The sequence below is a fragment of the Bombina bombina genome, chromosome 1 (genome assembly GCF_027579735.1).
Source record: "Bombina bombina isolate aBomBom1 chromosome 1, aBomBom1.pri, whole genome shotgun sequence".
NCBI lineage: Eukaryota > Metazoa > Chordata > Amphibia > Anura > Bombinatoridae > Bombina > Bombina bombina.
The window spans coordinates 1239125880-1239197968 of NC_069499.1; the positions used below are offsets into that span (position 1 = coordinate 1239125880).

The following is a 72089-nucleotide window of genomic DNA, read 5'->3' on the forward strand; positions in this document are numbered from 1 at the left end:
CAGAGAAGTAATAACACGCTCCGGTGCTATTGTAAAATAACAAACTTTTGATTGAAGTCATAAAAACTAAGTATAATCACCATAGTCCTCTCACACATCCTATCTAGTCGTTGGGTGCAAGAGAATGACTGGGACTGACGTAGAGGGGAGGAGCTATATCAGCTCTGCTGGGTGAATCCTCTTGCATTTCCTGTTGGGGAGGAGTTATATCCCAGAAGTAATGATGACCCGTGGACTGATCACACATAACAGAAGAAAACCCATCCCTTGTTCTCTTATTGGAACTGGATGAATTACTCCCATCTTTAACAGGTCTTCTACACAATGTAAGAATGCCTGTCTTTTTATTTGGTTTGAAGATAATTGAGACCTGTGGAACCTTCCCCTTGGGGGTAGTTCCTTGAATTCCAGGAGATAACCTTGAGAAACTATTTCTAGTGCCCAAGGATCCTGAACATCTCTTGCCCAAGCCTGAGCAAAGAGAGAAAGTCTGCCCCCCACCAGATCCGGTCCCGGATCGAGGGCCATCCCTTCATGCTGTTTTGGTAGCAGTGGCAGGCTTCTTGGCCTGCTTACCTTTGTTCCAGCCTTGCATCGGTCTCCAGGCTGGTTTGGGTTGTGAAGTATTACCCTCTTGCTTAGAGGATGTAGAGTTAGAGGCTGGTCCGTTTCTGCGAAAGGGACGAAAATTAGGCTTATTTTTAGCCTTAAAAGACCTATCCTGAGGGAGGGTGTGGCCCTTTCCCCCGGTGATGTCTGAAATAATCTCTTTCAAATCAGGCCCAAACAGTGTTTTACCCTTGAAAGGGATGTTAAGCAATTTTGTCTTGGAAGACACATCCGCTGACCAAGACTTTAGCCAAAGCGCTCTGCGTGCCACGATAGCAAACCCTGAATTTTTCGCCGCTAATCTAGCTAATTGCAAAGCGGCATCTAAAATAAAAGAGTTAGCCAATTTAAGTGCTTGAACTCTGTCCATAACCTCCTCATACGAAGATTCTTTATTGAGCGACTTTTCTAGTTCCTCGAACCAGAAACACGCTGCCGTAGTGACAGGAACAATGCATGAAATTGGTTGTAGAAGGTAACCTTGCTGAACAAACATCTTTTTAAGCAAACCCTCTAATTTTTTATCCATAGGATCTTTGAAAGCACAACTATCTTCGATAGGAATAGTAGTGCGTTTGTTTAGAGTAGAAACCGCCCCCTCGACCTTGGGGACTGTCTGCCATAAGTCCTTTCTGGGGTCGACTATAGGAAATAATTTCTTAAATATAGGGGGGGGAACAAAAGGTATGCCGGGCCTTTCCCACTCCTTATTTACTATGTCCGCCACCCGCTTGGGTATAGGAAAGGCGTCGGGGGGCACCGGAACCTCTAGGAACTTGTCCATCTTACATAATTTCTCTGGAATGACCAAATTGTCACAATCATCCAGAGTAGATAATACCTCCTTAAGCAGTGCGCGGAGATGTTCTAATTTAAATTTAAATGTTACAACATCAGGTTCAGCTTGTTGAGAAATTTTTCCTGAATCTGAAATTTCTCCCTCAGACAAAACCTCCCTCCTGGTCCCTTCAGATTGGTGTGAGGGTATGTCAGAACAGTTATCATCAGCGTCCTCTTGCTCTTCAGTGTTTAAAACAGAGCAATCGCGCTTTCTCTGATAAGTAGGCATTTTGGATAAAATGTTTGCTATAGAATTATCCATTACAGCCGTTAATTGTTGCATGGTAATAAGAATTGGCGCACTAGATGTACTAGGGGCCTCTTGTGTGGGCAAAACTGGTGTAGACACAGAAGGGGATGATGTAGTATCATGCTTACTCCCCTCATTAGAGGAATCATCTTGGGCAATATCATTATCTGTGGCATCATTGTCCCTACTTTGTTTGGACACTATGGCACAATTATCACATAAATTTAAATGGGGAGAAACCTTGGTTTTCATACATATAGAACATAGCTTATTTGATGGTACAGACATGTTAAACAGGCTTAAACTTGTCAACAAAGCACAAAAAACGTTTTAAAATAAAACCGTTACTGTCACTTTAAATTTCAAACTGAACACACTTTATTACTGAATATGTGAAAAAGTATGAAGGAATTGTTCAAAATTCACCAAAATTTCACCACAGTGTCTTAAAGCCTTAAAAGTATTGCACACCAAATTTCAAAGCTTTAACCCTTAAATTAACGGAACCGGAGCCGTTTTTACATTTAACCCCTATACAGTCCCAGCTATCTGCTTTGCTGAGACCCAACCAAGCCCAGAGGGGAATACGATACCAAATGACGCCTTCTATAAGCTTTTTCAGTGGTTCTTAGCTCCTCACACATGCATCTGCATGCCTTGCTCTCCAAAAACAACTGCGCATTAGTGGCGCGAAAATGAGGCTCTGCCTATAACTAGAAAAGGCCCCCATCTGAAAAAGGTGTCCAATACAGTGCCTGCCGTTTTTCTAAACAATCCCCAAGATTATAATAACTATTAAGAGTTATAATCTGCAAAATATGCTTAGCAAAGTAATCGTTTTAGCCCAGAAAAATGTCTACCAGTTTTTTAAGCCCTTATGAAGCCCTTTATTCTTTTACTTAATCTAAGAAAATGGCTTACCGGTCCCCATAAGGGGAAATGACAGCCTTCCAGCATTACATAGTCTTGTTAGAAATGTGGCGAGTCATACCTCAAGCAGAAAAGTCTGCCAACTGTTTCCCCCAACTGAAGTTACTTCATCTCAACAGTCCTGTGTGGAAACAGCAATCGATTTTAGTAACGTTTGCTAAAATCATCTTCCTCTTACAAACAGAAATCTTCATCTCTTTTCTGTTTCAGAGTAAATAGTACATACCAGCACTATTTTAAAATAACAAACACTTGATTGAAGAATAAAAACTACATTTAAACACCAAAAAACTCTTAACCATCTCCGTGGAGATGTTGCCTGTGCAACGGCAAAGAGAATGACTGGGGTAGGCGGAGCCTAGGAGGGATCATGTGACCAGCTTTGCTGGGACTCTTTGCCATTTCCTGTTGGGGAAGAGAATATCCCACAAGTAAGGGTGACGCCGTGGACCGGACACACCTATGTTGGAGAAAGAATCACATCATTGCTCTGTTTAGGTTATTAGCAACTACTGGAATTTTAAATTACCCTTAGGGCAAGATTTACCAATCTGCGAGCGTACAAGATTCACATGTTGTGAACCTGTCTGCATTTGATTGCAGATTGTGGGGCACATATGTTACTCATATTTTACATTGCACGGGCGAATGCTTGACGAATGCTGCCCCCTACCTTTGCGCAACCAATTGCAATAGAGTAGGGCTTGTCAATCACCCTGGTCAAATTAATCTGGGGTGATTTTCATCTGCCTACTACAAATTGGTCTGGGAATTTATGAAGCAGTGGTTTAAACTGTTGCTTCATAAATATCAGTTGCAGGCTCGCTCATTTGCCTCATGATAAATGTTGTCCTTAAAGGGACAGTCAAGTCCAAAATAAAAACTTTGATGATTCAAATAGGGCATGTAATTTTAAACAACTTTCCAATTTACTTTTATCACCAATTATGCTTTGTTCTCTTGGCATTCTTATTTGAAAGCTAAACCTAGGTAAGCTCATATGCTAATTTCTTAGACCTTGAAGGCCGCCTCTAATCTGAATGTGTTTTGACAGTTTTTCACCACTAGAGGGCATTTGTTCATGTGTGTCTTATAGATAACATTGAGCTCACGCACGTGAAGTTACCTAGGAGTCAGCACTGATTGGCTAAAATGCAAGTCTGTCAAAAGAACTTAAATAAGGGGTCAGTTTGCAGAGGCATAGATTCAAGGTAATTACGGAGGTAAAATGTGTATTATTATAACTGTGTTGGTTATGCAAAACTGGGGAATAGGTAATAAAGGTAATAGGTAATAAAGAGATTATCTATCTTTTTAAACAACAAAACTGTTGACTGTCCCTTTAATTTAAAATGTGATTCTTATGACATATAAACACTGATGTTAATAGCTTACAGCATATTAATGCTTTTTCATAAACCAGTCATAAAATGGTTAGACAGAGATCATTATTTAAGTAAAATTACTATATTGTGGAACAGAGTGCCTGTATATATACATATCAAACTGAATTACTAATAGTAATATATAAACATACTATAGTAAGATGTGTTATATAAATCATGAATAACAGCATAATGGAGCACATTAATGATAAACCAATGGTTATCTTCTATACCAAACAAAAACTGCTACTAAAAGGCATATGTAAACTTGTCATATTTGTCTCTAACTCTATTAAAAAAAAAGATTACATTTTCTATATTTTCATTTTGCATAATACAAGTATCATAAGACATATAGCTAGTGAGGTTATATTCTAAGAGAAATTATGTTTGCAGCTGTATTTCCTTGCTTACATACCTTCCATGATTTGCTGACATTTGTACATCGCCTTTGCCTAATACGGCTTATATTTAACACTTATTCTGTTTTGTATTTATGTGTATTATCTTGTACCTTTGGACATTTAGCTGTTTAGTGTCTTTGTTTTATCTGGAAATGTGAGCATCTTTAGAACACTGTATCTAAAGTGTTTCAGGGAACATAATAATGACAATACTTTTATTGGCATAGCTTTCTTATGACGTATGCTAAGACAGGAGGTAGATGGTATTAGAACTAAAGGTACATTATCTGAACCAGCATCAACAACTAGTGTCCTGGATTCAACATTACAGCAGTCTGTGAGGTACTACTGGTATTTCCACTCTTGTTACAGTTAAGGAAGGCAGAAGTGGGCCTGTAAAAAATTGAGTTTTTCCCGATGCTGCTCGGTCTCTCAGCTTAGCCTCATTAAGGTGACGGATGTCCTGTCTCATATTGCGCTTATTCTGCAATGTTCTTGTATGTAGAAATCCCATATGTGCAGCATTAACATTCTGTTTTAATGGGGAAGCACTGGGCAAGACTGTGCTAGGTTTTTGTGTTAGAAATGAATAATGCCACAGCAGTCGTTCTGCATCTCTTAAAGGAGTTTTGGGAATAGAAGGTTTAAAAAGGGATGAAGACTCAGGTGTTCGTTGATCCCTTGAGTTATGAGCTAAGGCATCAACAAGTCTGTGTTCTTCCCGCAGCTCTTTGGTGTTCATAGGCTGACCACTGTGGACATTCCCAAGGGAAGATTTTGATGAAAACTTTTCAAGTTGCTGCATTAATATAGTTTTGCTTTTCTGTATCAGTGGATCTGTCTGTACATTGCCAACTACAACTCTGAGTGGTGGCAAAACAGCAGATGAACCAAACACAGCTGAATCCTTAGTGACGCTGCAGTTTGAACAAACTGGAATAACTGGAACAAGTCTGCCACCATCGTTCTCAGCAGATTTTGTGCTTTCTAATATCTCCTGCTTGTCTTGTTTATCGTCATGGCAGTATACTTCTCCTGAGGATATTTTCTCATAATAGCTTTGTGTTGTAGTAACCACTGGGGAAGAGCACTTATCCGTAAGCCTCCGGGGCAAGTCCTTCTCTGCATGGGCTACCTTACCTGCCCCATGTTGTCCAGACTTTGATCTCTCTTTAGTATAAGTCTCTGTTGTGGTTTTTGTATCCAAAGCTACATTTTTGCTGTCTGTGACCTGACGCATATCTACACAAATGATACAGTTAAAGGATTCGCCTTCTTTCATTTTCTTTAGTTTCTTCTGAGGATACAGACAGGCTGTAGATGAAACTGTTCCCCAGCCACACACCTGTAAATGAAAGATGCATATCAAACTGAAGGCTGCAAACAAAAGATGTCAGAATAAAGCAAAAATAGGAATAACAAATGATAAAAAGACTATTTTTTGTTACGGTTTCTCATAGAATATTTACTAGCTCATATAACTAATAGAATTGAACAAAGAATTGCAAATAATTCTTAAAACTACCAAAGGACAGAACCACAGCACACCATTTTATGGGAAAAAATGAAAGCTAAAAACTAAATATTATACAAAAGGGACAGTAAATACTCTACAATTATATGATTTAACATACTGGGTGAGTTTGAAAAACCTTTTAGCATAGTAGACACAGTTGGCCACGGTCATTATGTTAGCAAAATCTCAGTTGTTTTGCTGTTCTTATCTAATCATCTTTGCTAAAGTCTTAAAGTTATGGTAAATCCTAGTGTTTGTGAAATGCTAGGATTTAACATTGGAACAAATAAAGGGGACTTTCATTCATGAAGCATAAAATACTTCATGCTGAAAGCTCCTTTATTTGTTCAAAGCGATCGCCGCACTGAGCTGCTAAGGCAGCCCACCGGCGGAACACTGTTTTTGCTATTTGGCTGTGAGGTGACGTTTAAACCTCTTAGCCAATAGCCGTGCTGTAAATCTGGCTTGGAACAAATATAGTGTGTGGCTAGGTTACTGAAGTCTGCCATGTGCTCTAAAAGTTCTCATAACTGGAGAGCTCTTAATTTTCAGACTTCAATTACAGGAAAAGGGAGCAAAATAAATGATAAAATAATAATGCAATATTTTTCTACTACAGCTAATCAAATATTTTATAATACAATCTTAAACAAAGTGTTTACTGTCCCTTTAAGATTTATAAAAGCACACTGATTTATTACAACAGCTACTAGGTAAAAGAACAGTAATACAAATAAAAATTGTTTTGTGCACAATTAATATAACAAGCTGCAGAGTATGGAAAATCCCCCAACCTAGAAAGCTAGTAACAAAATCTATACTGATCTACTAATATCTCTATTGACTTAATTAATGTCAGCTATAATATCATCTTTAACCCCTTGAGTGCTAACGACGGCTCTGAGCCGTCGCAGAGTTTCCCACGCAAGTGCTAACGACGGCTCAGAGCCGTCGCAGAGTTTCCCACGCAAGTGCTAACGACGGCTCTGAGCCGTCGCAGAGTTTCCCACGCAAGTGCTAACGACGGCTCTGAGCCGTCGCTAGCACTCTCCCACCTCGAGGGAGATCTGGGGGCTCCCACCTGCTCCTACCCCGGCGATCGGGCCTGTATAGTGACAGGCATCGCCGGGGCTTCACATTTTGCATGGTGACGTCACGCGCAATGACGTGAAGACGTCACCGCACAACTTTATTAAAAAAAGGCAATGGACAGTATAGGGAAAGGGGGGATGCTGCTTAGAAGCCTGTATCTCAGGCATCTAAACAGCTACAGACCCACCGTTGGAAAGGTAATCGCCTAACCTTTCCAACAGTATACGTCTTGAAGATCTGAAAAAGAAAATAAAAAAAGATTAAAAAAAATATTTTAAAAAATTAAAAATTAAAAAACCCACAATTCAGCACCCAGGTGGGAAAGTGCTTAGCGCTCAAAGGGTTAATACACATTTTTAAGTGTGTGTTAAAAGGACATTAAAACACCTTTCTTTTCTATACAAATTGCACTGTTTCCTTAGACAGGCCAAAAAGGAAAATCTGTAACCTGCAAATCAAATAGCTGGTCTGGGAAATTTGCAGCATTTTGATAACCTAAGTTACAGACTTTCCTTTTTGGCCTCTCTAGGGAATGTAAGACAAAGCATTTGCTTTTATGTTTTCTGTTACAGGCTCTATCACACCATTTTTGTTAACAGAGAACATTTAAAAATGTTTTAGCCCTTTGTGAGTTTTCCACATCAGCCATTAAATTTCCATTGAGCTGATAAAGTTTGTAAACTGGTGGTAAAAAACATAATTTATGTAAGAATTTACCTGATAAATTCATTTTTTCATATTGGCAAGAGTCCATGAGCTAGTGACGTATGGGATATACAATCCTACCAGGAGGGGCAAAGTTTCCCGAACCTCAAAATGCCTATAAATTCACCCCTAATTCAGTTTAACGAATAGCCAAGTAGTGGGGTGATAAAGAAAGGAGTAAAAAGCATCAACAAAGGAATTTGGAAATAATTGTGCTTTATACAAAAAAATCATAACCACCATAAAAAGGGTGGGCCTCATGGACTCTTGCCAATATGAAAGAAATTAATTTATCAGGTAAATTCTTACATAAATTATGTTTTCTTTGATGTAATTGGCAAGAGTCAATGAGCTAGTGACGTATGGGATATCAATACCCAAGATGTGGAACTCCACTCAAGAGTCACTGGAGAGGGAGGGATAAAAATAAATAACAGCCATTTTCCGCTGAAAAAATAATCCACAACCCAAAATAAAAGTTATTCTCATAATGAAAAGAAAAACTTAAAACTGAAACAGCTGCCTGAAGAACTTTTCTACCAAAGACTGCTTCAGAAGAAGTAAATACATCAAAATGGTAGAATTTAGTAAATGTATGCAAAGAGGACCAAGTTGCTGCTTTGCAAATCTGATCAACTGACGCTTCATTCTTAAAAGCCCACGAAGTGGAGACTGATCTAGTAGAATGAGATGTAATTCTCTGAGGTGGGGCCTGACCCGACTCCAAATAAGCTTGATGAATCAAAAGCTGTAACCAAGAAGCCAAGGAAATAGCAGAGGCCTTCTGACCTTTCCTACGACAAGAAAATATAACAAATAGACTAGAAGTCTTCCTGAAATCTTTAGTAGCTTCAACATAATATTTCAAAGCTCTCACTACATCCAAAGAATGTAAGGATCTTTCCAAAGAATTCTTAGGATTAGGACACAAGGAAGGGACAACAATTTCTCTACTAATGTTGTTAGAATTCACAACTTTAGGTAAAAATGTAAATGAAGTCCGCAAAACCGCCTTATCTTGATGAAAAATCAGAAAAGGAGATTCACAAGAAATAGCAGATAGCTCAGAAACTCTTCTAGCAGAAGAGATGGCCAAAAGGAACAACACTTTCCAAGAAAGTAGTTTAATGTCCAAAGAATGCATAGGCTCAAACGGAGGAGCCTGTAACGCCTTCAAAACCAAATTAGGACTCCAAAGAGGAGAAATTGATTTAATGACGGACTTAATACGAACTAAAGCCTGTACAAAACAGTGAATATCAGGAAGTTTAGCAATCTTTCTGTGAAATAAAACTGAAAGAGCAAAGATTTGTCCCTTCAAGGAACTTGCAGACAAACCCTTATCCAAACCATCCTGAAGAAACTGTAAAATTCTAGGAATTCTAAAAGAATGCCAAGAGAATTTATGATAAGAACACCATGAAATGTAGGTCTTCCAAACTCGATAATAAATCTTTCTAGAGACAGATTTACGAGCTTGTAACATAGTATTAATCACTGAGTCAGAGAAACCTCTATGACTTAGTACTAAGCGTTCAATTTCCATACCTTCAAATTTAATGAATTGAGATCCTGATGGAAAAACTGACCTTGAGACAGTAGGTCCGGCCTTAACGGAAGTGGCAAGGTTGGCAACTGGACATCCGAAAAAGATCTGCATAACAAAACCTGTGTGGCCATGCTGGAGCCACCAGCAACACAAACGATTGTTCCATGATGATTTTGGATATCACTCTTGGAAGAAGAACTAGAGGTGGGAAAATGTAAGCAGGATGATAACACCAAGGAAGTGTCAGCGCATCCACTGCTTCCGCCTGAGCATCCCTGGACCTGGACAGGTATCTGGGAAGCTTCTTGTTTAGATGAGAGGCCATGAGATCTATCTCTGGAAGACCCCACATCTGAACAATGTGAGAAAACACATCTGGATGGAGAGACCACTCCCCTGGATGTAAAGTCTGACGGCTGAGATAATCCACCTCCCAATTGTCTACACATGGGATATGCACCGCAGAGAATAGACAGGAGCTGGATTCCACCCAAGCAAGTATCCAAGATACTTCTTTCATAGCTTGGGGACTGTGAGTCCCACCCTGATGATTGACATATGCCACAGTTGTGATATTGTCTGTCTGAAAGCAAATGAATGGTTCTCTCTTCAACAGAGGCCAAAACTGAAGAGCTTTGAGAATTGCAAAATAGTTCCAAAATATTTATTGGTAATCTCGCCTCTTGAGATTTCCAAACCCCTTGTGCTGTCAGAGATCCCCAAACAGGTCCCCAACCTGAAAGACTTGCGTCTGTAGTGATCACAGTCCAGGTTGACCGAACAAAGGAAGCCCCTTGAACTAAACGCTGGTGATTTAACCACCACGTCAGAGAGTGACGAACATTGGGATTTAAGGATATTAACTGTGATATCTTTGTATAATCCCTGCACCATTGATTCAGCATACAAAGATGGAGAGGTCTCATGTGAATACGAGCAAAAGGAAACGCGTCCGATGCTGCAGTCATGAGGCCTAAAACTTCCATGCACATAGCCACTGAAGGAAATGACTGAGACTGAAGGTGCTGACAAGTTGCAACCAATTTCAAACGTCTCTTGTCTGTTAAAGACAGAGTCATGGACACTGAATCTATCTGTAAACCTAAAAAGGTGACCCTTGTCTGAGGAATCAAGAAACATTTTGGTAAATTGATCCTCCAACCATGTTTTTAAAGAAACAACACTAGTTGATTTGTGTGAGATTCTGAAAGGCTGAGCTAGTACCAAGATATCGTCCAAATAAGGAAACACCGCAATACCCTGCTCTCTGATTACAGAGAGTAGGGCAACTAGAACCTTTGAAAAGATTCTTGGAGCTGTTGCTAGGCCAAATGGAAGAGCAACAAATTGGTAATGCTTGTCTAGAAAAGAGAATCTCAGGAACTGATAATGTTCTGGATGAATCGGAATATGAAGGTATGCATCCTGCAAGTCTATTGTAGACATATAATGTCCTTGCTGAACAAAAGGCAAAATAGTCCTTATAGTCACCATCTTGAAAGTTGGTACTCTTACATAATGATTCAAAATTTTCAGATCCAGAACTGGTCTGAATGAATTTTCCTTCTTTGGGACAATGAATAGATTTGAATAAAACCCCAGACCTTGTTCCTGAAAAGGAACCGCCATGATTACCCCTGAAGACTCCAGGTCTGAAACACACTTCAGGAAAGCCTGAGCTTTTACTGGATTTGCTGGGATACGTGAGAGAAAAAAAAAATCTCACAGGAGGTCTAACTCTGAATCCTATTCGATACCCTTTAGAGACAATGCTCTGAATCCATTGATTTTGGACAGAATTTATCCAAAAATCCTTGAAAAACCTTAATCTGCCCCCTACCAACTGAGCTGGAATGAGGGCCGCACCTTCATGCGGACTTAGGGGCTGACTTTTGTTTTTTAAAAGGCTTAGATTTATTCCAATTTGAGGAAGGCTTCTAATTGGAAACAGATTCCTTGGGGGAAGGATTAGATTTTTGTTCCTTATTTTGACGAAAGGAACGAAAACGGTTAGAAGCCTTAGATTTACCCTTAGGTTTTTTTATCCTGAGGCAGAAAAATCCCCTTTCCTCCAGTAACTGTAATAATAGAATCCAACTGAGAACCAAATAAATTATTACCTTGGAAAGAAAGAGATAATAATCTAGACTTAGATGTCATATCAGCATTCCAAGAATTAAGCCATAAAGCTCTTCTAGCTAAAATAGCTAAAGAGATGGATCTAACATCAATTTTGATAATATCAAAAATGGCATCACAAATAAAATGATTAGCATGTTGCAGTAAGCGAACAATGCTAGATATGTCAGAATCCAATTCTTGTTGCGCTAAATTCTCCAACCAAAAAGTTGATGCAGCCGCTACATCAGCCAAAGAAATTGCAGGCCTGAGAAGATGACCTGAATATAAATAGGCTTTCCTTAGATAGGATTCAAGTTTCCCATCTAAAGGATCTTTAAAAGAAGTACTATCTTCCACAGGAATAGTGGTATATTTAGCAAGATTAGAAATAGCCCTATCTACTTTGGGGATCTTTTCCCAAAACTCTATAGAAATTGATGGTAAAGGATACAATTTTTTAAACCTTGAAGAAGGAATAAAAGGAGTACCTGGCTTATTCCATTCCTTAGAAATCATATCAGAAATAGCATCAGGAATAGGAAAAACCTCTGGAGTAACCACAGGAGGTTTAAAAACAGCATTTAAACATTTACTAGTCTTAATGTCAAGAGGACTAGCTTCCTCAATATCCAAAGTAATTAACACTTCTTTTAACAAAGAATGAATATACTCTATTTAAACAAATAAGTAGATTTGTCAGTGTCAATATCTGAGGAGGGATCTTCTGAATCAGATAGATCCTCATCAGAGGAGGATAAATCATTATGTTGTCGGTCATTTGAAATTTCATCAACTTTATGAGAAGCTTTAAAAGACCTTTTACGTTTATTAGAAGGTGGAAATGCAGACAAAGCCTTCTGAATAGAATCAGTAACAAATTCTTTAAAATTCATAGGTATATCATGTACATTAGAAGTTGAAGGAACTGCAACTGGCAATGCACTATTATTGATGGATACATTCTCTGCATGTAAAAGTTTATCATGACAACTATTACAAATTACATTCGGAGATATAATTTCCACAATCTTACAACAAATGCACTTAGCTTTGGTAGAACCGATGTCAGGCAGCAAAGTTCCAGATACTTCTGAGGCAGGATCAGATTGAGACATCTTGCAAAATGTAAAAGAAAAAACAACATATAAAGCAAAATTATCAATTTCCCTATATGACAGTTTCAGGAATGGGAAAAAATGCAAACAGCATAGCCCTCTGACATAGAAAAAGGCAAGAGGCAAACAGCAATGGGGTATAAAACTAATGAAAAATTTGGCGCCAAGTATGACGCACAACGTAATAAAAAATTTTGGCGCCAACAATATCAGCAAATGACACACTTGCGTCACTAACGACGCAGCCGTGTGTAAGGCTTCCGCGTCAACTATGACGCCGAAAATGACGAACTTGCGTCAACGGACGTACTTTTCACGCCCAAAACATGTTTGCGCCAAGAATGACGCAATAAAATCTAGCATTTGGCGCACCCGCGGTCCTAATGCTGCCCGCAATTTGTAAGAAAAAAGTAGTCAATTTGAAAAAACGACTAAACGCCAGGTAAGAAAAAAATATTTCTTAATATGTTTATTTCCCAAATATGAAACTGACAGTCTGCACAAGGAAATACATGAACCTGACTCATTGCAAATATAAGTACAATACATATATTTAGAACTTTATATAAATGCATAAAGTGCCAGGCCATAGCTGGGGTGTCTTAAGTAATAAAAAACATACTTACCAAAAAAAGACACCCATCCACATATAGCAGATAGCCAAACCAGTACTGAAACTGTTATCAGTAGAGGTAATGGTATATGAGAGTATATCGTCGCTCTGAAAGGGAAGGTAGGAGATGAATCTCTACAACCGATAACAGAGAACCTATGAAATAGACCCCCGTTAGGAAAATCATTGCATTCAATAGGTGATACTCTCTTCACGTCCCTCTGACATTCGCTGTACTCTGAGAGGAATCGGGCTTTAAAATGCTGAGAAGCGCATGTCAACGTAGAAATCTTAGCACAAACTTACTTCACCACCTCCATAGGAGGCAAAGTTTGTAAAACTGAATTGTGGGTGTGGTGAGGGGTGTATTTATAGGCATTTTGAGGTTTGGGAAACCTTGCCCCTCCTGGTAGGATTGTATATCCCATACGTCACTAGCTCATGGACTCTTGCCAATTACATGAAAGAAACATGTATCTGTATTAAAGTCTCTGGAGAATTTTTATGGTACCACCAGCTTCCAAACTTTACCACCTCAATTTAAACTAAGCCTTACACTGCAATTAAAATGTAAACAGCTTTTTACAGCATCCTTTTAATGTTACATTAGAACACAATCACTAAAAGTGCTTTTATGTTTTATGAGTATTAAAGGGACACTGAACCGTTAGTTTCCTGTTAATCGGCTTGATTACAAGTGGCGCGCTATTGTTAGCGCATGTAGACAACAGTCAGGAGAAGAAATTACACTCCAAATGTGGAGTGGGGTGATATGTACTAAAATGTCAATTTTAAATTGTTCTCTGTAAATATAAGGAGGCATTTCTGTGTGTAAAATGTGATAAGTTAAGAAAGTTTGAAAATTAGTTCAGACCATTTAACCGGGTTCTGATTTCAAAGCGCAAAAGCAGCTATTTCATATACAAAAATAAACACAAATTAGCAATTTTCTGTAAATTGTATACTCTGCAACTGGTGTAACAAGCAATTGGAAACACATTAAGGGGACAGCACACTGACCCTTTAAGGCTGGGAAAAATCAATGAGCAAAGACAGCTATGTCTTTACCACCATTCACTGGGAGGTTTCATACAGAGCATAAAACATAAAAAATTTCAGTATAGATGACAGTTAAAACAGGCAAAAGTAGCTATTTCACATGACAAAATAATGGTAAAGGAATGGTTTGCAAACAATTTCATATACTCAAGCAGGTAAAATGGATCATTAGTAACACATTAAGGGCCAGAATACAAGTGGAGCATTATTTAATGCTCCCACTCGACCGTTAACTGCGCTAGAAGTAAGCTTTTGCCTGCATCGGGTTGCACTCGTATTACAAGTTGAAAATAAGCTGTTTTCATTGCGCGCTAACCCAACGAGCGTAAAAATCTGAACTTACAATAACATATTCCCCAATAGAAGTCAATGGGGCAAAAAAGTGGAAACAAAAACTAACAAAACCTATATATTTATATATACATATACACACACAGTATCTCACAAAAGTAAGTATACCCCTCACATTTTTGTATATATTTTATTATATTTTTTCATGTGACAACACTGAAGAAATTACACTTTGCTACAATGTAAAGTAGTGAGTGTACAGCCTGTATAACAGTGTAAATGTGCTGTCCCCTCAAAATAACTCAACACACAGCCATTAATGTCTAAGCAGTTGGCAACAAAAGTGAGTACACCCCTAAGTGGAAATGTCGAAATTGGGCCCAAAGTGTCAATATTTTGTGTGGCCACCATTATTTTCCAGCACTGCCTTAACCCTCTTGGGCATGGAGTTCTCTTCCTCTCCTTCATGACGACATCACAAAGCTGGTGGATGTTACAGACCTTGCGCTCCCCCATCTTCCGTTTGAGGATGCCCCACAGATGGTCACTAGGGTTTAGGTCTGGAGACATGCTTAGCCAGTCCAGAACAATTACATTCAGCTTCTTTAGCAAGGCGGTGGTCATCTTGGAGGTGAGTTTGGGGTCGTTATGTTGGAATACTGCCCTGTGGCCCAGGGAGGGGATCATGCTCTGCTTCAGTATGTCACAGTACACACTGTTAACGCAATAGTTTTGCAAATACATTGGCGTTCATTCAACAACTAGTTAAACTAATTGTAATAGAGGATACAATCCAGTTTAAGAAAAGAAAACCAATACTGCAATAGTATAGTACTAGTTAACTCTGCTGATGCGAAAGTATATTTAAATTAAAATAGTTCCATTCCATTCATACAATTAAACTTTATTAAATCAACAAGGAACTCACACACACTCAAATAACAGAGCTGAAAGATTAAAAGCACTTAAACTCTGTTGATTGCACTATGGCAATAAAGTATAAGAACCAATATTTAGAGTATCACCCAGTCCTCTGTCAAAATTTAAAGTGTTTAAATATAGACTAAGCCCTTACAATCCGAGGGCTAATTATTTGTATCATTACACTATTAAAGAACAGAGGCTGGGAGGGCTATAGTAGGTTCAATAAGGCATATTTTCAACAAGAGTAAGCAAGTTAAAAAACGAACAGGAGAGACTGAGCTACCCCTGTCAGACCCCTGACGCGCGTTTCACAAACGCTTCCTCAGAGGGGGTGCGGGCCGCTGTTGTTTGCCGTGATTTGTACCATCTTTGGACCCACCTACTTGGTACTATTGGTCTCAGTAGTAGGTGTTGTCCACCTGTGATAGGATGAGTCTAATGTCAATCATTATTGCTGACATTTTCGCCTTGTGAGTATTATTGCGTCTGATTATACTGGATCATCCCTTGTTTATCATTGGTTTTAGCAGGAGGGAATGTCAGCCAGTTATTGGTTCAATCGATTGTCAGTAAAAGATTTCCTAGCTGACGTTTCACATTGTGTTCGTCATAGGATGGGTGTATACCTATTGCTGACTCATTATGTTGGTAACCAATCTGTGGTTGTGGGATGGTTCGGGTAAATGGGTGTGTGATATCCTGTATAAGTCATTGGCTGATCATAACAGATGTAAACAGACTTGCGATTACCGTTATCAGTTTTATTTGTCTTAGAACGCTGCATATCAATGTTTTTATACAATGTTAAATAGGTTGCCTTCATTGTTGCTAGAACTAGTATCTACCTATTGTACTTATATCATTATTCCGTGTCTTGAAGGGGACTTAGTGCCAATACCTATTCTCCCAGATTCATTAAAATGTACAGAGGTGTTGTAAAACTGGAGGATAATACATGCCTACATCTTGTGTGTAAGATTTGATTGTATAATAACTTATATAGAATAAAGAATTAAATGAAGGATATAGATATTTATTATATTTGAAGGGGGTGTGTAATATGAGTAATTTTAATACACACTATGTGCTTTTATATGTGGACTGGTGACTTTTAAAAACAGAGAAGTGCTCTCTTGTTGTCAATATAGAATGAACATTTAAATAAAAATTGTTTATTTTTGTGAGGAAAGTGTACGATAAATTTTACTTTGTGCTTTTCAATGTGAACTTGTGACAATGTCAAAATGGAGAAATGCTTCATTTGTTGCTATTCTTGATGCCAGAAAATAAAAACCACTTTTCATAAATTTATATCTGGTTGCTAATTCTATTCATCGAATAATGAAATAGCTTGTTTATTCTAACTGTTGCTATATTGTGCTCTAAAATTAGACATTTTGTGAACCGTGCTTAAATGAAAATACGTGAACCATGGTGAAAAAGTGAATAGAATTAAGTTAAAATTGGTGCATTGAAGGGTGAATTATTTATTTGTTACCATATCATTATATCTTCAACTCTTTGTGGTAACCACTTTGTTATATTGTATACCATAACTCACAGATTTTAAGTACTGCAATATATATCTTTAAGTACTATAATATATAATGCTGAAGTGTGGAATGGTTGACCTATAAATATACAAAATAATTATTATAGTCATTCATTCCATTTGGTTTGACTGCATTTAGTGAATAAATCCACTTGCATTCCATTTTTAGTAATATCTTTTCAATATTACCTCCTCTTATACCAAGGGATGGTTTTTGGATTACTGTATATTTTAGATCCTTTGTCAGACTTTTATGATGTAATAAGAAATGTTTGGCCACTGAAGTTATTTTCTTGTCATTCTTTAAATCTCTTTGTGCAAGAGAAAACGGAAAGCGCCAGCAAGTTTATAGATCTAAGGCTTAGAGAATATTTAACTACTCTTAATAATTATTTTGTATATTTATAGGTCAACCATTCCACACTTCAGCATTATATATTATAGTACTTAAAGATATATATTGCAGTACTTAAAATCTGTGAGTTATGGTATACAATATAACAAAGTGGTTACCACAAAGAGTTGAAGATATAATGATATGGTAACAAATAAATAATTCACCCTTCAATGCACCAATTTTAACTTAATTCTATTCACTTTTTCACCATGGTTCACGTATTTTCATTTAAGCACGGTTCACAAAATGTCTAATTTTAGAGCACAATATAGCAACAGTTAGAATAAACAAGCTATTTCATTATTCGATGAATAGAATTAGCAACCAGATATAAATTTATGAAAAGTGGTTTTTATTTTCTGGCATCAAGAATAGCAACAAATGAAGCATTTCTCCATTTTGACATTGTCACAAGTTCACATTGAAAAGCACAAAGTAAAATTTATCGTACACTTTCCTCACAAAAATAAACAATTTTTATTTAAATGTTCATTCTATATTGACAACAAGAGAGCACTTCTCTGTTTTTAAAAGTCACCAGTCCACATATAAAAGCACATAGTGTGTATTAAAATTACTCATATTACACCCCCCCTTCAAATATAATAAATATCTATATCCTTCATTTAATTCTTTATTCTATATAAGTTATTATACAATCAAATCTTACACACAAGATGTAGGCATGTATTATCCTCCAGTTTTACAACACCTCTGTACATTTTAATGAATCTGGGAGAATAGGTATTGGCACTAAGTCCCCTTCAAGACACGGAATAATGATATAAGTACAATAGGTAGATACTAGTTCTAGCAACAATGAAGGCAACCTATTTAACATTGTATAAAAACATTGATATGCAGCGTTCTAAGACAAATAAAACTGATAACGGTAATCGCAAGTCTGTTTACATCTGTTATGATCAGCCAATGATTTATACAGGATATCACACACCCATTTACCCGAACCATCCCACAACCACAGATTGGTTACCAACATAATGAGTCAGCAATAGGTATACACCCATCCTATGACGAACACAATGTGAAACGTCAGCTAGGAAATCTTTTACTGACAATCGATTGAACCAATAACTGGCTGACATTCCCTCCTGCTAAAACCAATGATAAACAAGGGATGATCCAGTATAATCAGACGCAATAATACTCACAAGGTGAAAATGTCAGCAATAATGATTGACATTAAACTCATCCTATCACAGGTGGACAACACCTACTACTGAGACCAATAGTACCAAGTAGGTGGGTCCAAAGACGGTACAAATCACGGCAAACAACAGTGGCCCGCACCCCCTCTGAGGAAGCGTTTGTGAAACGCGCGTCAGGGGTCCGACAGGGGTAGCTCAGTCTCTCCTGTTCGTTTTTTAACTTGCTTACTCTTGTTGAAAATATGCCTTATTGAACCTACTATAGCCCTCCCAGCCTCTGTTCTTTAATAGTGTAATGATACAAATAATTAGCCCTCGGATTGTAAGGGCTTAGTCTATATTTAAACACTTTAAATTTTGACAGAGGACTGGGTGATACTCTAAATATTGGTTCTTATACTTTATTGCCATAGTGCAATCAACAGAGTTTAAGTGCTTTTAATCTTTCAGCTCTGTTATTTGAGTGTGTGTGAGTTCCTTGTTGATTTAATAAAGTTTAATTGTATGAATGGAATGGAACTATTTTAATTTAAATATACTTTCGCATCAGCAGAGTTAACTAGTACTATACTATTGCAGTATTGGTTTTCTTTTCTTAAACTGGATTGTATCCTCTATTACAATTAGTTTAACTAGTTGTTGAATGTTTGTTGTAACCATTCACTGCATCAGATGTCTCTTTAAGATAAGTTAGAGGCTGAGTCCCACATATATAGATACAAGAGACACCTGAGATCTAATACCAGACTCTGCAATCCCCCACCCCAATATTTCTAAACATTGGCGTTCATATATGCTTCCTGATGTTTTCCATTCTCATCTCACTAACCCTTATACCCTTTCTGTACTGATGTGATGTTCGTTTGTAAGATTCCTCAGGCTAATATAGTTAGTCAGATAGACACTGGGTGCTGTTGCTGGTTTTGTAATATCCATCTCTGTATCAGTTTGGTCTACATAATCCTACTGTTCTTTTAATGGTAAAAGATGTTCTAGCCTAAACGAGGTACTATAAAATAAATTATAATCTGGCCCATATAACGATAGTTATTTTACTTTTATTTATTTTTTTATTATCTAGTATCTAGTTCTCCTTCTATATATGTTAAGTTTAATATTAACCTGTCCTCAGATTTCACCCTAAAGATATATAGAGACTTTCTTTTGCCTATTTTACTAAATATGATTTCACTGTGTTGCCTCATAATCAGCATCTGCACCCTCTATCACTACATCCTATGTTTTTCATTAGGTCCATATTGCATAGCCTGAAGTCTTTATTATAAACATACTATTGGGGCATGTTGAGTTTTGATCCTGGTCCTTCTAATTTATTGCCTCATAAATAGGGTCCTGACTTAGTTCCCTCAGTTAGTAGGTGACCAGCTTGCTATCCATTTTGAAGGTTCACTTCAGGGGTTGTTTAAATATTCCTGTTTCTTTTGTAATTTTCAGTCTTTTTAGCACAATGTCTATACATAGCATTCAGAGCTGTAATTTAAATGGGTTATGGCCTTGTTGTATGCTGCTAATTTATACGCATGGGGTATGAGAGACCTTTAGGGTTTCACACATTTTAAGTACTGCTTTAGCTGGTGACTGTCTGATTGGCACTACGTATACTAGGCATTGTTTGTGCTGGTGTGTGCTAGGTGCGGTGAGTGCCAGGTGCGGTGTGTGCCAGGTGCGGTGAGCGCCAGGTGCGGTGTGTGCTAGGTACTACACGTGCTGTACAATGTGTGTTACACATTCTCTTTAATGGTAACTACATCTAGGATGTTCCTCCTATATAACTACATATTTTAGCCCATTATACAAATATTTGCCCTTCCCATACCCTTCTTAAACCTAGCTGAGCGATACCTATTGCTGATTCTCAGAGAAGAGCACTGGTCTATATACCTCAACTTGTCAGCTATAACTCATTAAATTAATTATACCCCTCTAGTGCACTACGCCCAACATGACCATTTTTTATTTATTTACGCTTTCACTTTACATCCAAAAGTATTAATGCAGTTTGCACTTTAAGACCCAGGTACAGTATGTGCTGGGAATTGGGTGTTCTGGGGGTAACATGTGTGCCGGGTTCACTGTGTGCTAGGTACTGCGTGTGCTAGGCAAGGCGGGTGCCAGGTACGGCGTGTGCTAGGTACGGTGTGAGCTGGGTACAGTGTGCGCTAGGTACAGTGTGTGCTAGGTACAGTGTGTGCTAGGTATAACGCGTGCTAGGTTTAATGTGTGCTAGGTGCTGCATGTGCCAGGTAAGGGGGGTGCCGGGTACGGCGTGAGCTAGGTACGGTTTATGCTAGATACAGTGTGTGCTAGGTACAGTGTGTGCTAGGTACAGTGTGAGTTAGGTTCAATGTGTGCTAGGTACTGCATGTGCCAGGCAAGGGGGGTGCCGGGTACGGCGTGTGCTAGGTACAGTGTGAGCTAGGTACAACGGGTACTAGGTACAGCGTGTGCTAGGTACAATGTGTGCAAGGTACAGTGTGTGCTAGGTACAGTGTGTGCTAGGTATAACGCGTGCTAGGTTTAATGTGTGCTAGGTGCTGCATGTGCCAGGTAAGGGGGGTGCCGGGTACGGTTTATGCTAGGTACAGTGTGTGCTAGGTACAGTGTGTGCTAGGTACAGTGTGTGCTAGGTACAGTGTATGCTAGGTACAGTGTGTGCTAGGTACAGTGTGTGCCAGGCAAGGGGGGTGCCGGGTACGGCATGTGCTAGGTACAGTGTGAGCTAGGTACAACGGGTACTAGGTACAGCGTGTGCTAGGTACAATGTGTGCAAGGTACAGTGTGTGCTAGGTACAGTGTGTGCTAGGTACAGTGTGTGCTAGGTATAACGCGTGCTAGGTTTAATGTGTGCTAGGTGCTGCATGTGCCAGGTAAGGGGGGTGCCGGGTACGGCGTGAGCTAGGTATGGTTTATGCTAGGTACAGTGTGTGCTAGGTACAGTGTGTGCTAGGTACAGTGTGTGCTAGGTTCAATGTGTGCTAGGTACTGCATGTGCCAGGCAAGGGGGGTGCCGGGTACGGCGTGTGTTAGGTACAGTGTGAGCTAGGTACAACGGGTACTAGGTACAGCGAGTGCTAGGTACAATGTGTGCAAGGTACAGTGTGTGCTAGGTACAGTGTGTGCTAGGTACAGTGTGTGCTAGGTATAACGCGTGCTAGGTTTAATGTGTGCTAGGTGCTGCATGTGCCAGGTAAGGGGGGGTGCCGGGTACGGCGTGAGCTAGGTACGGTTTATGCTAGGTACAGTGTGTGCTAGGTACAGTGTGTGCTAGGTACAGTGTGTGCTAGGTACAGTGTGTGCTAGGTACAGTGTGAGTTAGGTTCAATGTGTGCTAGGTACTGCATGTGCCAGGCAAGGGGGGTGCCGGGTACGGCGTGTGTTAGGTACAGTGTGAGCTAGGTACAACGGGTACTAGGTACAGCGAGTGCTAGGTACAATGTGTGCTAGGTACAGTGTGTGCTAGGTACAGTGTGTGCTAGGTATAACGCGTGCTAGGTTTAATGTGTGCTAGGTGCTGCATGTGCCAGGTAAGGGGGGTGCCGGGTACAGCGTGTGCCGGGTACGGCGTGAGCTAGGTACGGTTTGTGCTAGGTACAGTGTGTGCTAGGTACTGTGTGTGCCAGGCAAGGGAGGTGCCGGGTACGGCGTGTGCTAGGTACGGTGTGAACTAGGTACCATGTGTGCTGGGTACAGTGTGTGATAGGTACAATGTGAGCTAGGTACAGCGTGAGCTGGGTACAGCGTGGGCTGGGTACAGCGTGGGCTGGGTACAGCGTGGGCTGGGTACAGCGCGGGCTGGGTACAGCGCGGGCTGGGTACAGCGCGTGCTAGGTACAGCGCGTGCTAGGTACAGTGCGTGCTAGGTACAGCGCGCGTTAGATGCAATGAGTGCTGGCTACAGTGAGTGCTAGGTTCACTGTGTGCTAGGTACTGCGTGTGCTAGGCAAGGTGGGTGCCGGGTACTGCGTGTGCTGAGCATAGTGTGAGCTAGGTACAGTAGGTTCTAGGTACTATGCGTGTTGGGTATAATATGTGCTAGGTATGATGTGTGCTAGGTACAAGGTATGCTGGGCACAATGTGGGTTAAGCACAGTGTGTGCTAGGTATATTGTGTGCTGGAAACTGTGTGTGCTGGGTATGGTTTATGCTAAACACAATGAGTGAAGTACAGCGAATGTGTGATGGGTACGGCATGTGTTAGGTGTAATGAAGGCCAGGTGTAGTGGGCGTTAGGCACAATAAGTGCTGGGTAAAGTATGTACTAGACACAATGTGCATATTACTTGTCTCTGGAATTAAATCTAATCTATAAGTATCACCCCTCCCCCCCCCCCTTATTTCTAGAGCCAACACTAGGGTTCCACCTTGGTGAATTACTTTCACCACATATCCCTGCAATTTATTTATGATATATCAATGTTTGAACAGCTATTGCAACCGGACCTGCGTGTCCGATCCTTTTGTTTGTGTATGTTAGATCAGGGGTCCTGCGTGTCCCCAAATGTTACCTCTTGTTCTAAAACCGAATAAAAATTCATTAAAAAAAAATAAAATATGAGTATATCAATTTAGAAGATGCCAAATGGGTACTCACATACTGTCCAAGAACACCAATGTGCTGGTAGAAGCAGGCTGGCAGATTTCAAATGGGTGTGTAAGCTCACCTCCAAGGATTTTCCCAAGGAACAGGATCCAGGTGTAGGGGAGGATTGGTAAGTGTGTTCCAAAATCAATGAACACAGGCAGGTAGGTAAGGTACTTCCACTCAAAGTTGTTTTGTATATAAAAACTGGTATTTATTAAAAAAGATTTAAAAACAAAGTACAGTGAGTGAAAAGGGGGGTACCAGTAGGTGGAACTGTCCGCTTGTGTTGCAGCAAAGATATGCAAGCTAAGCAGGCTGAAATTAATCTGTGTAACCAGACCTGAGCTATCGAGCAGCTTTCAAAGGAACAAGATATAGCAGCCACTTCCCTTTTATCTTCCTGCCCAGCTGCTTGCAAATCAGGGTGCCTATAAATCAGTCCAGACTGGAATGCATAGAATAGTTGCAGACCCGAGATTATCCAACATTCTAACAATGCAGAGAACTGTTTGCAGAAAATGCAAGTAAAAAAAATGTTTTTGTTCATTAAACTTAGTTTGATGATACATCCTGTGTTGTGCCATTATTTTATTAGGTTTATAATGCTGTTTAGCATTTAAAGTCTTCATTTCAAAGCATTAAAAATAATGTATTACGTGTTACTTATGTCAATTTTGAGAGGGGCCTGGAACATAACACCCTCACTTCCCATTGACTTACATTATAAACTGGGTTTCAATTTACAACGGTTTCTATTTACATCCATTCCTTCTGGAGCCTAACCATGGCATAATCTGAGGGCTACCTGTATATATATGAATATCTATTAAGAAATACACAGAACATATTCTGCTATGTGCAGAACATTGGAATGTGATTTACAGTACGTACACAGTTAAAGGAACCCTAAACACTTGTCATTAAGTTTTATGTTTGTTTTTTTATCCAAAATGCTTATTTTATTATGAACAGTCAAATCGCAATATTTTTTTAACATATATGTTTTGCTACATTTGTTTTTTAATTTAACATTCTGTTGTACCTCTCCGTGCAGAATCAGTGTAGATCATCGGGAAAGCGATGAGCTCGCGCGCATGCAGACATCGTGCTCACAGCAATAAGTAAAAAACTACTGCGACTATATCATTTGCAGCCATTATCGTTAGCAGACTTAGTGTATGTACCATGCTATACTTTTTGTAGCTCTAAACTCAATTTTGAAGGGGCAGTAGCCCTATTTCTATAGTTATACCCCTGCATTTATTATGTCAATTCTAATAATGTAAGGATTTGTGCACCTTTTAGGTAAAAAAAATAAAATCTTCAGAGAAACGTTTTACTGACAAGCCGGTCCTCACACACAGCTGTCATTCGGTATCATCGGCTCCACTGAATGTATGAAGCTCGCTCACAAGGTTGCTGAGTATGAGCTTCATAGATTCAGTGAAGACTGCTATTCGTATGCGCGGTAATGGATTCGGGTGCGCACATCACGTGACACGGCATTGGCTGTAACGCACGTTACAACATGGCGCCAATCATCGCTTTTAGTAGGTGGTGTATTAGGTATTTGAAAAAGCTATCACTATTTACAGGGTAATAAAAAAAAAAAAAAAAAAAAAAAGCAAAAACACAAGAAAGATCCAAATTGATAACTGGGTATTTTTTTTAAACTTAATATGTGAAAACAGAAGGTGTTTAGGGTCCCTTTAAACACTTAATTAAGAACAAATATTGCATAAATATGTTTTTATCTACTTAACTGAAAAGGGCTCTAATGCACTATACATACATACATATCTATCTTTAGACATGCATATGTATGTATTTCTATTTTTATAACACCTGAGATTTCATATCTTTCAGCCCTTATAAGTTTTTTTGTGCAAATGTACTTTGCAATGTATTTGTGTGTTTATTTTAAAACTTTTGTGTTTTGCGAAACAGTTATCTATAGCTCTGAGGATGCGCTAACCCGACATGAACTAACTTCAATTGTGCTTAAGCGGTCACATTTACTTTCAACTTGTAATATGATCGCTAAAACCGATGTGCGCAAACACCAGCAATAAACCCCTTTTTGATTGTGTGTAACTGTTAGCGCTCCACTCGTAAGCTAGCCCTATATGGGAGAAAGTTTTACAGCAGACTGTCCCTTTAAGATGTTAATTAAAGAGTTTTGTTGCGAGGATATTATGGTTCATTCCCTTATACAAGATAGGTATTTACAAAGTTTGAAAGGTCAGAGATAAATCTGACTTATTGTCCATTAGTTTATTTTGCATCATGCTGAAATGACAAAAACTGGCTGCTGGGCCTCATGAAAACAAAATGTATGCTTACAAGATCAAATTAATTTATAAGATCTATAAGTCCAAGAGCCATTACTCCTGGGAACTATTACCCAAGTTATGTAGTCCACGGTTATTGGGAGGGACACAATTATTTTAAGGAATTAAATGAATTACCAGACACTGCTGCCTGAAGGAGTTTCCTACCAAACACATCAAACATCTAGAATTTAGAGAAAGTATGTTGCTGCCTTGCAAATTTATATATAATGCTCATTCTTGAAAATCCAAGAAGATGAAACTGATCTAGAAAAAAGGGCAATCGTGCATTTTGAAATGACCATCCAGCCTAGCCTCAACATAAACCTTGGTAATATGGAGATTTAGCCAAAAAGCTAAAGGAACTGATCTGGCCTCTGACTTTTACGTGGACCAAGGGACAAACAAATTAAAGGATTGTCCAAAAACCTTTGTAATTTGAAAGTAGAATTTTAATGCTCTTATAATATCTAAATTAAGTAAGAGACCATCAAATGATTTTTTTGGATTGGGACAAGGAGATGGGCTATAATATCCTTTTCGATGATATCCGAAAAATCACTTTAGGTAAAAAAAATAAAAATAAAATCGAAACGTTTTCTAGAAACTGATTGTCTAAAAGGAGAAACCTAAAAAGCTTGTTAAAAAATCATAATACTTTTCCAAAGAAGAGAAACTGGTTTAGACACTAGAAATATCCTGTCTAAGCCTGAACAACGCCATGATGTCAAGACATTTAGCAATTTTCCTGTAGTATGAAACAGAAAAAAAACAGAAATATGACTCCTAAAGAGTTAGCAGATAAGTAATTATCCGAACTGACTTGCAATAAGAAGAATTCTTGGATTCTAAAAGAATGCCAGCTAAAACCCTAGTTTTCAAAAGCAGGAAAGAAACAACTTTCCAAATCATTTAAAAAAAATTACTTTATGGCCTGAAATAAGGTGTTAGAGAGGTTTCATCAATATTGCATTTGTTATAAAAAAAATATAGGTACAATCTTTAATCCATCAAGATGAGAGACTTAAGATCTTGTTGATTGGAGAAAGCGTTACATCTGAATCAGATTCACAAACCAGGGGTCTGCGGAGTCTGATTGGAGAAATAAGATTAATGAATAAATGCTTAATTCAATTCGAACTGTGACTCTTGTAAACAGAAGTCATCAGGATTATTTTTGGAAGACTCCATCATTCCACAATCCTATTATATAAAAGGCCAAGTGTGTTTGTCCGAAGCTGTCATGCGCAGTAGAGACAGCACAAGGACAAACACACCTGGCCTTTGAGTCCCTACCTGATCTGCAGCAGAAGTGGGCGTGGACGGCCTGGAAGGGGCGTGGACGGTCACAGAGGTGCGTTAAAGGGGCGTGGTCCGCCGTAAATGGGGCGTGGTCGATGTAAAGGGGCGTGGTTGGGCGCGGTCGCTCACACAAGATAGAGAGAGGATAGAGAGAAAGAGGGAGAGAGAGAGGGAGAGACAGAGAGCACAAAAGAGAGTGGGGAGAGAGAGAGCACAAAAGAGAGGGGGGGGGAGAGAGAGCACAAAAGAGAGGGGGGAGAGAGAGCACAAAAGAGAGGGGGGGTGAGAGCACAAAAGAGAGGGGAGGGAGAGAGCACAAAAGAGAGGGGAGGGAGAGAGCACAAAAGAGAGGGGAGGGAGAGAGCACAAAAGAGAGGGGAGGGAGAGAGCACAAAAGAGAGGGGGGAGAGAGAGAGCAAAAGAGAAGGGGGGAGAGAGCGCAAAAGAGAGGGGGGAGAGAGAGCGCAAAAGAGAGGGGGGAGATCGCAAAAGAGAGGGGGGAGAGCGCAAAAGAAAGGGGGGAGAGCGCAAAAGAAAGGGGGGAGAGAGCGCAAAAGAAAGGGGGGAGAGAGCGCAAAAGAAAGGGGGGAGAGAGAGAACGCAAAAGAGAGGGGGGAGAGAGAGAGAGCGCAAAAGAGAGGGGGGAGAGAGAGAGCGCAAAAAAGAAGGGGAGAAAGAGAGCAGAAGAGGGGGATAAAGAGGGGGAGAGTGCACAAAAGAGAGGGGGGAAGAGGACAAAAGAGAGGGGGAGAGAGCGCAAAAGAGAGGGGGGAGAGAGCGCAAAAGAGAGGGGGGGAGAGCGCGCAAAAGAGAGGGGGGGGAGAGCGCGCAAAAGAGAGGGGGGGAGAGCGCAAAAGAGAGGGGGGGAGAGAGAGAGCGCGCAAAAGAGAGGGGGGAGAGAGAGAGTGCAAAAGAGAGGGGGGAGAGAGAGAGCAAAAGAAAGGGGGGGAGAGAGAGCGCAAAAGAGGGGGCGAGAGAGAGCGCGCAAAAGAGAGGGGGAGAGAGCGCAAAAGAGAGGGGGAGAAAGAGAGCAGAAGAAGGGGGATAAAGAGAGGGAGATAGACAGCAAAAGAGAGGGGGAGAGTGCACAAAAGAGAGGGGGGGAAGAGCGCAAAAGAGAGGGGGAGAGAGAGCGCAAAAGAGAGGGGGAGAGAGAGCGCAAAAGAGAGGGGGGGAGAGAGCGCAAAAGAGAGGGGGGGAGAGAGCGCAAAAGAGAGGGGGGAGAGAGCGCAAAAGAGAGGGGGGGAGAGAGCGCAAAAGAGAGGGGGGAGAGAGAGAGCAAAAGAGAAGGGGGAGAGAGAGCGCAAAAGAGAGGGGGGAGAGAGAGCGCAAAAGAGAGGGGGGAGATCGCAAAAGAGAGGGGGGAGAGCGCAAAAGAAAGGGGGGAGAGCGCAAAAGAAAGGGGGGAGAGAGCGCAAAAGAAAGGGGGGAGAGAGCGCAAAAGAAAGGGGGGAGAGAGAGAACGCAAAAGAGAGGGGGGAGAGAGAGAGAGCGCAAAAGAGAGGGGGGAGAGAGAGAGCGCAAAAAAGAAGGGGAGAAAGAGAGCAGAAGAGGGGGATAAAGAGGGGGAGAGTGCACAAAAGAGAGGGGGGAAGAGGACAAAAGAGAGGGGGAGAGAGCGCAAAAGAGAGGGGGGAGAGAGCGCAAAAGAGAGGGGGGGAGAGCGCGCAAAAGAGAGGGGGGGAGAGCGCGCAAAAGAGAGGGGGGGAGAGCGCAAAAGAGAGGGGGGGAGAGAGAGAGCGCGCAAAAGAGAGGGGGGAGAGAGAGAGTGCAAAAGAGAGGGGGGAGAGAGAGAGCAAAAGAAAGGGGGGGAGAGAGAGCGCAAAAGAGGGGGCGAGAGAGAGCGCGCAAAAGAGAGGGGGAGAGAGCGCAAAAGAGAGGGGGAGAAAGAGAGCAGAAGAAGGGGGATAAAGAGAGGGAGATAGACAGCAAAAGAGAGGGGGAGAGTGCACAAAAGAGAGGGGGGGAAGAGCGCAAAAGAGAGGGGGAGAGAGAGCGCAAAAGAGAGGGGGAGAGAGAGCGCAAAAGAGAGGGGGGGAGAGAGCGCAAAAGAGAGGGGGGGAGAGAGCGCAAAAGAGAGGGGGGAGAGAGCGCAAAAGAGAGGGGGGGAGAGAGCGCAAAAGAGAGGGGGGGAGAGAGCGCAAAAGAGAGGGGGGAGAGAGAGCGCAAAAGAGAGGGGGGAGAGAGCGCAAAAGAGAGGGGGGGGGAGAACCGCAAAAGAGAGGGGGGGGAGAGAGCGCAAAAGAGAGGGGGGGAGAGAGCGCAAAAGAGAGGGGGGAGAGAGCGCAAAAGAGAGGGGGGAGAGAGCACAAAAGAGAGGGGGGAGAGAGCACAAAAGAGAGGGGGGAGAGAGCACAAAAGAGAGGGGGGAGAGAGAGAGAGCGCAAAAGAGAGGGAGGAGAGAGAGAGAGCGCAAAAGAGGGGGGGGGAGAGAGAGAGCGCAAAAGAGAGGGGGAGAGAGAGCGCAAAAGAGAGGGGGGAGAGAGAGAGCGCAAAAGAGAGGGGGGAGAGAGAGAGCGCAAAAGAGAGGGGGGAGAGAGAGCACAAAAGAGGGGGAGAGAGAGAGAGCAGAAGATGGGGGATAAAGAGAGGGAGAGAAACAGCAAAAGAGAGGGGGGACATAGAGTGCAAAAGAAAGGGGGGGAGAAAGAGAGCGCAAAAGAGAGGGGGGAGAAAGAGAGCGCAAAAGAGAGGGGGGAGAAAGAGAGCGCAAAAGAGAGGGGGGAAGAGCGCAAAAGAGAAGGGGAGAGAGCGCAAAAGAGAGGGGGAGAGAGAGAGAGCGCAAAAGAGAGGGGCAGAGAGAGAGAGCTCAAAAGAGAGGGGGAGAGAGAGCTCAAAAGAGAGGGGGAGAGAGAGAGCTCAAAAGAGAGGGGGAGAGAGTGCAAAAGAGAGGGGGAGAGAGAGAGCAAAAGAGAGGGGGGAGAGAGAGAGCAAGGGGTGGGACCGCTGTACTGCAAAAAATGGCCCGTGTGAACGGGCTTTAGGACTAGTCTAGTATAAAAAAATAGTTGAAAACATTCCTTTTGATGGGATTTCCTTCCAGGAATGCGAAAGATAGAACATTTTTCTGTGTTCAATCAAATAACCTTGAGACCTCCTGAATTATTTCTAAGGACCTGCAAATACCCCATTGATGATGGATATACGTTATAGCTGTAACACTGTCTGAATTAAAACTCAGTCTAAGATAACTATTGGTAACCTCACCTCCTGAGGAAACCAAACTTCCTGTGCTCCTCTGGACCTCCAGACTGAACCCTAATCCCAGAGAATGGTGTCTGAGATATTATTTTCCAAGTTGGACGAATAAAGGACACCCACAGAAAAATAGTTTTGAAAACTATCCACCGGGACAGAGATTGCCTGGCTGAACAATCCTTTAGAATTCTATGATTTAATTATACAATAAGGCTAGGTGCCCTGTAAGGTATATACTAGCATTCAGTGATTCACAAAGAAGAAAGTAAGTAGTCCCAAAGATATTTTAAAAAGATTCCTCTGAAAGTGTCAGGTGCAGCTACTCTCCAGTAGGTAGGTATAGTGTTAACCATCAATCATCTGAAAAAACATGCAAAAGAGAAAGGGTGCTCCAATGGTGCATTAACCAGACAACAATCAGATATAGTAAACAAATGTAAAAACACTCACAAGTATAAAGCACTTTTAGTGCAGATCTCACGGTCTGGGTAAATTAGCAGCCTCCCAGCAAGCTGTCCTCTTGGTATTGCTGGACTCTCATCTGTAATAAAGTCAAATACAAAGAAGCACAATCCAATTCTGCATTAACAATACAGACAATTAATATGGAAAGCATAAAAACTCACAGTTTGAGTGCACTTAAACAATGCTAATCTTGCAGCCTGTGAATGTTGGCAGCCTCCCAGATAACTGTATTTTCTGTTGATCAAGTTTTCTACTCCAAGTAATGAACTTCCAAAATGGAGGATGGAAAGAAAAAGGTTTGCAGAGTGAGTTGGTATTAAAATAATTCTTCCAATGAGTCTTTTACATCAGGCTGATCTATTTTTTTTACAAACAACCAACTCACTAATTAAACAAAAAAAACTACTACTACTTGATTACAAATGTAGAACTACAAATCCCCATCACTTCATTTCACTTAAAATGAACCTCACTTTCATTTACCACCAAAAATACTCAGCATAGCTGCCACAACTACAGAGCGCACAAACCTTTAAATCCTAGAGCAAAATCTGAAGCACCCTTGTAGAGAGAAATAGCCCGTTACCAACTGTAACTGCTGTGCACAAAAAACATAAAATACACAAATACATACTGGCTGCAAAAAACACTACTTTTGGTAGACAGGCCCATCCAGTGCTGTGTATGTCACAGCAGAGGATCTAGGTGTGGAGAAAGCTAAGGGACCACTTCCTTCAATACTTGTGGCAGGCTTGTGACTAACTCCTTCACTGGGAGTGATTGTGTCCCTACCTAATACTCCAATTTCCCTTCTGTCTCTCAGTAACAGCTCTCTGAGGGGAAAATGGACCTAAAATCGGTCTGAGGTCCCCTTTTAACAAAGAATCTGAAACAGCTCAATTCTTCGTCACCTTCCTCCTGTGGGGGCAAAGAAAAGACTAGAATACCTGAGAGGTGGGCGGGATTAAGTGCTCTGAGAACTTTGGGAAAATTTGCCTCCTTCTAGCCTAGTGGCCAGGAGTTGAATCCCAGTAAAATTATGTCTTGTGGATTCTCACCATCTTATGAAACAAAAGTTCTTATTTTGTACTCATGATGCAACTTTAGGTTATCAAAAACACATCCCACATCTGATATGGCTTCTGCTTTACTAAACACTCTCTGATTTCATTTAAGGGCATTATGTATAAAATGTAATACTTTCCTTCCAGTTCCCTTTGAGTACTATGTTAAAAGCTGTGGGGCCTGGGTTCTGATTTGTTAAAAAACATAATTTATGCTTACCTGATAAATTTATTTCTCTTGTAGTGTAGTCAGTCCACGGGTCATCCATTACTTATGGGATTATATCTCTTCCCCAACAGGAAGTTGCAAGAGGATCACCCAAGCAGAGCTGCTATATAGCTCCTCCCCTCACATGTCATATCCAGTCATTCGACCGAAACAAGACGAGAAAGGAGAAACCATAGGGTGCAGTGGTGACTGGAGTTTAATTAAAAATTTAGATCTGCCTTAAAAGACAGGGCGGGCCGTGGACTGACTACACTACAAGAGAAATAAATTTATCAGGTAAACATAAATTATGTTTTCTCTTGTTAAGTGTAGTCAGTCCACGGGTCATCCATTACTTATGGGATACTAATACCAAAGCTAAAGTACACGGATGAAGGGAGGGACAAGGCAGGAACTTTAAACGAAGGGAACCACTGCCTGAAGTACCTTTCTCCCAAAAATAGCCTCCGAAGAAGCAAAAGTGTCAAATTTGTAAAACTTTGAAAAAGTGTGAAGTGAAGACCAAGTCGCAGCCTTGCAAATCTGTTCAACAGAAGCCTCATTTTTAAAGGCCCAGGTGGAAGCCACAGCTCTAGTAGAATGAGCTGTAATTCTTTCAGGAGGCTGCTGTCCAGCAGTCTCATAGGCTAAACGTATTATGCTACGAAGCCAAAAAGAGAGAGAGGTAGCCGAAGCCTTTTGACCTCTCCTCTGTCCAGAGTAAACGACAAACAGGGAAGGAGTTTGATGAAAATCTTTAGTTGCCTGCAAATAGAACTTCAGGGCACGGACTACGTCCAGATTATGCAAAAGTCGTTCCTTCTTTGAAGAAGGGTTAGGACACAATGATGGAACAACAATCTCTTGATTGATATTCCTGTTAGAAACTACCTTAGGTAAGAACCCAGGTTTAGTACGCAAAACTACCTTGTCTGAATGAAAAATCAGATAAGGAGAATCACAATGTAAGGCAGATAACTCACAGACTCTTCAAGCCGAGGAAATAGCCATCAAAAACAGAACTTTCCAAGATAACAGCTTAATATCAATGGAATGAAGGGGTTCAAATGGAACGCCTTGCAGGACGTTAAGAACTAAGTTTAAGCTCCACGGCGGAGCAACAGTCTTAAACACAGGCTTAATCCTAGCCAAAGCCTGACAAAAAGCCTGAACGTCTGGAATTTCTGCCAGACGCTTGTGTAGAAGAATAGACAGAGCAGAAATCTGTCCTTTTAACGAACTAGCGGATAAGCCCTTTTCTAAACCCTCTTGTACAAAAGACAATATCCTAGGAATCCTAACCTTACTCCATGAGTAACTCTTGGATTCGCACCAATACAAATATTTACGCCATATCTTATGGTAAATTCTTCTGGTAACAGGTTTCCTAGCCTGTATTAAGGTATCAATAACCGACTCCGAGAAGCCACGCTTTGATAGAATCAAGCGTTCAATCTTCATGCAGTCAGCCTCAGAGAAATTAGATTTGGATGGTTGAAAGGACCCTGAATTAGAAGGTCCTGCCTCAGAGGCAGAGACCATGGTGAACAGGACGACATGTCCACTAGGTCTGCATACCAGGTCCTGCGTGGCCACGCAGGCGCTATCAGAATCACCGATGCTCTCTCCTGTTTGATCTTGGCAATCAGTCAAGGAAGCATCGGAAATGGTGGAAACACATAAGCCATGTTGAAGACCCAAGGGGCTGTCAGAGCATCTATCAGCACCGCTCCCGGGTCCCTGGACCTGGATCCGTAGCAAGGAAGCTTGGCGTTCTGGCGAGACGCCATGAGATCCAGATCTGGTTTGCCCCAACGATGAATCAGTTGAGCGAAGACCTCCGGATGAAGTTCCCACTCCCCCGGATGAAAAGTCTGGAGACTTAGAAAATCCGCCTCCCAGTTCTCCACGCCTGGGATGTAGATTGCTGACAGGTGGCAAGAGTGAGACTCTGCCCAGCGAATTATCTTTGAGACTTCCAACATCGCTAGGGAACTCCTGGTTCCCCCTTGATGATTGATGTAAGCCACAGTCGTGATGTTGTCCGACTGAAATCTGATGAACCTCAGAGTTGCTAACTGAGGCCAAGCTAGAAGAGCATTGAATATTGCTCTTAACTCCAGAATATTTATTGGGAGGAGTTTCTCCTCCTGAGTCCATGATCCCTGAGCCTTCAGGGAATTCCAGACTGCGCCCCAACCTAGAAGGCTGGCGTCTGTTGTTACAATCGTCCAATCTGGCCTGCGAAAGGTCATCCCCTTGGACAGGTGGGGCCAAGAAAGCCACCATAGAAGAGAATCTCTGGTCTCTTGGTCCAGATTTAGTAGAGGGGACAAATCTGAATAATCCCCATTCCACTGACTTAGCATGCACAATTGCAGCGGTCTGAGATGCAGTCGCGCAAATGGTACTATGTCCATTGCCGCTACCATTAAGCCGATTACTTCCATGCACTGAGCTACTGACGGGTGTGGAATGGAATGAAGGGCACGGCAAGCATTTAGAAGTTTTGATAACCTGGCCTCCGTCAGGTAAATTTTCATCTCTACAGAATCTATAAGAGTCCCTAGGAAGGGAACCCTTGTGAGTGGTAATAGAGAACTCTTTTCCACGTTCACCTTCCACCCATGCGACCTCAGAAATGCCAGAACTATCTCTGTATGAGACTTGGCAGTTTGAAAACTTGACGCTTGTATCAGAATGTCGTCTAGGTACGGAGCCACCGCTATGCCTCGCGGTCTTAGTACCGCCAGAAGTGAGCCCAGAACTTTTGTAAAGATTCTTGGAGCCGTAGCTAACCCGAAAGGAAGAGCTACAAACTGGTAATGCCTGTCTAGGAAGGCAAATCTTAGGTACCGATAATAATCCTTGTGAATCGGTATGTGAAGGTAGGCATCCTTTAAGTCCACAGTGGTCATGTACTGACCCTCTTGGATCATGGGTAGGATGGTTCGAATAGTTTCCATTTTGAATGATGGAACTCTTAGGAATTTGTTTAGGATTTTTAAGTCCAAGATTGGTCTGAAGGTTCCCTCTTTCTTGGGAACCACAAACAGATTTGAATAGAATCCCTGCCCGTGTTCCGTCTGCGGAACTGGGTGGATCACCCCCATTAGTAAGAGGTCTTGTACACAGCGTAGAAACGCCTCTTTCTTTATTTGGTTTGCTGATAACCTTGAAAGATGAAATCTCCCTTGTGGAGGAGAAGCTTTGAAGTCCAGAAGATATCCCTGAGATATGATCTCCAACGCCCAGGGATCCTGGACATCTCTTGCCCAAGCCTGGGCGAAGAGAGAAAGTCTGCCCCCCACTAGATCCGTTTCCGGATAGGGGGCCCTCTCTTCATGCTGTCTTAAGGGCAGCAGCAGGTTTTCTGGCCTGCTTGCCCTTGTTCCAGGACTGGTTATTTTTCCAGCCCTGTCTGTAACGAGCAACAGCTCCTTCCTGTTTTGGAGCGGAGGAAGTTGATGCTGCTCCTGCCTTGAGGTTACGAAAGGCACGAAAATTAGACTGTTTGGCCTTTGATTTGGCCCTGTCCTGAGGTAGAGCATGGCCCTTACCTCCCGTAATGTCAGCGATAATTTCTTTCAAGCCGGGCCCGAATAAGGTCTGCCCTTTGAAAGGAATATTAAGCAATTTAGATTTAGAAGTCACGTCAGCTGACCAGGATTTAAGCCATAGTGCTCTGTGCGCTTGGATGGCGAATCCGGAGTTCTTAGCCGTAAGTTTGGTTAAATGTACAACGGCATCAGAAACAAATGCGTTAGCTAGCTTAAGTGCTTTAAGCTTGTTCATAATTTCATCCAATGGAGCTGTGCGAATGGCCTCTTCCAGAGACTCAAACCAGAATGCCGCCGCCGCAGCGACAGGCGCAATGCATGCAAGGGGCTGTAAGATAAAACCTTGTTGAACAAACATTTTCTTAAGGTAACCTTCTAATTTTTTATCCATTGGATCTGAAAAGGCACAACTATCCTCCACCGGGATAGTGGTACGCTTAGCTAAAGTAGAAACCGCTCCCTCCACCTTAGGGACCGTCTGCCATAAGTCTCGTGTGGTGGGGTCTATAGGAAACATTTTCCTAAATATGGGAGGAGGGGAAAAAGGCACACCGGGTCTATCCCACTCCTTGCTAATAATCTCTGTAAGCCTTTTAGGTATAGGAAACACGTCAGTACACACCGGTACCGCATAGTATCTATCCAACCTACATAATTTTTCTGGAATTGCAACCGTGTTACAATCATTCAGAGCCGCTAATACCTCCCCTAGCAATATGCGGAGGTTCTCAAGCTTAAATTTAAAATTAGAAATCTCTGAATCCAGTCTCCCTGGATCAGATCCGTCACCCACAGAATGAAGCTCTCCGTCTTCATGTTCTGCAATATGTGACGCAGTATCGGACATGGCTCTCACATCATCAGCGCGCTCTGTCCTTAACCCAGAGCTATCACGCTTGCCTCTTAATTCTGGCAATTTAGATAATACTTCTGTCATAACAGTAGCCATGTCTTGCAAAGTGATTTGTAAGGGCCTCCCTGATGTACTTGGCGCCACAAAATCACGCACCTCCTGAGCGGGAGGCGAAGGTACTGACACGTGAGGAGAGTTAGTCGGCATAACTTCCCCCTCGTTGTCTGGTGATAATTTCTTTGCATGTAAAGACTGACTTTTATTTAAAGTTACATCATTGCATTTAGAACACAACCTTCTATGGGGCTCCACATTGGCCTTCATACATAGTGAACAAACAGATTCATCTGTGTCAGGCATGTTTAAACAGACTAGCAATGAGACCAGCAAGCTTGGAAAATACTTTTCAAATAAATTTACAAGCAATATAAAAAACGCTACTGTGCCTTTAAGAAGCACAAAAAGCTGTCACAGTTGAAATAACAATGAACCAAATTAGTTATAGCAACCAAATTTTCACAGTAAATGTATTAAGTTAGCAAAGGATTGCACCCACCAGCAAATGGATGATTAACCCCTTAATACCCAAAAACGGATAACAATTTAATAATTAACGTTTTTATCACAGTCAAACACACTGTCACAGGTCTGCTGTGACTGATTACCTCCCTCAAAATGAGTTTTGAAGACCCCTGAGCTCTCTAGAGACGTCCTGGATCATGGAGGATGAAGTAGGAAGATTGTGACTGAATTTTTACTGCGCAAAAAAGCGCTAAAATAGGCCCCTCCCACTCATATTACAACAGTGGGGAAGCTCAGTTAACTGTTTCTATGCAGAAACAAAAGTTAGCCATGTGGTAAAAATCATGCCCCAATAAGTTTTATCACCAAGTACCTCACAAAAAACGATTAACATGCCAGTAAACGTTTTGAACATACATTTTAAAAGTTATGAAGTGTTATTAATAAGCCTGCTACCAGTCGCTTTTACTGCAGTTAAGGCTCACACATTACTTCAGTATTAACAGTATTTTCTGAGTCAAATTCCATTCCCTAGAAAAATACTTCAGTGTACACACACTCCTCAGCCTAATACCAGTCGCTACCACTGCATTTAAGGCTGAACTTACATTACATTGGTATCAGCAGTAATTTCTCAGTCAATTCCATTGCTTAGAAAAATAATTTACTGCACATACCTCGTTTGCAGGGGGGCCCTGCATGCTATTCCCCTTTTCTGAAGTTACCTCACTCCTCAGAATGTGCGAGAACAGCCAGTGGATCTTAGTTACGTCTGCTAAGATCATAGAAAACGCAGGCAGATTCTTCTTCTAATGCTGCCTGAGAAACAAACAGCACACTCCGGTGCCATTTAAAATAACAAACTTTTGATTGAAGAAATAAACTAAGTTTAAAAACACCACAGACCTCTCACAACGACCTATCTTTAGTTAGGTTGCAAGAGAATGACTGGATATGACATGTGAGGGGAGGAGCTATATAGCAGCTCTGCTTGGGTGATCCTCTTGCAACTTCCTGTTGGGGAAGAGATATAATCCCATAAGTAATGGATGACCCGTGGACTGACTACACTTAACAAGAGAAATGATCTTATGCTCAAGACAAGCAGATTATCAATAGAGACAAATCCCTTACATAAACAGAAAGGTACTATTTTGTATTTAAAGTGATATATCATTTTGGAGAACATGAATTAACAAAAGAATATTCATTCTGAAAGATTATTTTGTACTTATACTGCAAATTCACTTCAATCCATAAAGGGTTAAAAAAAAGTTAGAGGCATTGTGTGTCTGCAGAAATAAAAGACCTGTTGTCAGGTCAAACTGCATCAATTCACTCACAGAAAGGAGGTTAGAAACTAACTGGAATACAAACTCAGTATGGAAACAACAAGATAGGTAGATAGATAGATAGATAGATAGATAGATAGATAGATAGATAGATAGATAGATAGACAGATAGATAGATAGATAGATAGATAGATAGATAGATAGATAGATAGTAAAATGGGATTTCAAGCAATCTGTCATAAACTATAAAACGTTTCAACATGTACTTCTGCCATTTATAAAAGAAACAAAATAAGAAAAGATTATGTTACAGTAGAATCACTAAACTGCTATTTCTAATCCACCTGTCATTATACTTTAAAGGGACAGTCTAGTCAAAATTAAACTTTCATGATTCAGATAGGGCATGACATTTTAAACAACTTTCCAATTTACTTTTATCATCAAATTTGCTTTGTTCCCTAGGTGGTATTTTTGAAAAGCTAAACCTAGGTAGGCTCAAACTGATTTCTAAACTGTTGAAAAGCAAGTTCATGTGTGTCATCAGTGGCGGCTGGTGACTTTTGAAGATGGGGAGCACTAGCCCTGCCCCTCAGATGGCTCCGCCCATTATATATATATATATATACTGGGTACAAGAGTCCTGTCACTGGGGCAGCCGCAGTATAAGGATATATATATATATATATATATATATATACACATAGATACATACATACATATACAGGTATACCCCGCTCATACAGCGGGTTAGGGACCGGAGCCCCGCTGTAAAGTGAAAACCGCCTTAAAGTGAAACAAGGCAGTTTTAGCTTTCTTTTCATTTGCCAGTGTGTTTAAAGAATTGAAAACATATTTGAACTAACATATATTAGGGGTGCAATAGTGCTACATTTAGTTTAACACTAGCACAGCACAGTATTCAATTAGTATTCAATAAATACTGTACTTGTAAAATAGTGACAATTACTGTAGTACAGTTTGCCAGACTATAACACTGAGACACAGATTGAACTGTGATGCTGTAAACAGAGTGAACTGCGCATAAACAAATGGCGCCAGTCACTTTTCTCACAGTCTCACAAAGATTACAGCACTATTTCAAAATCCTTGGAGGTTGAACTTTAGCTCCACAAAGCGCTGTATTAGCGAAGCGCTGTAAAGTGAGGTATACCTATATATATATATAAAGACTAGCACTAAGATTTTGCAGCACAACATATTCCTTATATCAGATATTTGTTTATGTATTTTTCTAAACATTTATTACAGTAGTTGCATTCAATAAGTATCTAGGTGATGTAATCTTCAGTACCAATAAAGTTAAAGGTTTATAGCCAATAAAGATTTAAAAAAAACAAAAAAATGATATATATATATGTTTTCTTTATATATATATATATATATATATATATATATATATATATATATATATATATATATATACACCTAAAGGTAAAAGTGCTATAGGACACTGTTATTGCTTAGTAGATTATTATACTCATTTTCCCTAAACACTAAATTAGACACACAAAAAAATATTTAGATTTCTTGTATGTTTTGTTGTATATCTTATTATAGTACAAAGCTTTCAGTAAATCTGTACACAGGTCTGGATTTTCCTGATGTTATTGATCTTCCAGAGGCTGAGCTCTCTAATTCCCAGTACAAAGTTCTTATCAGAATTTCTGGTCCGTGAAATAAATGGTATAATACACAGAAGGCTGAATATCAGCCTAGGCATGTGAACTGACTGGAAAGTAATACACCATCTCAGATTCTCAGACATAGGTGAGCAATAAATTACACTCTGATTAAGAGGATTTTCTTTCTGAACTGTTCGGTTTACTGGAGATTGGCCATGTACACAAACTGACATTCGCGATGAGCTGCACAGATACCGCAATGTTTATCCTATCACAAAGCAACAAACAAAGCAGCAACAGAAAAACATACACATGATAGATCAGAACATCAACGGTGGCCTCTAAGCCTTAGCCACCCCACAGACATTCCTTTTATCTCTGAGTCCCACATTCTTACCTTAAACTGTCACGGGTGGTGGGCATAACGCGCTAGAGACACAGCCTTCCTCCACTTCTTGCTCCCTCCTGACATTTTACGCCGTTGAGCTGGGAGGAGCTTGTCGAGCGGCTCTTCTCTGACACTGGCTGCTGATGGCCTGCTGCCTGTCTCTCTCTAACACCTCCCACCCCTCGCACAGGCTGAAGTGTGCGAACAGCTAAGTATGGGGATGGGGAGGCTGGGAGCTGCGCAGCAGGCAATTTTAGATTGCGCAAAGCACAGTGCCATAGCTTAGGCTATCGCACGTGCGGTAGGGCTTTGATAGATATATTAAAATTTACTACATGGGCCAGGCAGGCAGGCTGTGTATCTTGTAAGCTAAGTAATAATACTGTATTTGTGTATTTGTGTAACATTATGGCACTTTTAATTAAATAATTGAAAAAAAAAAAAGTTTTTTTTCTGGGGGGTAAAAAAAAATATAATTTTTTCAATAGGGGGCTATTGGAAAAATTATATATTTTTTTCTTTTTTTTTCTTCAGGGATGCTGAGGGGGCACGTGCGAATGTGCTCAAATGGAGGAGCCTCCACTGTGTGTCATATAGATAACATTGAGCTCACTCCTGTGAAATGATTAGGAGTCTGCACTGATTGGCTAAACGGCATGTCTGTCAAAAGCACTGAGATAAGGGGGCAGTCTGCAGAGGCTTAGATACAAGGTAATCACAGAGCTAAAACATATATTAATATAACAGTGTTAGTTATGCAAAACTGGGGAATGGGTAATAAAGGGATTATCTATCTTTTTAAACTATACAAATTCTGATGTAGACTGTCCCTTTAACGAACAAAATAAATGCATTGTATTGTATTCAGACCTATGTAGTTTATGGGCTAATGCAAGGTTACAAAATCTAAACAGCCAATAATTACAACATCAATAATAATAGAATTCTTACAGCTTCTTCCCATCCAGTGCCAATAAGCCACTCCACCGATTTCTGATCATCTTCAAAAAGGTTATCGCTAGCATCAATAAGCGCCTCTATCAGATCTTTTATATTTTTTTCTTCATTTAGAGGACATATTTTTCCTTCAGATTCTTTTGTCTCTCCTGAATTCTCTTGGCTTATTTCACTATCCTGGGAAGCCATTGTCACTGGAGTTCATTAAGTCTGTAATTAAAAAAAATGACTATCATTCTGGGACTACTTAATACTGCAGATGAATACTTAATTTAATTTGTTCAAAGTTGCAGATACAAATTAACTTATTTATTCCACATGTAATATAAAAGTAAATTAAAATGGTTAATGGTTGGTCACAGTGGAGAAAGTCAGATGTTTCTTTCTACAAACATAATCAATTTTTTCTGATGTCATCTGAAACCTGTTTACAGCTGATTATGAACTTGCTGAATGTCTATTAAACTAGTTAATAATCTTTTTCACTAGAGATGAGAATACCTGTACCTGCATGCATTTTTACACGTAGTTTTAATGAATCCATAATATACAATTAATTTTTCAACTGACTATTAGCTTTTCTGCCTCAAATTGCTCCAGTATTTGGTTGCTCCATAAGTCTTATACATTTTTCAACCAATATGTATAAATATGTGTTAGGTGCAGTTAGGGTTGCCACCTCGGCCATGCTTTCCTGGACACTTATGAGTTGCACATGCTGCAGGGTGTGCAGGGAGGAACATGAATAGTTCTGTCCAGGGTCACTATTTTTGTTCTGTCCAGCAGCACAATGCACGTTTCCCTCTGCACGCCCTGCAGCATGTGTAACTCATAAGTGTCCAGGAAAACATGGCCGAGGTGGCAACCCTAGTTGAAGTGTAGTGCACCCGTACTTTAAGTCCAAACAAGCATTCCAGTGAAAACTATATAACTAATCTTATAATATTAGGAATGGAGACACACTTCATATGGTAACGTTTTCCCAGCTTCCTATGATGAAAACTTTGCAGTTGATTCATATACTGTATATAAAAACATATGTTAATGCTGTTTGTAAATGCATGGTGGCAAAAATAAACTAAATAAAACAACCAAATGTAATTGTTATAGCATTTGTCAAAACTGGATAAACATGAACTTTTAGACTGGTTTGGGGTGTCATGTTGGTCATGGAGTTTGGAAGATACTCTGAACCGCTCATTTGATTTTACTCTATTTGTAGTAGTCACATATGAAGTCTGACTTATAGCCTAGTCAGGCCACACAAGGAAAACACACCGACTTGTCCTGCATAAACAGCCCAGGTGGCTTACATGGCCACTAAGAGTGAACTTAATTACATAACAAAGAACCTAGAACATTTTTTCTGAAGCATTGTCTTTTATGAAAAAGGTTAAAGAAAACTATTGTATTTATTTATTGTTGTTAATAATAATAATAATAATAATTATATTATATTAGACATTTGTTGTTTTTGTTTTTTAATTTGATTTAAACAATAGAAAAAGTGAAAAACAGTTTGAATAAGACAGCAATAAATAAATAGAAAAAGAAAAGAAAACCTTACATAGATATATTAACCAGTATAATGAAAAAAAATCAGGTTGTAAAATGTACCAACTAAATACTAACGGCTAGATTTGGAGTTTGGCGTTAGCCATGAAAACTAGGGTTAGAGGCTCCTAACGCTGGTTTTAGGCTAATTCCGGTATTTGGAGTCACTCAAAACAGGGTCTAACGCTCACTTTTCAGCCGCGACTTTTCCATACCGCAGATCCCCTTACGTCAATTGCGTATCCTATCTTTTCAATGGGATCTTTCTAACTCCGGTATTTAGAGTCGTGTCTGAAGTGAGCGTTAGAAATCTAACGACAAAACTCCAGCCGTAGAAAAAAGTCAGTAGTTAAGAGCTTTTTGGGCTAACGCCAGTTCATAAAGCTCTTAACTACTGTACTCTAAAGTACACTAACACCCATAAACTACCTATGTACCCCTAAACCGAGGCCCCCCCACATCGCCGCCACTCGATTAAATTTTTTTAACCCCTAATCTGCCGACCGCCACCTACGTTATACTTATGTACCCCTAATCTGCTGCCCCTAACACCGCCGACCCCTGTATTATATTTATTAACCCCTAATCTGCCCCCCACAACGTTGCCGCCAGCTACCTACAATAATTAACCCCTAATCTGCCGACCGCAAAGCGCCGCCACCTACATTATAGCTATGTACCCCTAATCTGCTGCCCCTAACACCGCCGACCCCTATATTATATTTATTAACCCCTAATCTGCCCCCCTCAACGTCGCCTCCACCTGCCTACACTTATTAACCCCTAATCTGCCGAGCGGACCGCACCGCTACTATAATAAAGTTATTAACCCCTAATCCGCCTCACTAACCCTATAATAAATAGTATTAACCCCTAATCTGCCCTCCCTAACATCGCCGACACCTAACTTCAATTATTAACCCCTAATCTGCCGACCGGAGCTCACCGCTATTCTAATAAATGTATTAACCCCTAAAGCTAAGTCTAACCCTAACACTAACACCCCCCTAAATTAAATATAATTTTAATCTAACGAAATAAATTAACTCTTATTAAATAAATTATTCCTATTTAAAGCTAAATACTTACCTGTAAAATAAATCCTAATATAGCTACAATATAAATTATAATTACATTGTAGCTATTTTAGGATTAATATTTATTTTACAGGCAACTTTGTAATTATTTTAACCAGGTACAATAGCTATTAAATAGTTAAGAAATATTTAATAGCTAAAATAGTTAAAATAATTACAAAATTACCTGTAAAATAAATCCTAACCTAAGTTACAATTAAACCTAACACTATACTATCATTAAATTAATTAAATAAAATACCTATAATTACCTACAATTAAACCTAACACTACACTATCAATACATTAATTAAATACAATATCTACAAATAACTACAATGAAATAAACTAACTAAAGTACAAAAAATAAAGAAGAACTAAGTTACAAAAAATAAAAAAATATTTACAAACATAAGAAAAATATTACAACAATTTTAAACTAATTACACCTACTCTAAGCCCCCTAATAAAATAACAAAGACCCCCAAAATAAAAAATGCCCTACCCTATTCTAAATTACTAAAGTTCAAAGCTCTTTTACCTTACCAGCCCTGAACAGGGCCCTTTGCGGGGCATGCCCCAAGAAGTTCAGCTCTTTTGCCTGTAAAAAAAAACATACAATACCCCCCCCCCAACATTACAACCCACCACCCACATACCCCTAATCTAACCCAAACCCCCCTTAAATAAACCTAACACTAAGCCCCTGAAGATCCGTCCAACTGAAGAATGACGGTTCCTTTAAGGGACGTCATCCAAGATGGCGTCCCTCGAATTCCGATTGGCTGATAAGATTCTATCAGCCAATCGGAATTAAGGTAGGAATATTCTGATTGGCTGATGGAATCAGCCAATCAGAATCAAGTTCAATCCGATTGGCTGATCCAATCAGCCAATCAGATTGAGCTTGCATTCTATTGGCTGATCGGAACAATAGAATGCAAGCTCAATCTGATTGGTAGGATGATCTTCAGGGGCTTAGTGTTAGGTTTATTTAAGGGGGGTTTGGGTTAGATTAGGGGTATGTGGGTGGTGGGTTGTAATGTTGGGGGGGGTATTGTATGTTTTTTTTTACAGGCAAAAGAGCTGAACTTCTTGGGGCATGCCCCGCAAAGGGCCCTGTTCAGGGCTGGTAAGGTAAAAGAGCTTTGAACTTTAGTAATTTAGAATAGGGTAGGGCATTTTTTATTTTGGGGGTCTTTGTTATTTTATTAGGGGGCTTAGAGTAGGTGTAATTAGTTTTAAATTGTTGTAATATTTTTCTTATGTTTGTAAATATTTTTTTATTTTTTGTAACTTAGTTCTTTTTTTATTTTTTGTACTTTAGTTAGTTTATTTCATTGTAGTTATTTGTAGGAATTGTATTTAATTTATTTATTGATAGTGTAGTGTTAGGTTTAATTGTAGGTAATTGTAGGTATTTTATTTAATTAATTTAATGATAGTATAGTGTTAGGTTTAATTCTAACTTAGGTTAGGATTTATTTGACAGGTAATTTTGTAATTATTTTAACTAGGTAACTATTAAATAGTTCTTAACTATTTAATAGCTATTGTACATGGTTAAAATAATTACAAAGTTGCCTGTAAAATAAATATTAATCCTAAAATAGCTACAATGTAATTATAATTTATATTGTAGCTATATTAGGATTTATTTTACAGGTAAGTATTTAGCTTTAAATAGGAATAATTTATTTAATAAGAGATAATTAATTTCGTTAGATGTAAATTATATTTAATTTAGGGGGGTGTTAGTGTTAGGGTTAGACTTAGCTTTAGGGGTTAATACATTTATTAGAATAGCGGTGAGCTCCAGTCGGCAGATTAGGGGTTAATAATTGAAGTTAGGTGTCGGCGATGTTAGGGAGGGCAGATTAGGGGTTAATACTATTTATTATAGGGTTAGTGAGGCGGATTAGGGGTTAATAACTTTATTATAGTAGCGCTCAGGTCCGCTCGGCAGATTAGGGGTTAATAAGTGTAGGCAGGTGGAGGCGACGTTGTGGGGGGCAGATTAGGGGTTAATAAATATAATATAGGGGTCGGCGATGTTAGGGCAGCAGATTAGGGGTACATAGGGATAATGTAAGTAGCGGCGGTTTACGGAGCGGCAGATTAGGGGTTAATAATAATATGCAGGGGTTCAGCGATAGCGGGGGCGGCAGATTAGGGGTTAATAAGTGTAAGGTTAGGGGTGTTTAGACTCGGGGTACATGTTAGAGTGTTAGGTGCAGACGTAGGAAGTGTTTCCGCATAGCAAACAATGGGGCTGCGTTAGGAGCTGAACGCGGCTTTTTTGCAGGTGTTAGGTTTTTTTTCAGCTCAAACAGCCCCATTGTTTCCTATGGGGGAATAGTGCACGAGCACGTTTTTGAGGCTGGCCGCTTGCGTAAGCAACTCTGGTATCGAGAGTTGAAGCTGCGTTAAATATGCTCTACGCTCCTTTTTTGGAGCCTAACGCAGCCTTTATGTGGACTCTCAATACCAGAGTTATTTTTATGGTGCGGCCAGAAAAAAGCCGGCGTTAGCTTTTCGGGTCGTTACCGACAAAACTCCAAATCTAGCCGTAAGTCATGTATAATAAGCAATAGTCCACCCCATAAGGAAGAATAGCAGAGAATATGATGCTAGAGATTTAATTTAGTGGTTAACGTCCCATTAAATACATTTTAAATGCAAAGTGCAGCCCGGCTAATGACTGCAAGAAAATGTGGTTTATCAGTAATTGTAAATATGGTTATAGGCAGACGAGATATCTTCATAAACAGTAGTTATTTTCATGGCAGTATTGTCACTTCTAATTGATCTTTATAGCACCAGGTTGTCATGGTATCTGAGCAATCTGAAATGACCTTGACGCTGCTTGCAGGTAGCTTTAGTTTTTGGCTCACTGTATGTCGTATATACACAGATATGCTATAAAGGTAAGGGCAGGGGCATAGCTAGAGGGGTCTCAATGGTCTGTACAGTAAGGGTGCATATCCTCTGGCAGGGACTTACCAACAGTGAAAGATGATCCACAGTCACAGAGAAGCATCTCCAGTTCTGTGGAATATGGATACCTGTTATTAATCAGGTATGCTGAATAATTATACTATTAGGAGTTTGTGGTGCTTTTTAAAGCATGCTGTTGAAATGGGGGCCCTGTAACAGCTTTTGCCCTGGGGCCCAATAAGGTCTAGTTATGCCCCCTGGTTAAGGAGATATTTAAAACATTTTTTTCAATTTGCCTAATTCTTCATTCTCAAAAATGTGGTAGACCAAAGATATCACACACAAGACACCCTCAATTTATACCAAACATATATCAAATGACAAATCGATTAAAGTTAATATTTAGATTTAATCATATTGAGGAGGAAAGTGTGTTCTGCAAATCAAATACACATATCCCTCAATATGACATACATAGGTTATCATTGCAGTTATATGGATTTCTGCTATGTGCGAAAAACCATGTTATCATGCCTTTTTATTTAATAACACAGATCTATCTAGTTTTACAATGGTTGTCTACCTATATATCTATCTGTCTACCCAGTTTTCTCCCCAGGACCTTTTTAGCTAATATTAAAAATGTTCGATTTTTATTGCACAAATTATCAATAAATACATTTATGTTAAATCATGTGTGCTTTGGATAGCAGAAAATTATACAAAAGAAAACTTAACATACCATCCAACAACCCGTTACCCTCTCCAAGATCAGCCATTCCTTCTCTTTCCGAAAAGGTGTGTTTGGGGGAGGTACTGATGACACGGTACGTGCTGCACTGGAACACTACAACGTGGTGCACGCCGGTGGCTATGCAAGCCACAAAATAAAGCAGAAAAAAAGAAAAAGGCAGCACTCTAGGGGAATACAAAGAACAGTAAAATCCAAAACTGTATTACATCTACATCTAAAAAAATACACCAACACTGGAGGTCAGAAAAATGGTCTTATGATAATTTTGGTCATAAGGATAATTTTTCTGTCCTCCAGTGTTAATGTATTTTTTATATGAAGATTTACCATTCTTTGTATTCCCCTAGAATGCTGCCTTTTTCTTTTTTCTTTTTTTTTTCAATAAAACAAATTTACACTGCCCCCACCCGGCTACTTCATAATGCCACACAGCTGGTAACATTTTCTGTGAATAACACTGCTTGCTATCTATCTATCTGTCTATCTATCTATTTATTTATCTATCTATGCTTGTTTAGCAAATAACAAAAGCAAGGGATACATTTAGCTGATTTCTACTGGCAGGAGAATAAAGTATAATTACCTTTGTTCTCCTCTAGTTCCAGGCTTGATAAATCCTAGGAGCCAGGGTGTCACGCACTGATCCATCAGTTGTATCTGCTGGCTCCTAATTTATTTAATATGTATAAACAAAGCCTTCCCTGGCACCTAAGCAGTATCTGACTGGCTCTTCAATATTTTGGTTGGCTGCAAGACTTACATTAAATTGGTCAACCACGTCTTTTATATATTTTGTATCTGCATCTTGGGTTGCTCCCAACAGTTGTTAACGCCTCTTTCCAGTCTTATTTTGTTAGATGTATTTTGCAGTTTTTATTATGTACTATTTTTGGGGGGGGGTTTCAGTATCCTTTTCATGCTTAACAGGCTATTTTAGTTTTAGTCTACTCATCATCCTACTATTCAGTAACTCCACTTATTGCGTTATAAGATATGGCACTACTTTGTTAGTTGCCTAGACAACAGAAAGGTTTACCATTTTGGCTTAGAATGCCTTTATTACCCATTTACCGGTACTGCATAACCAACACTGTTATATTTATATACTATTTTTTAACCACCTGTATCTAAGCCCCTGCAGACTGCCCCTTATATCAGTGCTTTTTTTTTTAGCTTTTAACAATCTTGCATTTTAGGTAATTAGTGCTGGTTCTTGGAAAATCATTCTCCTCAGGAGTGAGCACAATGTTATCTAAATGGCACACATGAACTAGCACTGGCTGGCTGTACGGCAAAATTGTTAAAAGCAAAAAAAAAAAAAGCATTGAGATTAAGGACGGCCTGCAGGGGCTAAAAAACAGGCAATCTCAGAGGTTATAAAGTATATTAATATAACAATGTTGATTGTGTAAAGCTGGGGAATGTGTAGGCATTATATAACTTTTTAACCCCTTAATGACAACTGACGTACCAGGTACGTCATGCATTAACAAGCAGTTAATGACAATGGACGTACCTGGTACGTCAGTTGTCTAACAGAGTGCTGGACGCGATCACAAATGCTTCCAGCAGCTCTGAGGGTATTGCAGTGATGCCTCGATATGGAGGCATCCTGCAATACCACTTTACAAGCCCCCGATGCAGAGAGAGCCACTCTGTGGCCCTCTCTGCACCGGTAGCAATAGTGCCGGGTGTGAGGGTGCGCGTGCACGATGCGCGCACGCGTGCACAATGCGCGTGTGTGCACGTGAGCATGCATGTGCGCGCACGTGCACCCATTAGCCACACTGACACCAATGAATGAGGGCAGAAAGGGGAAAAAAAGGGATTTTTTTTTAAAAAAAATATAAAAGGATCTGGGAGGGGGTGGGGTGGGGGTATTGTGGGGGGATGCTACACTACAGAAATAGTTTTTTAAGTAAAAATAAAATAAAAATACTTTTTGGGGGGTTTTTGGGGCCAAACTGGGTACTGGCAGACAGCTGCCAGTACCCAAGATGGTGGTAATTAGGTAGGGGAGAGGGTTAGAGAGCTGGAGGGGGGATCAGGGAGGTTGGGGCTAAGGCAGGGGTCCATCACAGCTAAAATACTTTATTATTTTTATTTAAAAAAAAAAAAAAACCTCTTTTATTTAGTACTGGCAGACTTTCTGCCAGTACTTAAGATGGCGGGAACAATTGTGGGGTGGGGGAGGGAATAGAGCTGTTTGGGAGGGATCAGGGGGTGGGATGTGTCAGGTGGGAGGCTGATCTCTAAAATTAACCCTGCAAGCTCCCTACAAGCTACCTAATTTAACCCCTTCACTGCTGGGCATAATTAACGTGTGGTGTGCAGCAGCATTTAGCGGCCTTCTAATTACCAAAAAGCAACGCCAAAGCCATATAAGTCTGCTATTTCTGAACAAAGGGGATCCCAGAGAAGCTTTTACAACAATTTCTGCCATAATTGCACAAGCTGTTTGTAAATAATTTCAGTGAGAAACCTAAAATTGTGAAAAATGTTAAGTTTTTTTTTTTTTTTATTTGCTCGCATTTGGCGGTGAAATGGTGGCATAAAATATACCAAAATGGGCCTAGATCAATACTTGGGGTTGTCTACTACACTACACTAAAGCTAAAATTAACCCTACAAGCTCCCTACAAGCTCCCTAATTAACCCCTTCACTCCTGGGCATAAAACACGTGTGGTGCGCAGCGGCATTTAGCGACCTTCTAATTACCAAAAAGCAACCCAAAAGCCATATAAGTCTGCTATTTCTGAAAAAAGGGGATCCCAGAGAAGCATTTACAACCATTTGTGCCATAATTGCAGAAGCTGTTTGTAAATAATTTCAGTGGGAAACCTAAAGTTTGTGACAAATTTGGCATTTGGCGGTGAAATGGTGGCATGAAATATACCAAAATGGGCCTAGATCAATACTTTGGGTTGTCTTCTAAAAAAAAATATATACATGTCAAGGGATATTCAGGTATTCCTGACAGATATCAGGGTTCCAATGTAACTAGCGCTAATTTTGAAAAAAAGTGGTTTGGAAATAGCGAAGTGCTACTTGTATTTATTGCCCCATAAATTGCAAAAAAAGCAAAGAACATGTAAACATTGGGTATTTCTAAACTCAGGACAAAATTTAGAAACTATTTAGCATGGGTGTTTTTTGGTGATTGTAGATGTGTAACATATTTTGGGGGTCAAAGTTAGAAAAAGTGTGTTTTTTTCCATTTTTTCCTCATATTTATTTTTTTTTTTTTAGTAAATTATAAGACATGATGAAAATAATGGTATCTTTAGAAAGTCCATTTAATGGCGAGAAAAACGGTATATAATATGTGTGGGTACAGTAAATGAGTAAGAGGGAAATTACAGCTAAACACAAACACTGCAGAAATGTAAAAATAGCCATTGTCATTAAGGGTAAGAAAATTGAAAAATGGTCCGGTCATTAAGGGGTTAAACAATAAAAAAAAAATCAAGTGAACAGTCTTTTTAAACTTTTATAATTCAGATAGAGCATGACATTTTTAAACAACTTTGTATTTACTTATGTTATCAAATTACTGGGAGCTAGCTGGTGATTGGTGGCTGCACATAGATGCCTCTTGTCATTGGCACACCGAATGTGTTCAGCTAGCTCCCAGCAGTGTATTGATACTCTTTAATAAAATATATTGAAGGAAGGAGGTACATTTGAAAATAGATGTAAAATTAAAACTTGTTTAAAGGGACATAAATCCCAGATGCTTTCTTTCATGATTCAGAGAGAATGCAATAAGAAACAACTTTCCAATTTACTTATATTATCAAATTAGCTTCATTCTGTTTGAATCCTTTGTTAAAGGAGGAGCAGTGCACTGCAGGGACCTAGCTAAACTGCTCAGGTGCACTTATCACAAAAGGCATTAATGTGCAGCCACCAATCAGTAACTAGCTCCCAGTAGTGCACTGCTCCTCCTGAACCTACCTAGGTAAGCTTTTCTACAAAGTAAACCATGAGAGCAAAGCAAATTAGATTATAGAAGTAAATTGGAATGTTGTTTACAATTATATGCTCTATCTGAATCAAAAAAGAAAAAGTTTGAGTTTCACGTGCCTTTAAAATTGCATGCTCTTGAATCATGAAAGTTTAATTTTGACTTTACCGTCCCTTTAACTATTCTCTTTACCTTTCTATTGACTGGGAACCTCATATAGAAACAGCCCACTAAGTTATATAGAGGGTGTGTACCATATAGACACTGCACTAGCAGCAGAAAATGCATAGTACCATGTGGAGGAGACCACTATTAGTGTTCACACCCAATAGCAATTGTATATTCTGTTAGTGTGCATTATGGTGGAACAAGACCACCAGCAGCTAATAAAAAAAGAATAGTTTGGGTAGTGTATGATTATGGCACAGAACCAGTAATAGCACATGCAGGGTAGTAACATTATACAGTACTTTAATTAATAATCCCTAAAAAGCTAATCAATCCAAAATATGACCCTGAAAGTTTCAAATGGTACTTCTGGAATGTAAAATCATTAAGAAATTAAAGGGACATGAAACCCAAAAGTTTTTCCAATTTATTTCTGTTATTAAAGTGAATGTAAATTTTGATGCTAAAGTGCCCAGTTTTTAAAACTTCGATTCAAAACAGGGGCACTTTAATTCATAAAAATTTTCATTTCACTCCTGTTGTGAAAAAAAACTTACCTTTTAATCTTCACAGCAGCTCCAGCTTCCTCCACCTGTTTCAAAGCCTCTTCCTGGGTCTAAAATGAGGCATCGGCTTCCTCCAATCACAGCAGTGAATCAGACACTGAATCCCCCGGGGGGAAGCTGTGATTGGAGGATGACCTATCAATCATTTCTGACATCAGAAATGGCTTGTGAGACCGGAGGAAGCAGCAGCTGCTGTGAAGTTTAAAAGGTAAGTTTTTTTGTCACAACAGGAGTGAAATGTAAATTTTTATGAATTAAAGTGCCCCTGCTTTTAATCAAAGTTTTAAAAACCGGGCACTTTAGCATCAAAATTTACATTCACTTTAACTTTGCTTTATTCTCTTGGTATCTTTTCATGAAGGAGCTGCAATGCACAACTGGGATGAATATATGTGCAGCCACCAATCAGCAGCAAGCACTCAGGTCCTCCTGAGCCAATCTGTGTATGCTTTTCCACAAACAATGCCAAGAAAATGAAGCAAATTAGATACAAGAAGTAAATTGGAAAGTTGTTTAAAATTACATGATTTTTTTAAATCATCAAAGAGGAATTTGGGGTTTCATGTCACTTTGTTAACCCTTTAAAACCAACGTATTATATTGATGGTAGAAAACTATATTTTCTTTTTTTTTAATAGACTGTGATGTACAATCTTTAGCTGGGAAAATGCAGTAATATTTTTTAAACTAAAATAAATAAGTACATTTATGGTATTGTGCATTGTAACATTTGGATGTAAGGTTTTAGGGTTAAAGTTACAGTTTGGCAGTTACATTTCCTTTATAAAATATCTAGAAAGTTAATTACAATATTATCGAGCTACAATAAACACCAGATGTCTAAATAGTTTATTATAGATACTGTAAAAAAATAACTGCCATGATTTCTTAACATTAGCATTCACTAGGGGCTGCAAAGGAGGCGATATAATGTAACCGTGATGTCAAAAAAAGATTTATACAAAGATCATTAGCACAATCGATACTTAGTTTGTGGTGTTTCTTGTCACTCACCCTCCTCCCGTGTTGCAGCAGCCGCACTCCATCAGCTAATTCCGTCTCCCTCTACCAGGGTATCAAAACAAGCTGCAGCTGTTGCTATGGGTTACAGCCTTGAGCACGTGGGTGGGGCGGACTTTTCATGGGAAGTGACGTTATAGTTCCCCTTGCATTTGTGAGCTGCTGCTGACCTTGGTTCTGACTAGGTTTGGCGCATAATCTTAGATTCATATAAATAGTCATTTAAAAGCGATATTGCTGCGTTTTTGTTATTTTCATTTAAATTTCAATTTTATATATATATATATATTTATATATATATATATATATGTGTGTGTAAATATACATATGTGTATATATTATATATACACACACATATTTATCGTTTGTAACTGTTTACTTATTCATAGTGAAAGGTGCAGGTTGTGTCTGATGTCACGAGGTAGGCGGAATTGTGCTGTAACCTTAAAGGCTAGAAAGGTCAACCTGAAATATACATGGATGCACTTCAATTTTAAATGCAATGTTTCCATTAGCAAAAATACTTCTAGCAAAAGATATAGGATTTCTGAGCAGCATACTCACATATGCTATAGGGCAGTGCCATCTGTATTTAACACCATGACTTCTCAGAGAGCTGGCAGTGGTGAGGACCTTGTGTCATAGAAGCCACTTCTGACTCTTACATTTGTGGTGTTTGAAGACTAGTGCATGGGGCACTCGCTGCATATATGCATATGCCAATGAAAAACAGTAATAGCTTTTACTAGTAGCATTTTTGTTAATGGAAGGATATTGCAAAAATCCTTTATTTAAAACTGAAATGCACCATGCACATTTCAATGTTGACCTTTCTATCCCATTGATTCACTGTTGCAGAAGTTCCCACAAATGAGTTGCTCTTGTAGGTTACTTTAGTTTCACCCTTTTGTCCAGTACGTCCCAATAGTGATGTCCAGTTCATGAACGAATCGTTCATTTGAACTGGTTCTTTTCAGTGAACTGTATGAATCAGTTCACCAGACTGAACTGATTCGTTTGCAAACAGTTCACTTCTTGAATCAGTAACAACACTTGTAATACGATCCTAGAGTGAGTTCTGCTTCTGCTAACTCCTCCTTTGCAATGAACCACACAGCAGAATCAGACAGCCTCACTCTAGGATCATATTACCAGTGTTGTTACTGATTCAAGAAGTGAACTGTTTGCAAACGAATCAGTGTACTGTTAACTAACTCATTTGCAATGAATCAGTTAACAGTACACGATTCGGTACACTGATTCAACAGCACTTTCTTTTATTCCAACTGAAACTGAAAAATGTATGCTGCTGTTTATACTATTTACCCTCCCTCTCCCCAGTGCTAAACCATACAGTGTGGGGCTGTTTAAACAATAAAATATAATAGACCGTTTTTATCCTCCCTCTCCCCAGTGCTTGCTATTTATAACAGTGCCTGAAGCACTTAGTCTGAAGTTTAGATTTATTTTTTTAAACCATACAGTGTGGGGATTTTTAATAAACATATAAAAGACTGGTAATGTTATTCACGCAAAATGCTGCGTGTACAGTGGAGTCCAGGGCTCAGGAGTCAGATTGTTACTACAGTGACTCAGGAGTCATGCATGAGGATTGAGGAATCGGATTTGCGAGTCAGCAGGCAGAGAATCTGCAGCTCTGACTCACTCACATCACATCTCCAGTAGGTGAACTGATGAATCGGTTCATGAACCGGTTCACTTTAACGAACCGTCCGAAATGAACCGATTCATCTAAATGAACCGAACCTCCCATCACTACGTCCCAAACTAGCTTGATGGGGGGAGCATCAAATAACCTAGTTTCTAGCTGCTGATTGGTTGCTGCATATTTATACAGATTTTCATTAGCTCAACCATGTGTTCAGTTAGAAACCAGTAGTGCATTGCTGCTCCTTCAACAAATGATACAAAGAGAATAAAACAAATTAGATAATAGAAGTAAATTAGAAAGTTGTTTAAAATTGTATTTATCTGAATCATGAAAGAACATTTTTGGGTTTCATGTCCGTTTAAGTCTAGAGACTGTGCTGTGCCATTTCATGATTTAAACTCTTCCAGTGTGTTATTTTCTTTTAAAGTATGTTTTCAATCATCTTGCTGTAGGATGCAAAATGCTGTTGGTAGTGTTTTGGTTTTGGGTGCTGCTGTTCATTTAGTTCAAGTTAGACTATGGATCCAGAAAAAGAGCCCCGTGCCATCACATTTCCTCCTCCATGTTTGACTTTCAGTGTCACATAATGAGGAACCATCTTTTCTCCTACTTTGTTGTACAAAAACCCTGCATGATGAACCAAAGATTTCCACTATTGATTCATTGATCCTTCTAGTCTTCAGTAGTCTACTGGTGGTACTCAATGGCCCAAATAAGCCTCTTTTTCTTATTTTGCTTCAAGTTGAAATTGAGACTTGTTTACTTCAACTAATATAAAGCTTTGCTTGAAGCTGTTGTCCTGTATCCTTAAAAGGAAGTATTTCAGCACCCTGACCCGTTTGCACGTTACCCAGAGACCACTGCCCAGATCTCCAAACAATCCATATAAAGAAGCAAGCGGGTAACAGCAAATTCAATTTAATTTATTATAATAAGACAAAAAAGGTGACGTTTCGGGACCTTAATCCCTTAATCATACCATACCTCTTACAAACAAACAAGTGGTTTATATACAGGTGTACCACAAGGTGGTGCTAGAGAGCCATTAACCCATTAGTGGTTGGAATTACTGTTTCACTATCAGTATATCTAAATTCAATTGTAAATTCCTCTTGAAAATTCTAAAATAAATAATATGCAGATGTAATACTTAAACAATTACCACAACTATGTTTAACATAATCTTGAAAATTCTAAAATAAATAATATGCAGGTGTAATACTTTAACAATTACCACAATTATTGTAATGTTTAACATAATCTGAAACCACCAATGTTATATAAATACAGAAAGATCCCAATCTTTGTTCATTCCTTTAGGTTCAAGACATTCCAGCTCATAAATCCAATAAGCCTCTCTTTGTTTAAGGAGATTTTCCCTATTACCTCCTCGCCTTGGACTGACAATACTATCTATGATTTGAAATTTTAATTGACTAATAGAGTGGCCTGCTTTTAAATAATGGGCTGCTACAGGGGCTTTAATATTGCCTGTCCGAATATTACTCTTGTGCTCAATGATTCTATCTTTGGCAGCCCTTGTCGATTCCCCAATATAAATCCAACCACATGGGCATTTGATCATGTAAATTATAAAAGAACTTAAGCACGTAAAGAAATTTTTAATTTCATATTTTTTACCCGTATGGGGATGATAGAACACTGCCCCCTTAGTCATATTACTGCAACACGAGCAGTTCAGACAGGGGAAACAGCCTTTATTTTTAGAAGTAATGTAACTAGGCCCTGATTTTTTATCAGAACCAATGTCTGCTCTCACTAATTTGCTTTGAATATTAGTACCTCTCTTAAAGGCTGACATAGGGGGCTGTTGAAATTCAAGAATAGATGGATTGCACTCTGATAAAATGCTCCAATGTTTATTAATGATACGTAGTATCTCTTTACTTTGAGCATTATATTGTGATACAAAGATTAGTCTGTCAGACTTCTCATTACCATCTTTATCCTTGCAATTCAACAGCTTAGATCTGGGAATTAATTTAACTGTTTCTATTTCATCAGAAATTAATGATTAATTTCTGATGAAATAGAAACAGTTAAATTAATTCCCAGATCTAAGCTGTTGAATTGCAAGGATAAAGATGGTAATGAGAAGTCTGACAGACTAATCTTTGTATCACAATATAATGCTCAAAGTAAAGAGATACTACGTATCATTAATAAACATTGGAGCATTTTATCAGAGTGCAATCCATCTATTCTTGAATTTCAACAGCCCCCTATGTCAGCCTTTAAGAGAGGTACTAATATTCAAAGCAAATTAGTGAGAGCAGACATTGGTTCTGATAAAAAATCAGGGCCTAGTTACATTACTTCTAAAAATAAAGGCTGTTTCCCCTGTCTGAACTGCTCGTGTTGCAGTAATATGACTAAGGGGGCAGTGTTCTATCATCCCCATACGGGTAAAAAATATGAAATTAAAAATTTCTTTACGTGCTTAAGTTCTTTTATAATTTACATGATCAAATGCCCATGTGGTTGGATTTATATTGGGGAATCGACAAGGGCTGCCAAAGATAGAATCATTGAGCACAAGAGTAATATTCGGACAGGCAATATTAAAGCCCCTGTAGCAGCCCATTATTTAAAAGCAGGCCACTCTATTAGTCAATTAAAATTTCAAATCATAGATAGTATTGTCAGTCCAAGGCGAGGAGGTAATAGGGAAAATCTCCTTAAACAAAGAGAGGCTTATTGGATTTATGAGCTGGAATGTCTTGAACCTAAAGGAATGAACAAAGATTGGGATCTTTCTGTATTTATATAACATTGGTGGTTTCAGATTATGTTAAACATTACAATAATTGTGGTAATTGTTAAAGTATTACACCTGCATATTATTTATTTTAGAATTTTCAAGATTATGTTAAACATAGTTGTGGTAATTGTTTAAGTATTACATCTGCATATTATTTATTTTAGAATTTTCAAGAGGAATTTACAATTGAATTTAGATATACTGATAGTGAAACAGTAATTCCAACCACTAATGGGTTAATGGCTCTCTAGCACCACCTTGTGGTACACCTGTATATAAACCACTTGTTTGTTTGTAAGAGGTATGGTATGATTAAGGGATTAAGGTCCCAAAACGTCACCTTTTTTGTCTTATTATAATAAATTAAATTGAATTTGCTGTTACCCGCTTGCTTCTTTATATGTCCTGTATCCTTGTCATGCAAGATGTTGACTCTCATAACTTGTCTTCTGAGTCAGTTGTGCCTTTGGGTCTGCCAGACTTCTTCCCACCTCAAGTTTTCAAGTGCCAATTAATGGTGTAAGGAACTGTACTCACTGACACTATGGGGCTGCTCCAGACTGCTGCTCCATAACCTGTCCGCCTGCTCTGAGCAGGCGGACAGACATCTCCGCAATTCAACCCGATCGAGTACGATCGGGTTGATTGACACCCCCCTGCTGGCGGCGATTCTGCAGGGGGCGGTGTTGCACCAGCAGCTCTTGTGAGCTGCTGGTGCAATGCTGAATACGGAGAGCGTATTGCTCTCCGTATTCAGCAAGGTGTGGCGGATCTGATCCTCACTGTCGGATCAGGTCCGCCAGACTTTGATAAATAGAGGCCTTTGTTTTTCTTTGCAATTTCTCTAAAGGAAATATCTACACTTGTATGTGTTTTATTCATCTACATACAGTATATTGTTTTTCATTTTTTGTTAACTTTAACCACTGGCAGTTTACCTCTTACCTTTCATTTCACATTATTCAATGGACTTAAACTGCTTACATTTTAATAAAAACTGGAAAAAAAAACAGAGGTGCTCTAAAATAGCAATGAGTCAGCTGCCTCCATCAAGAAATATTGGGCTTTGCAGAAGTGTAACAAGATAAATAAATCATGACAGGGAAGGCTAATTATTAGTCTGTAATCCTCATGAATAGATTAATCGTTAATCTCTCTCTGTCATGAATTAATTTCTCACTGCAAGTCAGGGATGAGTTACTCACTGGACTTTCCTTAACAGCCAGGAATGAGTTAAAGTAATCTCTAGTCTCATTATGAATTGGTAACCTGCTGTTCTGCCCATGCCAGACTGCAATGTGTTAACCACTGTTCTCTCCATGCAATTTAGGAATGGTTCAATTGCTAGCTGTCATAGTTGGGATTATAGGGTGGCCAGTATTTTTAAGGTTCAGTTCAAAATAGATACAAATAATAAATAAATAAAGACTGTTATAGTGAAAATTATAGGCATGTGAGCATTTGAAATACATTATTTAAAATCACCCATATAATCTTTAGTTTAAATTCTGTGGCATAATTATGCTAATTAGAATGGCCATATTTTAATTTCCAAGCAAGTGGCAAGTACAGCACATAAAGTATATTTTTCCCAAGAGACTAATAAAACAATCACAAACTGCCATGTCTAATAAGAGAGCATGGTACATTTATTCCATGTGTCTATATTAATGTGACGCACAAGAAGCTTATAGTTAAATATTTCATTGATAGTTATAAATTACCATCAATCCACCTAAGAAATATGTACAGCTTGGATTTAAAAAATCAATTGTGCTTTAAAAATATGTGATTGATTCTCCCTGGGGGCTTATTCATATCTTCTACTAATAAATATGTTTGACCAAGCCAGGTGCCTATGATTGACAGAATAAGCAATAAATCTATATTTTCCTGCAAAACCACAAGTCCTCTGGTACGCCTAGGTTAATAAACCAAAGTCTAACCTTTAAAGGATCAATACTTTAACAAAACACATATCAACACTATATATTGTATGCCCAGGACCTAAAGTAATAGTTTTGCCAGTGAATAGTGATGTGTATTTGATAAACATATGTGTTATTAAAAAAAACAATATTACCTCACTTCTCTATTGAGCTTGTTTCCTTCAGTGGTGCACACACTACAATTTATTTACTTCTTACATAGATGTTATTTCCTTAAAGTGCTTAAAGGATAGTAAACCCATTTTTTTTATTTCATGATTCAGCTAGAGCATGCAATTTTAAGCAACTTTCTAATTTACTCCTATTATCAATTTTTCTTCGTTCTCTTGCAATCTTTATTTGTAAAAGCAGGAATCTAAGGTAAGCAGCCGGCCCATATTTGGTTCTGTACCCTGGATAGTGCTTGCTGATTGGTGGCTACATTTAGCCACCACTCAGCAAGCGCAACCCAGGAGCTGAAACAAAAATGGTCTGGCTCCTAAGTTTACATTCTTGCTTTTCAAATAAAGATAGCAAGAGAACGAAGAAAAATTGAAAATAGGAGTAAATAAGAAAGTTGCTTAAAATTGCATGCTCTAGGTTTCCGGGGGAGGAGCTCAGGTGTAGGGCTTCTGTTGCACCTGTCTAAGCATCACCTAAGGCTATTGGCGAAACCCTCGCGCCTAAACCCTCAGACCCAGGGTGGTCTAATTAGCTGCATCAACGCTCCTGGAACCACAGCAGTGCCACGACTATGCACTGAGCTGCATTTTGCAGCATTTATAGGTCCCTGCTTCTATATATCGAATACTCCTAAGAGACTACCTCTGATTTTTTCTCCTCTCTCCCAGTCCCCAAATTGGAAGATATATTACTTTTTTTCTCTCTCTTTTGTGTATCGGCTCCTTGCATAAACCCGCTTCTCTAAACACACAAGAACAGAGACTATTATACCCCAATCTCAGAAGATCTACCTGAGTAAAATCTCCCCTGTGACTGACCCAGTGGTGCTCGTAGGGGTCGGAGTGGGAGCTACCCCGTTGCTTTTATGCACCGGCTTTTGCAGACCCTGGTGTGACCGGACCTTGCTTTCTTGTTGGGCCTCCCGCGGTGGTGACTTCTTCCTGCTGGGCGGTCCTCGGTTGCCTCTGCCTTGTCTGCGGTGGAGGGTGTAGAGAGGTGGTCGGTTGTATAGATTGCTGTGTCGGGTCCGGGTGGCCCCTCCCACCGGTGCTGCGCGAGGGGCACGGACCGCTGTTTCCATCTCCTGGACGTTGGATTGGCTGCTCCTGACTCCTCACCCTCTGGCACCGGTCTGAATACGAGGCAACCGGCTGTTGCTGTCCCCCGCAGGTGAGGCCCGTCTGTAAAAGCGCTCCCCCTCCCACCGGTGCTGCGTGAGGGGGATCGCCTTGGAGGAAAATCTTGCGGTCCTGAGCTTCATCTGCAGTCAGCAACGGGTAACGTTTGAAACTGTATTATTGTTTATTACCCCCCACCACTTCCCCACTTGGAACAGTGTCTGACTCTACATATGCAAGGGGTAAACCTGGATAGGAGTACCGGGACAGAGCAACAAATGTTTAATAATTACTGTTTCAACATGGCCTTTTGAAGCAATCTCGGCTGAGTTTGAACAAATAGACATAACTCCATATTACTGTTTTCTTTTCTTTTTTGGTCTATTTTTTCTTTTTTTGTTTTTGCTTCTGGAACGTTAAATTTTTTCTCTCTTTTCCTCCTCAGAGAAAGGGGAGGAAAGATACTGATTATTACTTGATTGTCAGTAGTCTGATTCTAACGTGTCTATTCACTTAATTACTTATTAACCTTGCAATCTTATTAATGTCATATACCTGAATTAAGAATGTTGTCTTTCTATGCTAAATAACCATCAACTATCAAACAAACCTACGAGTTAGATAAAACTGCTTAGCTAAGCTGAAGTAAAACTAAGTAACTCAAATCAATTAAACTTCCTTTGCCCTGCTTGGTTTAAATTTTTCATTTTAGCTTGGAGGAGAGAGGGAGAGAAAAGAGAGACAATTGCTGCATAGGTGTTTGTTTTCCCTCTCCTTTTTTCCTTTTTTCTCTCTCCCTCCCCCTTTATTTTTATACGTGGGATGTAGATTGCCATAAGGTTGTTACAAAAAGACACTTGTAAAGATATAAGGGTAAGACCTGTGGCTGTCTTTACCCCTGGGTACTTACCTGCTCCTATCCTAAACTGAGGTCTCATAATTTTTAGAAGTCTTTAGAGTGAGGGAGGGGGGGGGGAGGGGGAGGCAGGGGGAGAAGAGGCAACTTTTTTTTACTACACTTACTGTTTGACATAGAACTTTTTGTATCTATCCTAAGGAAGCTCCTGCAAATAACTGTCTCCAGTTCGCCTGCAATAAAAGTAAAATTGAATTGCTGGAGCCAATAGACATAGGTTGTTCATAGCTCTAGACAATCCTTGGTGTAAAGTAACTAGATGTGTTTTTCTATCACAAAAAGGCTTATCTAAAAATGTATATATTTTGTCTAAGCGAAATCATATAATCACATAAAACAAATTATTGAAGAACAACAGAATGAAAGAAGGGATATGATAATTTAGAGATTCCTTATTATTTCAGTTCTCTACAAACAATACTCTGAAAAGAAAAATTTGTTTGTCTTATAGATCTATAATACATAATTGAGTATAACGTCAGTAATATTCTAATAGGGAAAACTGACAGATGAAGCACCTCCTTCTACTCCAATTGTTAATCCCTGGTGAATTTTCTTTTTTTTTTTTTTTTTTTTCTTTCTTAGAAACATTTAATAATCTTAATTTACCTGTTACCTCTTCTTGTCTTGTTTCTCCTTCTTAACAATCTCAATAATATAACTCTCACGTCCATACTACAAATTGAAATATCACGAAACAATCACTTCATAATACAACATTCTTTTTTATGTCACCCCACTTTGACACATTTCCACAATCACGTTTCCCATATTTCACGAATTAAATTCCTTAATACACATACACACTTTTTATTCCCCACACTTGCTCACGGCCCCCTTTCCTTTTTTTTTTTTTCCCCCTCCACCTCACTGACAAACATCTCACTTACACTTTCTCTCTTTTTTTTTTTCCACCTCACTGACAAACATCTCACTTACACTTTCTCTCTTTTTTTTTTTTCACCCTTTTAAATAGATATAGTACACATGGACAAATTTTTTTCTAATACCTCTAAGACACCCTCACCAAATATGGCAGCTAGAAACAGAGACAGGAAGACTAAAAATACTCAAGACCCCCCTTCTGAACCAACTACTACCCATATGGCATCTATATCTGAATCTACCAATATACAAAGCTTAGTTACTAGCATTTCTGAAGCCCTTACACCCAAATTTGATACGCTAAGGACAGAAATTAAACATGATATATCCCTGTTAACTCAGGAGATAAGACAGTTCTCCAACAGATTACAGGAGGTAGAGCAACGTGTGTCAGACCTGGAGGACTTAACAACAACACATAACTCTAAACTTGAGACTTTTAAGATTAATTTTCGGGGAGTCCATGATAGGTTGGAGGATTTGGAAAACCGATCTAGAAGAAATAATATTCGTATAATTGGCCTCCCTGAGGACAAACAATATGATGACTTATGTCGTTTTATATCAGATATACTTAATAAGGCCTTAAATATTCCTCCAACCTACCATCCGATTCTAGTAGAAAGAGCGCATAGAGTGGGTCCTCCTCGTTTAGACAACAGGGACAACAGACGCCCTAGACCTGTCATTGCAAGACTACTCAACTTCCAGGATAAAAACATGCTACTGCAATCCTATCGTAAAAATCAGCCAGTCCTCATAGACAAGGCTAGAATCATGATTTTCCAAGATTTCTCGGCACATACAGCCTCTAAGAGAAGAGAGTTGGCCCCAATCTGTACAAAGCTCATACAAAATGGGTACCGTGCCACCTTAATATACCCCTCTAAACTTAGAGTTGAAGCTAATGGCACAACACATTTATTTGAGGATGCTCAAATGGCTGCAAATTTTTTTGAAACACTGAACCTGCAACCTTAGACAGATGATGACTTTATGTCATAAAAATAGAACAAGGCTTATGAATGGGGAATCCCCGGGGATGGGGGAAACTTCAATGATTTTTTTTTCACTTATATTTGTTACCCAATTTTTATTTTTTATTTTTATTTTTTTATTCTCTCCTCTTTTTTTTTTTTCTCTCCCCTCTCTCTCCTCCTCTCCGCTCCCCAAGTAAATGATGCAAAAGGCAAATAACTTAAAAATAGTATCCTGGAACGTAGGAGGCATTTTGACCCCATTAAACGTAAAGCAATACTTTCTTATCTATGTAGAACCCAGGTAGATATTGCTCTTATACAAGAAACGCACTTAAACTTTGAAGAATCTCTAAAGTTAAAAACCCAATGGGTCAAAGATGTTATTATAGCACCAAGTATCAGGAAAAAGAGAGGTGTAGCTGTATTAATAGGGAAGAAATCACGAGTGGAAATCTTGAATTCTGAGGCAGACCCGGAGGGGAGATATGTTATTGTGAAATTTAAGGCAGCCCAATTGACATTTACACTTTGTAATATATATGGTCCTAACGTTTCTGACCCGAATTTTTGGAATACTATTCAAACTAAACTTTTATTAATCTCTGAAGGGTATTTGATCCTAGGAGGAGATTTCAACATGTCACCACAATCGCCGATAGATAGGCTCAGGAGAAATCCCAGACACATAAAACAAAAGAAAGACAACTTAGACACAAAAATCTTTAATAAAATTAAGCAAAACTTGGCACTACGGGATATCTGGAGAATTCAAAATCCTGATACACAGGACTACACTTGCCTCTCCAAAGCCCACAAAACCCTTTCTAGGATCGACCTATTCCTAACGGATGAACGTCTATCTTTAACAAATATAAGAGCAGGAATAATGCCGATCTTTCTTTCCGATCACGGGCCTATCTCTCTTGTAATTCAACTGGGTCATCCAAAGCCCAAATTCTCTCGTTTTTTCTTCCCTTATTACTTAGCAACGGATTTTAAATTTAAGGAACGGGTCAGGAATAAATTTAAAGATTATGCCAACAACAATAGTGACTATGCAGGGCGCCCAGAGATATTTTGGGAAGCAGCCAAAGCGGTACTAAGAGGCGAAATCACCACTTATGTTGCCACTCTAACTAAAAAGCTGAAGACAAGAGAAAAAGAAATCAATAACACATTGATTAACTCATATAATCGCTTTCTTCTGGAAAAAAAACCCTTAAATTGGGCAAAATATATCCGAGCCAAAAGCGCTAGGGACTCTTTTATATTGTCCCAGGAAACACACAAAGAACTCAGAATCCAAGCCAAATTATATAAATTTGGCAACAAATCTGGGAAAATGTTAGCTAGACTAGTTAAAAATGAGGGAAAGAAACCAACGATTGAAGAACTTCAAAATAAGGGGAAGCAAATCTCTGACCCTAAGGAAATCTCCGACATACTCTTAGAATATTATCAGGATCTCTATGCCTGTAAAGGCTACGATGGGGAAAGGGCTGCTGAGTTTTGGAGTAAAATCATATTTCCTACAGTAACACCGGAGGAAATTGTTAATCTTAACTCCCCTATTTTGAGGGAAGAGATAGAGAGAGAAATTCTCAATCTCTCCTCTAATAAAGCCCCAGGCCCTGATGGGCTGCCAAATGAATTTTACAAAATTTTGTCAGCAGAAATAACACCTTACTTGAGTAATCTCTATAATAAGATCTATGTTGATGGTAATCCGGTATCGGCCTCCTTCTCCTCATCATATACAACTTTGATCTTAAAAGAGGGGAAGGACCCCTTGCAAAAAGAGTCTTATAGACCAATTGCTTTGCTCAACTCGGATTACAAAATTATGTCCTCCATTCTTGCAACTAGGTTACAACCCATTTTAGCAAAAGTAATACACACAGATCAAGCTGGTTTCCTAAATGGGGGTAACTCGGCGGCAAAAATCAGAGAACTCCTTGTCACAATGGATTATATTCAGAATCATCCCCTCTCTGCTACGGGGGGAGAGGGCCTCCCTGACCTGGCAGTCTTGTCAATTGATGCAGAGAAAGCCTTTGATTCTGTAGTTTTCAATCATACATTGACAGCTTTAACAAAATTTGGGATAGTTGGCAATCTTCCTAGATTTGTAGGAAACTTATATACCCATTCCCAAACAAGGCTGATAATAAATGACACTGTTTCTTCTCCAATTGTGATGGAAAGAGGCACACGTCAGGGCTGCCCTCTCTCCCCGCTCCTTTTCGATATAGCTATCGAGCCGCTGGCTATTATGATTAGGGAATCCCTTGAGGGCATAAGGATCCGAGATTACTAGATAAAAGTCGGTCTATATGCTGATGACTTACTAATCTATATATCTAACACAAAATTAAACATACCAAAACTTCTTCAAATAACCGATCATTTTGGCTCTTTCTTGGGATATAAGGTAAATAAATTAAAATCTGAAATACTCTGGCTGAGGAAAAATGATAGCTCCATTCTAGATATCCCATTTAGAGTGGTCACAGATTCTTTTAAGTATCTAGGGATTCATATTCCAATTAACCCACGGGACCTATACAAACTTAACATATCACCTATATTAATTTCTATTAAGGAGAAACTCAAAACTTGGCAGAATCTGCCTCTGTCAGTCTCTGGTCGAGTAGAATTATTTAAAATGATTCTCCTCCCTAAACTTCTGTATATCCTACAGAATGTACCATTGCTTTTACTAGAAAAGGACATCCGCTTTATTAATGCTGCACTTAGTCAATTCATATGGCAGGGTAAGAGACCTAAAATATCTCTTGCTAAACTTACCATATCCAAAGATCTTGGAGGTTTAGCATTACCGAACATCAAAGCTTACAATCTTAGCTTCCTGGCGCGCATAGTAGCTGACTGGATATATGCAAAAAATTATATTTTAAACAATGAGTTAGAATTGAATATTTGTAAGCCCTATCTCCCAGTGGCTATGATCCACTCCTTACTACGGGAGTTGCCTGCGAATATTAAAGGACTTAGTACTATATATATCCCGATTAAGGCATGGAGTAAATTAACTAAATCTCTTTCAATATCCAGAAATGTCTCGAGCCATCTCCCTACAATAGGGAATCCACAATTTCAAGCAGGTATAAATTCAACTATCTTTAACAGGTGGTACAATTCTGGTCTCGACAAAATAATTTGTATATTAGACAAAGATAGAAAATGTATCAAGTCCTTCGAGGAACTTAAAACAGAATTTAATCTCTCTAACAGAGACTTCTTTGCTTACTTGCAAATAAGACATTTTACTGCAGAGCTAATTAAACAGCAAGGTTACTGTTGGACGCTAGGCAAATTGGAAAACTGGCTAAATCTGACAAAAAATGATCATATGTCTATTACCCAATGCTACAACATACTTAACATAAGCAGAGGTATTCATTTACTAGATACCATGGCATTAAAGTGGAGTTTATTAATACCCCAGACTAACATTGACTCGAAAACTATCCAATTATCAATAAGTAAAGTAGCTGCCTCCACGATATCTGCCACTTGGCGGGAGGCCCACACTAGGCTCCTTCATAGGACATACTTTACTCCGGAGAAAGGCTTTAGAATATACAATCAGCAATTTAATAAGTGTCCTAAATGTTCCCTTCAGGCGGCAGACTTGATTCATATGTTTTGGTCTTGCCCAAAGATTAGAAGATTCTGGAATAGATTAGAATTTTGGCTAAAAACTATATTAAAAGTTAATATAACTCCTTTATCATTATATCAAATTATACTGTGTCTAAAGATGGAAAATTGTCATCATGACTATGATAAAATAATAACCCTCTCTATCTTAACTACCAGATATCTGATCTGCAAAAAATGGAAAACAAGAGCACTCCCGACAATTCCCGAAATCAGGAATTACTTAAAAAAAACAATGTATGCTAGAGCAAAAGAATATAGATATTGACAACGAATCGGACATAAGGAAGTTCTTTAGTAAGTGGGCAACATTTATAAAATCACTTCAGGAAACTGAAATTGATTATCTAATTTTTCCTTTTAAATACTCAGAAATAGTTCTCCTGGGGGCATGGTAGATGTAGAAACTGCGGAGAGGAGAAGAGATTAGTTAATATGGTTTTTCCCCTTTTTTTTTTTTTTTGTTGAAATATTTTGATATTATTTTGTAAACTGTAAATACTTACCAATGGTTGCTATGGGTAATATGGAAAGATAATCAGCCCTGTGGGGCGTAAATATGTTTTTGGGAGGGGAAAAAAAAAAATTCCAATGGCATTTTCAGAGATAAATGAAGTAGATATTTTCATATTCTGAATAATACTAAACATAACCTAAAATAGGTATGCTAAGTAGAATTAGCATATTATTGTATAAACTATGCAAGGCCATTAGGCCACACTGTGATTTAGTACTTTCTTATTTTTCGCAATTTCTTGTTCAAAAAACAAATGTACTATGTATCATTTCTGGTTTATGTCTTGGCTTATAAATAAAGATTTAAAAAAAAAAATTGCATGCTCTAGCTGAATCATGAAAGAAAAAAATGTGTTTACTATCCCTTTAAGCCTCTGTATTTCTGTAAAACATTTACTTTAAAGTAATAGATCAAACTAAAGTGTTATTGCACATGGCTGGTATAGAATATACTTGTTGTCAGTAATGACATATGTCAGAGGTGAGTAATCAAACATAAGAATAAAATAATTCTACATAAAAATGCAGTTCATGTGATAAATTAAGAGGTATTGTGGTGGTATTTGGCCTCATTTGTGCTGTGGCAAGATCACATAAGTAAATGTTGAAGGCTGAATGTTGCAACATTTATACTGTATATACAACACTGTCATGAGAGCACAGTTTTTTGGGTTATCATTTGGTTTGGTTCACATCATAGGCATCCAAGGGGGTAACTTGACCAACCACCGCCACTACTGATTTGTGGTGTCTGCTGCAATATGTTTGCACGGAAAGTACTTTTACTGCTGTGATGTTGCACTTATGTTACCATTCGGGTTAATATGCTTAAAGGGGATCAGTAATGAGTGTAATGAAAATATAACAATAAACTAAACATGTTTTTTGTTTCTCCCTCTAATCATGGGTGCCACCATAATGAAATGTTGTTGCATGTGTGCACATAAGTCAGCACTGGAATGTAGTAAAGATAGATTTCAACATGGTGGCACACACGACTAGAGGTAAGTGGGGAATAATCTCAATACTATGTTTATAAATGTAATTAGTGTTTAATGTCACTTTAAATAATACTGTTAAGAAAAGCACCCAGAAAGCACTAGGTACATGAATTTCCTCTGTTTTCCACTTAGCAACATCTATTCTATACACATAAGCAGGAGTAGTTTTTCACAATATTAACTGCTTTATCAAGATAGAGCAGTTTATTTTTTTACTATTATGTTTTCTGAATCATACTTTTAAGAAGCATAGTATTACTAGTATAATAATGTTCTTTTCTCTAGACTAGTTTTTTTATTAAGTTGTTCTTTTCTTTTTTTTTACAATGTAAATATACTTAAACTGAAAAAAATATATAATAGTATGTTATGTTTATTCCATTTTAATTCATTCTAAGACCCCCCCCTATAAACACCTACTAAAAACAATTCCTTAGAATTGGTGGAAGCACATCATACTCCTTATTAGCAAATGCACATCTAAGGCTATTCCTAAGGACAATTACCCATTAGCAGAAAAGAATATTGTATCTTCCACACCAAGGGAGTTAAAGGGACAGTAAACCCCAGAATTGTTGTTGTTTAAAAAGGTAGATAATCCCTTTTTCTCTTACATGGTGTATCCAGTCCACGGATTCATCCTTACTTGTGGGATATTCTCATTCCCTACAGGAAGTGCAAAGAGAGCACACAGCAGAGCTGTCCATATAGCTCCCCCTCAGGCTCCGCCCCCCAAGTCATTCTCTTTGCCGCTCTAACAAGTAGCATCTCCATGGGAGTGTAAAGGGAATGTGGTGTTAGTTTGTAGTTTTTTATTTCTTCAATCAAAAGTTTGTTATTTTAAAATAGTGCCGGTTTGTACTATTTACTCTGAGGCAGAAAATGATGAAGATTTCTGCTGAGAGGAAAATGATTTTAGCACCTTGTAACTAAAATCCATTGCTGTTCCCACGCAGGACTGTTGAGTACAGGAGATCTTCAGTTGGGGGGAACTGTTTGCAGGCTTAACTGCTTTAAGGTATGTTTCAGTCATTTTTTTCTAGTCAAGACTTAGTAATGCTAGAAGACTGACAGAATCCCCATGTGGGAAAGGTAAGCCATATTCTGAGACTTAGTATAGAAGGAAGGCTTATTTGTAAGGGCTCAAAACACTGGTGGACACTGTTAAGGGGCAATCGATTATTTTTTTACAAAAATCTGATATTTATACAAGTTTATATTACATTTGAAACACTTTTTGGGGGGTTTATTCCGCATGGCATATATTTAGACACCTATTTTGGCTTGGGTAGGCCCCACAACTCCAGAGTGAAGATGGAGGGGGCCTGAATTTCGCGCCTCTGTTGCGCAGTTGATTTTACAAACAGCTTCATGCAGATCCATGTGAAGGGTCCAAAGATTACTTAAGGACTTCAGAGAGGCTTATTTTCGATCAAAACTAATCCCCAAGGAAGGTAGGACCACAGCTAAGGCTGTAGCATGGTTAATTTGTTCCGGTTTGGGCAATAGGGGGTTAATTTACTTGAAATTTACTGTGCAATCATTTCAAAGCATTAGGATCATATGGTGAAAATTTCATAAAGATTGGATGATTTTTGGAGGTTTAGTAAAAAAGTGTGCACTTTTTATCATTTAAAGGCACAGTACCGTTTTTTCAAAAATTGTATTTTACTGTATTTGAGTGCTGTCTAAGTCTGTTTAACATGTCTGAGCCTACAGATAGACCTTGTTCTATGAGTTTAATAGCCATGCCGGTACCCCCTTTTACATTTGTGTTTAAAGTGTGCTAAGGTATCTAAACATTTTAGACCATGCAGTGACACTTAAAAATGTAGCCCAAGATGATTTAACGGAAGGTAACGAGGATAGTCCTCCTTCCTCTCCCCATGTGTCGACACCAGTTACGCCCGCGCAAGCTAGTACCTCTAGCGCATTGGCCCCTATTACATTACAACAATTAGCAGCAGTCATGGATAATTCCCTTGCGGCATTTCTATCCAAACTGCCAGTTTTTTCCTAAAAAACGTGATAGCTCAGTTTTAAGAACAGAGGATGAGCAATCAGAAGTGTTGGATGATTTATCTGTTGTACCCTCACAACCCTCTGACGTGGCGGTGAGGGATGTACTGTCTGAGGGAGAAATTTCTGACGCAGGTAAAATTTCTCAGCGGGCAGAATCAGATTCCTTAGCGTTTAAATTTAAGCTGGAACACCTCCGCGTACTGCTTAAGGAGGTTTTAGCTACGCTAGACGATTGTGACCCCATGGTGGTCCCAGAAAAATTGTGTAAAATGGACAAGTTTCTAGAAGTCCCTGTATACACTGATGCGTTTCCGATCCCAAAGAGGGTGGCGGATATATGTGACTAGGGAGTGGGAGAGACCAGGCGCACCTTTTGTTCCCCCCCTATCTTTAAGAAAATGTTCCCCATAACTGACCCCAGGCGGGATGCGTGGCAGGCGGTCCCTAAGGTAGAGGGAGCAGTTTCAACACTAGCTAAGCACACAACTATACCAATAGAAGACAGTTGTGTTTTCAAAGATCCTATGGATAAAAAATTAGAAGGTTTACTAAATATTTGTTCAACAAGGTTTCCTTCTTCAACCAATTGCCTGCATTATTCCTGTAACTACTGCAGCGGCTTTTGGTTTGAGGCGCTGGAGGAGTCGCTCCAGAGGGAGACTTCATATGACGAAGTCTTGGATAGAATTCATGCTCTAAAGCTGGCTAATTCTTCATCACAGAGGCCGCTTTACAATTAGCTAAGTTAGCAGCGAAAAATTCTGGTTTTGCCATTGTGGCGCAAAGAGCGCTTTGGCTCAAATCATGGTCGGCTGACGTGTCGTCCAAAACAAAATTACTTAATATTCCTTTCAAGGGAAAGACCCTATTCGGGCCAGAGTTGAAAGAAATTATTTCAGATATCACTGGGGGAAAGGGCCATGCCCTCCCACAAGATAGACCTTTTAAGGCTAAAAACAAGGCTAATTTCGCTCCTTTCGCAACTTCAGGAGCGGTCCTGCTTCAACCTCTGCAACCGCAAAGCAAGAGGGTAACGCTTCCCAGCCCAAAGCAACATGGAAGCCTTTGCAGGGCTGGAACAAGGGTAAACAGGCCAAGAAGCCTACTGCTGCTACCAAGACAGCATGAAAGGGTAGCCCCCGATCCGGGACCGGATCTAGTAGGGGGCAGAATTTCTCTCTTTGCTCAGGCTTGGGCAAGAGATGTTCCAGATCCCTGGGCATTAGAAATCGTTGCTCAGGGGTATCTTCTAGAATTCAAGGACTCTCCTCCAAGGGGAAGGTTCCACATTTCTCGTTTGTCTTCAGACAGACAAAGAAACAGGCATTCTTACGCTGTGTTGAAGATCTTCTAAAGATGGGAGTGATACACCCAGTTCCAATGGCAGATCAAGGACTGGGTTTTTACTCAAACCTGTTTGTAGTTCCCAAAAAGGAAGGAACTTTCAGGC

General features: G+C 39.4%; 1 protein-coding gene across 2 annotated transcripts; it reads right to left on the reverse strand.

Moving 5' to 3' along the window:
- Positions 1-3938: 3938 nt before the first annotated feature.
- C1H16orf46 (chromosome 1 C16orf46 homolog) lies at positions 3939-53585 on the reverse strand. Of its 2 annotated transcripts, none has more exons than XM_053694839.1 (3): positions 53517-53585; positions 40904-41119; positions 3939-5763 (listed from the first exon to the last, which is right to left on the reverse strand). In XM_053694839.1, exons 2-3 carry the CDS (start codon positions 41096-41098, stop codon positions 4744-4746), a joined length of 1215 nt encoding a protein of 404 aa, XP_053550814.1. In that variant the 5' UTR covers positions 41099-41119; positions 53517-53585; the 3' UTR covers positions 3939-4743. The 2 variants fall into 2 exon arrangements, with proteins under 2 accessions (XP_053550814.1, XP_053550806.1); XM_053694831.1 differs by lacking the exon at positions 53517-53585 and adding an exon at positions 52947-52993.
- Between the last annotated feature and the right edge of the window lie 18504 nt (positions 53586-72089).

Coding starts and splice junctions, on each gene's coding strand:
- C1H16orf46 (XM_053694839.1), bottom strand. CDS start 41,098: ATGGCTTCCCAGGATAGTGAAATAAGCCAAGAGAATTCAGGAGAGACA. Junction 5,764..40,903: donor GCACTGGATGGGAAGAAGCT/GTAAGAATTCTA, acceptor TTTCATTTACAG/GTGTGTGGCTGGGGAACAGT.